Raw genomic sequence first — 72089 nt, 5'->3', positions numbered from 1 at the left:
CATGGTCTTAGACAGGGCAGAGCGTGCAAATTGAAACGTTAAAGAAATTACCTTATCACCGTTTCTCTGTCATTTATTTCAGTATTCTCTGTTGGTAAACAAGTCAATCATATTTATGATTTAGAATATTTACGTTGGATGAGAGAAATGTGTTTGTTTTTTCCTTAGATGCAGTCATCTCCCTTCTTTATCCTCCGTCCCTTTTCCTTCCCCCTCTCTCCCTTCCCGTCCCTCACCCGTGACGTCACCATCACCCCTCCTGTTCCCTGCGCTTGGTTCTTGGTAGACCTGCAGCCTCAGCACCAATACATATTAAGTTAGCGTCATCCATATTTAAAGGCCCAGTGCAGTCAAAAACATGACTGTGTTAAATATATATATATATCCACACTATGAGGTTGGAAGAATGGCACTGGAGGGGATGGATGCCGTTTTATGGCCTACTAAGCAATTGTGCTATTTTGTGTGTTTTTCCGTGTTGTTTGTAGCTTATTTTGTACATCATGTTTATGCTACTGTCTCTTATGACCAAAAAGAGCTTCTGGATAGCAGAAGAGCGATTACTCACCTCGAACGGGACAAATATTTTTTCTTTAATGAGTCTGACCCAAAGGATATAATGTTGCTCCCGGACAAAGGCCAAATCCTCATCATTCGCATGAAGAAAATAAGTAAATACAGGGGCCTCAGGTCAGGGTGCCTTGTGAGAATTCGTCAGTGAGTGGGTAACCCGCTTCTACCATCATTCTATTGGCCAATGTGCAATCACTGGAGAATAAACTGGATGAGCTCGGTTCGAGACTATCCTACCAACGGGACATTAAAAACTGTAATATCTTGTATTTTACAGAGTGGTTGCTGAACGACAACACGGATAATATACAGTTGTCTGGTTTTTCCGTTTGTCTGCAAGACAGAACAGCTACGTCCGGTAAGACAAGGTGTGGGGGTGTGTGTTTATTTGTCAATAACAGCTGGTGCGCGATGTTTAATATTAAGGTAGTCTCGAGGTATTTCTTGCCTGAGGTAGAGTACCTCATGATAAGCTGTAGACCACACAATATATCAAGAGAGTTTTTATATTTTTCGTAGCTGTCTATTTACCTCCACAAACCGACGCTTGCACAAAGACCGCACTCAACAAGCTTTTAAGGCCATAAGCAAACAAGAAAATGCTCATCCAGAAGCAGTGCTCCTAGTGACCGGGGACATTATAATGCAGGGAAACTTAAATCCACTTTACCTAATTTCTACAAGAATGTCACATGTGCAACCAGAGGAGGAGAAAAATAAACAAAAAAAAGTCTAGATCACCTTTACTCCACACACAGATGCGTACAACGCTATCCATCACCCACCATTTGGCAAATCTGACCATAATTCTATCCTCCTGATTCCTGCTTAAGCAAAAACTAAAGCAGGTGACTCAGTGACACACTCAATACGGAAGCGGTTAGATGACGCGGATGCTATGCTACAGGACTGTTTTGCTAGCACAGACTCCAAAAATGGTCAAGGACTCCAGTCACAGACTCCAGTCATAGACTGTTCTCTCTGCTACTGCACGGCACCAGAGAACCAAGTCTTAGTCCAAAAGGCTCCTTAACAGCTTCTACCCCCAAGCCATGAGACTGCGGAACAATTAATCAAATGGCCACCTGGACCATTTGCATTGCCCCCCTCCCCCTTTGTTTTTACACTGCTGCTACTTGCAGTTTATTATCTATACATAGCCACTTTACCCCTACCTACACTACCGTTCAAATGTTTGGGGTCACTTAAAAATGTCCTTGTTTCTGAAAGAAAAAAACTATTTGTTTGTCTATTAAAATAACATCAAATTGATCAGAAATACAGTGTAGACATTGTTAATGTTGTAAATGACTATTGTAGCTGGAAACGGCTGATTTTGAATGGAATATCTACATAGGCCCATTATCAGCAACTATCACTCCTGTGTTCCAATGGCACGTTGTGTTAACTAATCCAAGTTTATCATTTTAAAAAGGCTAATTGATCATTAGAAAACCCTTTTGCAATTATGTTAGCACAGCTGAAAACTGTTGTCCTGATTAAAGAAGTAATAAAACTGACCTTCTTTAGACTAGTTGAGTATCTGGAGCGATTACAGGCTCAAAATGGCCAGAAACAAAGAACTTTCTTCTGAAACTCGTCACTCTATTCTTGTTCTAAGAAATTAAGGCTATTCCATGCACGAAATTGCCAAGAATCTGAAGATCTCGTAGAACGCTGTGTACTACTCCCTTCACAGAACAGCACAAACTGTCTCTAACCAGAATAGAAAGGTGTGGGAGGTCCTGGTGCACAACTGAGCAAGAGGACAAGTACATTAGGGTGTCTAGTTTGAGAAACAGATGCCTCACAAGTCCTCAACTTGGTGTTTTGCTGGCCAGTCTAGTTCATAGTTCTGTCCTTCACGCTCATACCATTCCCCGACAGTCCTAGCAAAATTATTGCTTGAGAAATTGCTCTTTGCTGTGCTATTGTCGTTTCTTTTGTGTAATATTTCAATTGAAAACAATAGCAGTAAGGTACTTAACTGTTACCCAGAAATTATTTTATATTGAGATAAAAACAGCTGCATTGGACCTTTAAAATTATTGCCAACAATAACTAATAGTTAAAAGCAGTACCGATATGTCGACCATTTACCATACAAATAAGCCTGGGCTAAGACTACCTAGACAAACATCTGCATTTGGTTTTTGTGGTGTCCAGACAGTTTTAGCCCAATACGCAAGGGAGTTTCATAGAAATGCTCTCTGGTAGAAGTACAGTAGCCTAGTAGCTTTATTTTCATAAACCATAATGAGCAACATGAAAGCTGATGCCAATACTGTGTCTCCTCCTGTTAATCTTTGATCTCACCAACATTTCATAATAGAACACTTGCCACACCTTTGTTAACTTATGCAACTTGTAAACCCCATCCCCTATCAAAGCACAAGGTCTCATAACACCAGGCTCAGAGAGTTTCTATCTACAAGCCATCAGACTGCTGAACACTTGAACTGGACTGACAACCTGCTCTGATTCTCAGCAAATTAGCACACATGCACTCAACTCACACTACCACCCACCAACACAGACATGCACTATATCCACGCACACACATCTGCTGCTACCAAACTCTTATTGAGTACCACAGTATGAGTCATAATACCCATAAAACCTAGCGGTAAAACCCGGAAATGGTTCCAATCATTTTTCCACCATTCATTTTTCCATAGGGGATTTTAGAACTACTGCATTTAAGGTCTGTGTTTCGTGTAGGCTTACTCTGGCTTGATGTTTTGATAACCATGCAAATCTCTCTCGGGCAAGGAAACTTTTAACAATACATTTGCCTGTAATTACCCCCCCCCCCCCAAAAAAAAAGTAATACTAATTAGCCGCTAATGTAGCTATCATACAGAACTACACATCCTGTCCCAAGCTTTGATGTAATCACTCAAGGTGCAGGGTGGGGAAAAAAACTCCACATTTCTCCATGCAAACTCTCATCGACAAGCTTTAAGTAACCTAACAAGTAAATGATAGCCTTTGTTTGTGTAAATAATTGATAGGGATACAGCTAGCTAAATATCGCCTGGTGGGCTAGCAAGTTAGGTACCTCGGTTGGCTAGTTGGCTACATTAGCTAATGTTGTACTGTATCTCACCATGGGGTAGTCGGACTTTCCCAATAGGCATATTCGATAGCATGTTAGCGCTAACGTTAAATATTTCTGCCCTGGTTGACTAGTTAGCATGTCACCATCCGTGGTGTCTGGGGGAAACTCTGACTACACGAATGATGAGCTAATGTAACTACCTAGCTAAACGTTACCTAAATATTCCTGCCCTGGTGGGCTAACATTAGCTAGCATGTTACCACATGGAAAAGTTTGACTACACGAAAGGTGAGCAAAAGTTAACTGGCTAGCTCACAAAGGACTTGTGGGCTCAATGTTTTCCCATTCAAAACAAATGCCTTTGTTCCAGGAGTGCATCTGTTGTACATGGCTAATATGTGTGAAGTCAGTTATGCATGTCAGCAGGGATGGAAATCAGGCTAGTACTTTTCAGACTGGAATAGGAGACAATGTGCCAAATTAGCCTGACACAGCAGTGAAATTTTGCATTTCTAAACATTGCATGCCACAGATTTAGGACCTGAATGTTACCGGGGCTGGAGGAAATCGTAGTCTGCTGGCCAGTACATCTCAGGCTTTTTCAGAGGATCCCCTATTGCTGTTGGTCCTTCTCAGTGACCTCATGGTTAAAGGTTGTAACTTTCCTTTTTAGAATGAGAAGTACAGCCATATACTGTAACTAATTGCAATACTTACCCTAGACTGATCATTTTTCCATTCCAGCTGAAATGTCCCATCCACATAGTTGTCACGTCTACTCCCACTCCTCCTCGTTGTTGCCAGTTGTCTCATCATTGCGTACACCTGACACCATCGTTACGCGCACCTGCGCCTCATGACACTCACCTGGACTCTATCACCTTCCTGATTACCTCCCCTATATCAGACCAGCCTTTGTGATTGAACTTATGTTAACTACATTACTTCAGTTGGCTGCTTTGAGCGAAACCTCAAGGTAACATAATCTATTCTAGGAGCCTGTTTGTGTATGGTCTTTATTAATTGTTCACTTGTTTTTCAACCATGTCAGCTACAGGCAGAGATGACTGGGGCCTTCAGCAAGTGAAACAGGGGTTAAGAAATAATTGAAACATCACAGCTACTCTAACTGAAGCCTATGGGGAAAGTTAAGTAAATTACCCTTATTTAGGGTTGCACATTTTGGGGAATATTCAGAGGTGGAAACTTTCCATGGGAATTAATGGAAATATATGGGAATTAATATGAATACCATTTAAATGTTTATTTTTGCATTGGATATTTATATGGAGACAGAAACATAGACCTTAACATAAGTAGACATAATTGCAAATGATTAAATCCTTCCAATAGAGAAATTAATGTGGGGTTACAAAATTAACTTTAAGTTAGTTGACTCTTCACATGACAATTTCACTGAACAACAAAAGGGAATATTGACTGTCCTGTGTATGCTGTGACGTGCATGGGCTTCAGGCAGAAGGCTTCATGCTGCTTTATGTATGTCAGGACTGCAGTTTGTTCTGCTTGGAGCAACAGTGAAGTGGGCAGGGCAGTACGGATTTCTTACACCTGCAAGCAGCATCTGAACATCAGACAGTATGGCATTGTCTCCCTCAAGCCGTGCAATGGCTACTGCTATAGGTTTCAGGCTGCTTACCACTCTCTCCCAAAATGCTTCAACCAGAAGGATCCTCTTGATGGGGCTGTCCATATCGGCAGACTGTGATGTGGCCATCAAACTTGACAACACAACCCCAAAGGGTGTTTATGGACAACTTCAATATGGTGCTCTTATTCTTCTCCCTTTGCTTGGTGAGGTAGGTTGCTGCTATAACTTGATGTCCCATCACATACTTAACCAATTCCTTGGTTCTCTTGTAGAGTTTCCTTTTCAGTGCCATGATGTCCTTGAGGAACAGATTCAATGCATGAGCAGCACAGCCAATGGTTGATGTGAGGGTTGGACTCCACTTTAGACAAAGCAGCCTTCACGTTCGCAGCATTGTCGGTCATCAGTACAAATACCTTCTGTGGTCCTAGGTCATTTGATTGCCTTCAGTTCATCTGCAATGTAGAGACCGGTGTGTCTGTGCTCTTATAGAATACTGGTTGAGGGGTGGAGATGTAGTTAATTATTCCTTTCCCACAAACATTCGATCACCCATCAGATGATTGCAATAGTCTGCTTTCTGATATGCTTGACCTTCACTTGAACTCTATTGAACTCTGCATCCAGCAAATGAGTAGATAAAGCAAGTCTGATTGGAGGGGTGTATGCTGGGCAAAGAACATTCAGAAATCTCTTCCAATAGACATTGCCTGTGAGCATCAGAGGTGTACCAGTTATGTACACAGATCGAGCAAAACATTATCAGCATTTCTGACTAGGTTCCTCCATTTGAGTTTAAAAAAATTGGATTCTAGGAGGACCATGAGCTGTTGCTATCGACTAGAAGTAGAGGGACTTTTGTCAGAGGCTGCTTGCTGTGAGCGCTGAGGGAATTTTATGCACTTGGCCAGATTCTGCGTCTTTGTTGCATTCTTCACATATTTGGCACAGTATTTGCAAATGTACACAGCTTTTCCTTCTATATTAGCTGCAATGAAATGTCTCCACGCATCAGATAGTGCCCGTGGCATTTTCCTGTAAAGATTAGAAAAAAAGGAGTAAAAACACACAATTCCATGTACAGATAATTAGTTAAGCAGATAGATTAAACAACTCCTTTGTAAGATAAATGTTTTAAAATGAAACATGTATGGAAACAGGTTTATTAACACGCAGTTAGCAGGCTCGAGCAAACTAAAACCCACATGGTAGCTAAAACTAACTAGAAGAGATTGTTAACAAGTTAGAAATGATTAAAACACACTTTGCTGGAGGCTACTATTTACTAGTTAACAAAAAAATAATGTATGTCATAAAATACATTCACCCCACCCAGTATTGTAATCAAAACTTACCAGAAACCATGCAGTCCTTGGCTCAGACAGTGTAGTAGTATGGGCTCGATAGCATCTCATTAGTGCAAGTTCTTGATAATCAGCTGTATGTGAGGGAAGAAATCACTGTACATGCAGAGGGTTGCAATTGGGGATAGTTTAACCAAAATATGCCCAAAGACCTAGAAGTGGCTTGTGTATCCAACAAAGGTCCACTGTCAAGTAACTTTTGGTGATTTTAAGCAAAATTCCCAGTCTTCCCATGGAAATGTTTGCAACCCTACTTGTATGTAACATAACCTTTTCTGGGAAGTGTGTGTGCACGTATGAACTGTGGAATATTTGTGGACCATTGCCTTCCCTGAAAACAGGTCCTGACAGGAGGAGGAGCAAAATGAGTGTCAGAGGTTGTCATGCTGGATGTTGCTGGAGGCTTTGGTTGTCCACACAGCGAAGACGCATGTGCTGACCTTGGTGCCAGTAAAGATGGTTTTCACGGAGGCTATAAAACCCTCTGTCCTTGCTAGAGAAATCATTCTACTTCACTGCCTCTTCAATGGTAAGGTCCCTTGCACCGTAGGTACACTTGACCTCCAGCACTGCTGTGGTGCCCACCAGACCAGCCAGTGAGGCACCCAGGATCCCAGACCTGTGACCCCAAGCCCTGACTCCTGCACATCCATCCCTGTAGCCAGGGATGAATGCCTTGATTCCCTCTTTGTAATCTGTGCCCCCAATTTACAGACCACACCCCATCCATTGATTGTGATGAGGACCCTTTTTAGCAGTGAGGGGAGTAACCACTGCTCCATATTTGCTGGCCGTCAACCTCCCTCATGATGTGCCAGTTGGGGTTGGTGCGCTGTCCAACTGTTGCCTGCCGCACAGCCTCCTGCTGTTCCACTGATAGCACCATGCCAGCCAGAATGCCTGCATGCCCCAGGTGCCCTTTTTAAAAAATGTTTTAACAATGTCCGGTACTGATGGAGGATAGCGTTTTTGTTCTGGCGCAGGTTCAAGGAGACACGCCATTCCACTGAACGTGCCCCGGAGATGGTTTCTTAGCCACTGAAGATCCTCCTCTGTGGGCTCTCGGGACAGAGGGCTGTGTACAGGGCCTCTACTGACTGCACCTGCTTGGGCACAGCTGGCTTCCTCCACTTGCATTCCACATCTGCAAGGTCAACATTGTGAACCGCCAAGATAAGCTGCATGGCTACACTTACAAGCTCCACAAAGTCATTCACATGTGGTAGAGGGAATCCCCTGGTCACATATAGAGACCTGGCAGGATGTTAAGTGCCACATGCCTTTCAATGCAAGAAATGTGCTATATACTGTGAATTGATGTAAAATATATCACTAGCCACTTTAAACAATGCTACTTAATATAATGTTTACATACCCTACATTACTCATCTCATATGTATATGCTGTACTCTATACCATTTACTGCATCTTGCCTATGCTGTTCTGTACCATCACTCATTCATATAGCTTTATGTACATATTCTTTATCCCTTTACACTTGTGTGTGTATAAGGTAGTAGTTTTGGAATTGTTAGGTTAGATTACTCGTTGGTTAGTACTGCATTATCGGAACTAGAAGCACAGGCAATTCGCTACACTCGCATTAACATCTGCTAACCATGTGTATGTGACAAATACATTTGCTTCGGTTTGAATATTTAGCTTTATGACATTGCACCTGTAGAATACTTAAGCTGTCATTTTCACATACAGTTTTTCCATAAACCTTTAATTGTTAACTTGGGATTTTACCACTTGACATATCAATCATATATTGGGAAGGATCCTATAAATCAAGACTGAATGCATGTACCACTGAATAAATACTGTGCTTTTCAATATTTGTCTCTGGTCATGAAACTACAATACAGGCTGGATGTCTAAACAAAGTCAATTCTGAATGTCAATAGACTTTGATTAATTCTCATTAATGACAACATTCTAGAACTGAGTTCTTGCAATATAATCTGGTTAGTGATTATGTAATTAAGTGGTTCTTTCCTTGAATGTTGGCAGCTATACAGAACACATTGTATTGCTAAGATGCTTTAACTTAACTGCTACACAACTCAGTGGCCTTGTGATTAGTTTTGGCCCTGAGAATGGAAGGTTGTGAGTTCAATCCCTGGCTGAGTCATCCCAAAGACTAAAAATGGGACATGATGCATCTCTGCTTGGCACTCCGCATTAAGGAGACAGATTGGAGATAAGGCTCTGCGATAGACTACGGTCATATCCAGTGGGTGTACTTGTACATCAAGCTACAGAAACAGGAGATGGGCTCCTGCCCTATGAGCCAATGCTACTTCACTCACCAACCCAAATGTTATCCCTCACAATTTTCCACATGGACAGATTTAGGGGTCCTCTCCCCTTTCAATGCTCTTATGCTCATCCTTAAATTCCATAAGGTCTGAAATGGACATAAGTCGACATACTGTACAATTATCTAGGCTAAGTAACACAATCTACTATAACTAGTTAAAGTGTACTTAGTAGCTAGCTGATACGGAAGAAGTAAAACCTTTTAATTTCCCTGGGACGGAACACCTCCCTCTGCAACTGGATCCTGGATGTCCTGACAGGCCGCCCCAAGTGGTAAGGGTCGGTAACAACACATGCGTGTTCAGTCGCCTCCTGTACTCCCTGTTCACTCATGACTGCAAGGCAAGACTCCAACACCAAGTTTGCTGACGACAACAGTGGTAGGCATGACCAACGACAACGATGAGACATCCTATAGGGAAGAGGTCAGAGACCTGACCGTGTGGTGCAAGGACAACAACCTCTCCCTCAACGTGAGCAAGACAGGAGATTGTGGACTACAGGAAAAGGAGGACCGAGCACGCCCCCATTCTCATCGACAGGGCTGTGGTGGAGCAGGTTGAGAGCTTCAAGTTCCTTGACGTCCACATCACCAACAGACTATCATGGTCCAAACACACCAAGACAGTCGTGAAGAGAGCACGACAACACCTTCTCCCCCTCAGGAGACTGAAAAGATTTGGCATGGGTCCTCAGATCCTGTACATAGTCCATCTGTAAATAGCCCACCCAATCTACCTACCTCATCCCCATACTGTTTTTATTTACTTTTCTGCTCTTTTGCACACCAGTATCTCTACTTGCTCATTTATCACTCCAGTGTTAATCTGCTAAATTGTAATTCTTTGCTACTATGGCCTATTTATTTCCTACCTCCTCGTGCCTTTTGCACACACTGTATATATACTTTTTTCCCCTACTGTGTCATTGACTTGTTTATTGTGTTATTGGCTTGTTTATTGTTTATTCCATGTTACTTCATGTGTAACTCTGTGTTGTCTGTGTCACACTGCTTTGCTTTATCTTGGCCAGGTCGCAGTTGTAAATGAGAACTTGTTCTCAACTAGGCTACCTGGTGAAATAAAAAATAAATTAAAAAATCCTTAAAAGGTTCTACAGCTGCACCATCGGGAGCATCCTGACGGGTTGCATCACTGCCTGGTATGGCAACTGCTTGGCCTCCGACCGCAAGGCACTACAGAGGGTAGTGCGTACGGCCCAGTACATCACCGGGCCAAGCTTCTGCCATCCAGGACCTCTATACCAGGCGGTGTCAGAGGAAGGCCTTAAAAATGGTAAATACTCCCGCCACCCTAGTCATACTGTTTTCTCTGCTACTGCACTGCAAGCGGTACTGGAGCGCCAAGTCTACCCGCTTCTAAACAGCGTCTACCCGCCAAGCCATAAGACTCCTGAACAGCTAATCAAATGGCTACTCAGACTATTTGTATTGCCCCCCCCCCCCCCCCCTGCTACTCTGTTATTATCTATGCATAGCCACTTTAATAACTCCACCTACATGTACATAATTACCTCGACAACAGTGCCCCCTGCACATTGACACATTGACTCTGTACCGGTACCCCCTGTATATTTACTGCTGCTCTTTAATTGTTTGTTATTCTTATCTCTTACTTTTGTAAGGATTTTCTTAAAACTGCATTGTTGGTTAAGGGCTTGTAAGTAAGAATGTCACTGTTATTTCACTGTTTTGTATTCGGTGCATGTAACAAATACATTTGATTTGATTTTAATATAGCACATGGATTAGTCATGAATTGGGCACAGGTCTCTGATCGCGCTGGTGAACGGTAGCTGACAGTGTTGGCTGATAATGACAAGCAGGAGCTTCCTGCAGGAATTTGTAGTCTTGCTGAGTGAGGTCTTCTCTGTAGCTAATTAGCATTTCAATTTTTTTTAGTAAATTCGAGGTGAATATATCGATAATACTCACCGTGTCCATGAGAAAATTACATGGTAATCAAAACATCACGCTGAGGTAGGCCTACACCAAACACATACTTATTTTGAAGTGTTTGTAAAATTCACAAAGTGAAAAATTAATGCTGAAAAAACGATTGGAACCATTTCGGTGTTTGACCGCTAGGTTTTATGGGTGTTATGACCTGTCTACTGTGCAGGACTATTACGATTGCTAAATATTGCACAATTTGAATACTTGCCCACCAATCCCACCTTCCCCAAAATACGTGTAAATATTGGACAAAAAATGGTGGCTCCTGTATTAGATTTATGCTAAAATATTTATTATATTCTACAGGGCCATTTACTTTTTGTTCGTATTCTTATCTTTTATTATTTCTAGTTGTTGCATTGTTCGAGAAGGAAACCTGCATTCCACCTGTATGCAACCTGGACTCAGGGGTAGACATAACATAATACATGTAAACACGTGATATTTTAATTAGTATGATATGTTTAATTTCATATGGTATGTATTATTTTGTGGATGTCCATCATCCATTTCATATGATATACTACCAATTACAATATGTATGGTATGCTACGAATTAGAATTACTACTATATGTTACAAATTCCAATTTGTTGTAGCTAACGTAAACCTTAGCTAGATGGCTAAAATGAGCTAGGCTAGTGGTTAGGTGTTAGGGTTGACTAACATGCTAAGTAGTTGCAAAGTAGCAAGTACCTAAAGTTGTCTGTAATGAGATTCAAACACGCAAACATTGGGTTGCTAGACGTTCACATTATACACCTACCCACCCTACTGTCTGCCTTAAGTAACCTTCTGTCTTACGTAACCAAAGATCATATCATACTAATTTGAGAGTTCCGGATTTAAATTTTACTGTGTTACGTCTAGTTTATGAGACCAGGCTGGTGTAAACCCGTACATATAGTAATAATACTTGAAACTTGAAAATATGTCTGTTTTGTGCATCAAAAGCTGCGTGAAATTATATCATCTTTGAATACATAGCTATATATAATCCCAGCTATTCACTTTACTCAACAATACTGGAAATTAGAATATAGGCGACTTTGTATCTGCTCATAAAAATGTATACTTTATGTTATCAAACCCGCCCACGTGCGTTCATCGCGCCAGGGTGCTGTTCTCGATTGTGATTGGATATCAATATGGAAATAGGCGTGGTCGTTGTGCAACTAGCGTGTCTGCTATAGTCTGTTGTGTAAGTCGTTTTTACTCACGTATTTTGTCTCTAGCCAATTCAATACATTCTGTGGAAATGGCCAAGATTGAACTAAAGCCAGTTGGAACGAACTTGTTGAAGAGTGTTTCTGGAGAGGTACGTATGTGTTGAAACGTCAATGTGTGTGTGGGTTTAGGCTCCTAGCTAGTGTAAACTAGCTGATTTGGAAGATGTAACGATCCTGGGTTTATAAGCGAGGATATCGACTCTGCCGCACCAGCATGGTTTTGCGACACAGTCGATAGCGCGCTGGACTTCGGGATAGAAGGTCGAGGGTTCGAGACCTACTCCCTCCTTGTTTCATTTACAATACTAAGTAGATATAGACCCAGGTTTTTACTGGTTCGAACAGATCTGTTTTCTCTTTATCAGGTTGTGCCAGGTTTAGAAAGGTCGTGAACGGGTTTCCTAGCCAGCTAACTTGCTACTTTGCGAGCCACAGGCAGCACTTTAATGATTGATATAATCCCTCCATTGCTGAAATCACAACCTTATCATTACCTCTTCATCCATATTATTATTGCAGCAAATTGTAAATGGAATCCCCTAGGTATGGGTCAAAATGATCAATACAATTCAGTAGAGGGAGCATAAACATTGATCTTCCCCATCTCAACCACTCCCTATCTACCTCCTCCCTCAACGTGTCATACCTCCCGCTCTCCCTTGCTGACTTCTATCCTGCCTCCCTCCTCACTCTCTCAATGTTTCATACCTCCCGCTCTCCCTTGCTGACTTCTATCCTGCCTCCCTCCTCACTCCTTCAATGTTTCATAACATGAAAGTGTTACTTTGTTCTGACTGACTTTTTTACATTGATTATTCACTCAGCCATTGTTTGTGAGCCACTAAATGTACTTCATTAAATTTAAACAGATACAGATAACTATTCATGGAGGTAACCTCCCTCCTTGCCTCCCTCCCTCAATATTTCATAACATGTCATTTTTCTCTGTCATTTGTTGCAGAGTGTGGAGCTCCAGTCTTTATGGAGTGACAAGCCTGTGGTGCTGTTCTTCCTGCGCAGGTTTGGCTGCCAGGTGTGCCGCTGGACAGCTGCAGAGATCAGTAAACTGGAACCAGACCTGACAGCCCACGGCATCGCCCTGGTGGGCATTGGACCTGAGGAGACAGGCCTGGAGGAGTTTAAGGAGGGGGGATTCTTCAAAGGAGGTTAGAAAAACCATTGCTGCTTTGCAAAAAAACACATTCTCGATTTGGGGCACAGAGTCAGTTGTCCAAAGTCACATTACAGTTGGCTGTAAGTGTCAATACACTAATGATGCTACAACCCAGCCTTTTTGACTTCTCACGCAACCACAAATGTATTCAAGCACAAATGACTTGAAAAAAAAAAGAAGTTAAATACACTTTTTTTTTTAAGCAAATAAAAGATTTACTTAAATAGTATATATATATTTTTTAAGTATATAAAAATATATTGATCTTTGAATACCATTTTACATTTTAATGACAGTTTGTCATTTAGAATCAATAGAAGCTTTGTCACCCTTACACAACATATGTAGCTTCCTTTTGTAACACCCAGTGCAAGCGGGAGTGTCCTAAGTAGCCATCGTTACATAGTTATGGCCATTTACTAGGAAAGCAATAAACTTGCCTCCTGATGGATTCCACAGCCGACCATAAATGCCCTGCCATAGTAAGAGTTTTGAGAATTTGTTGATCGTATCATTATCCTCCTGTTGTCTTCTGTGGCAGACCTTTACATTGACGAGAAAAAGCAATGCTACAAGGACCTGGGCTTCAAAAGGTAAGCTGGGTCATCTGAGTACTATTTACTTCCCTAGGTGTACTACTTGGAGTGCCAAGAAGAAAAATATCTCTTGAAAAGAACTTACATTTGTAATTTTACATTTGTAAACAGGTACACGGCTCTGAGTGTGGTTCCTGCAGCACTGGGGAAGAAAGTACGAGAGGTTACGACAAAGGTAACGCTTGTGATTTCACTTTGTCCAATAGCATTTCTGTATTCATGGTTGACACGGGAGGGGGGTTGTTCAGTTGATACTGCATGTATATGTCCTCGTCTGTCTGTCTGAGTGGAATTTTACATGATTTGACCTCTGCTCTGTCCTCCAGGCCAAAGCTCAAGGGATCCAGGGGAACTTCACTGGGGACCTCCTACAGAGTGGAGGCATGCTCATCGTGGCCAAAGGTAGGTCCATACACAGACATGGGGAGAAAAGGTTGAAGTACATTCCAGATAATCGCCATACGGAACCATATATAGGTCAGGAATACAGCTTTCAGGGGTTGACCTGTCTGGAAAAACATATCAAAGCTGTTGTGATTAGAATTGATTGCTGGAAAGATACGTTTTTCAAATATTAGTTAAATACATAAAAAATAACCATGTGTGGTAAAAAGTTTCATAAGTTAAGATCCTCATGGGATTTTTTTCATAAATAGATATAATGCTGTGGCCACTTTTTGTGTACTGTACCAAAGATTTTTTAGAACTAACCCAAGATGCACTATAGCATGCCGTTTCCAATGGAGCAAATGAAGCATAGGTGGCAGAACAAGCAAGGAGGTGGGCAAAACCAAGCACGCGCTAGCGAGATCCAATTGGTTCGTTCTACCATGCGTTTGCATATTTCCAATAGTGAATGCCTATGAAGTATGCGTGTGCAATGACTCAATTCGCCCTTGCAGTCTTTCTAAACAACGCAATTCTTAGGGTAAAGTCTATAACACATAATCCTTTTTTGGTGATCAGAAAATTGTATTGAGATCAAATGTTTCATAGATGAGAAAATTAGCAGAATGTCGGCCCAGTCTCGCTCTATTTTCTCCCACTCCTGGCCACTGGGCTTCCTCTCATCACAATATTTGGTGGGGAGTGGAAATTCCAACCACATGCTTCAGATTTATACTTCTGCCTAAACATCCGTCTCCTTGTTCTATCTGTGACTGTACTATACTCTCCACCAGAGGGCAGTGTGATAACATCAGTTCACACTAGACTGGTATTTGAGGTTGTTGGTATGCATCTCAGGCCTGTCCATGCTGTGTTTTGTGTACTATACAGGTGGAGAAAAAGTACTGCTACACTTTGTCCAGGATTCACCCGGAGACTATGTACCATTGGAGGACATTTCCAAGGCTCTTGGCATCTCAGCCAATGTACAAGCAGGGGAGAGACCACAGGTAAGTTGGCAACCAACCAATGACTGGCAAGACAAGAACATTCTTGAGAGAGACCATGTTCTGGAATAATTTATATTATCATGATTTAGTGATTACTGCTGTTGTGAATGAGCTCAGAGTAGAACATTTTTAGATCTGATCATGTCACTCTGAGATAAAGAGCTGAGTTTTTCCAGGCTGCGGACAAGTTCCTTATGGAACCACACGTATATCAGAGAATACTCCTTATTGACAATGCCACACACATTCTGCCTGCACTCCATGATCCAGATCTCTTCTTCAATTTTAGATAGGCAGCCTGTATTATCACTCTTAATTCTCCAAACTCCTTTGAACCTTGACAATGGTCTTTCTGGCTGGTGTAATAGTTTTTTTCAGCATATCCCTACAGTGTGAGATTTTGAAATAGCTCCCATGAGAACCTGATGATTTCTCAGTGCTCCTATGGAATCAGGAAGAGAACAGATAGACCAAGAATACCATAGCTGCTGTTTCATCTCCCGAGGATGTTCCCGTGAATAGGTTGAGCTGTTGATCATTTGTTGTAGGGAGAGGTCAGACTGGCAGGGTTTATATTTTTAACCTGTAGAAAATCTTCAGACTCTCCATTTACCCTTTCTTGGTGATTTAATAGATAATGTGTTATAATCTGTCTAAATCATGCGTTATCTTAAACCACCATTCAGATAAACACAAATTGGAGCTTTAACGATGAGTGCCCGGTCTGGCCACCTTGAACCTATGTGGACGTGAATAGATTACATAGGAAACGACAGACATCTTGGACGCATTCTCCAGTTCTTATTTTACCTCTGTGGTCAGTGTGTGAATGGGCGCAGTTTGACTACGCTACTGATATTCCCTGGGGTTGACTTGTAAATGACTTGTAGATCTATGAATGTCAACACAGTTATATGCTTAGTTCGACACTGAAGGATAAGTTGTCACAAAAGATTAGGTATTTTTGGAAGGTAGAACTTAGTATGAGCAAAACATTTGAGGAAATTGACAATTCGGAAGGTTTTAAATCGATTTTCTGACTGACGCATGCTACATTTGGATCAGTTTGGGGAATGTGGATTGATGCAGTCGTATCTTCAACATTTTGAATCAGGGACCGATGCGTGTCGGTGAATCATTACATCCCTAATAGTCACGTTTACGTCCACCCACCCATCGTTTGTCATTCAACAACACAATAGGGGTTTTGTAAGCACATGCCTCGAGAAATAAACAGAGTCATACTTCCAGACGACTGAGTGGCTGGTGACCCGGTGATTGTTAGTGATGTCTGCAGGCCTAAGAGGCTCAGCATGTGGGACACAACTGCAGGCTGCCCTCAGGCAGGCCGATGTTCTGCTAACACTTCAGTGCCAGGCCTAGAGCCAGCAAGGCATGGGTGTTTCCCCGTGACTGTTAAGGACAAGCAGATGTCCTCTCACCAGCTCGGGAACACAGCAACCTTTATGCTTTCTTTATAAGGGTGAAGAGGTGGGTGAAATAAGCCTTTAGGCTCCAACGCCTACATTGCAGTGCCGCGGTCTGTAAGCCCGGAAGGCGATGCATTTCATGGATAGCCATTTTATCACGGTTATCATGAGCTAAACATGACAGCATTAGTTAAAAAGGCATGTGGCTGTTTGATAATCACAGGAGAACAAGTTTCAACTTAATCTGTCCATGGTGAGAAATGACCCCAGCTCACCCAGTGTGGGTGGGTTAATATGCCCACATAGGTCCTCTGGCCTGTCTGGTAGTAAACACAGTGTCACTCACAGGCTGCTATCTGTGTCTGAATCAGAGCTGGAAATGCTCCATTTCTCCCAGGGGAATCACTTCAGTCCCCTGCATTTTATTTGATTTATTTATATTTTATTTTACCTTTACTTAACTAGGCAAGTCAGTTAAGAACAAAATCTTATTTACCATGACAGCCTACACTGGCCAAACCCGGATGATGCTGGGCCAGTTGTGCGCCACCCTATGGGACTCCCAATCACAGCCAGATGTGATGCAGCCTGGATTCGAACCAGGTACTATAGTGATGCCTCTTACACTGGGATGCAGTGCCTTAGACCGCTGCACCACTCAGGAGCCCCTGTGCCCTACCGCATCTCCAGCTCTGCCCCTGGCCAGGGGCACCAGGGACATTACTCCACCCTCTCCCTCAGGAGGCCAGGCGATTTCCCCTGGACAGGGCTTGGTGCACAGGGCATTGCGAGGTGGTTTCTAAATTCTACACTACAGGCCAGCTTCTGTGAGGTGTGCTGCACGGCAAAGAAGCTATGTTTTGTTATTGGTGGACTGAATTAAGTTAATGTCATTGAACCTTTTATGAGACCTAATGTCAGTTGTACGTCTATGGCAGGAGAGTGTTCCTGTGGCTGAAGGCCAAGTCCTGTTCTCAATGACGATTTAAAATAAAAGTTTGTGCCAACACTTAGCTGTCCTAGTTGGCTGTAAATCCAGCCATTGTAGCATTTAATTTGACAGCAAAATGGATTAAATCTCATCCCTTCTCCAGAATGGACTAAAAGCTCTCCATTCCTGACTTACCACATCTCTGAGAGAGTGGCAGTCCGAAAGAAGGAAAATATTTGGGTCGCATAAATCAAACTACAGAACCTTTATCTACAGCATAAATGAATCAAGCCCAAGGACCAGTAACTCCTCATCAATGCAGCCCACATAACTCAAAAGGCACAAAGTAAAAGCAAATGAAAATACTGTCTTTAAAACAAAACAGTAGCTACGCCGAAGTCCAAAACATATGGTGTATATATAGTAGTACTAGCTATGGAAAAACGTGACGTGTCTTCCCCTGGCTTTGCACCTACAGGCACGCAGACTGCCTACAGTGTGGGCCGCAATAACATCTCCAATTTCCTCTCGACGACTACTGTAGGCAGCAGAATATCCGAGAAATCTTACTACTGTAACCTTGGAGCAGTGTGCTTATTATGTCACTCACAGTTGACTTACCTGTCTGAGTACATGTACAGCAGGGGTAGGACACCCCGATCTTTGAGAGCTGTAGTCACTTCATGTTTTGGATTTAACCGTCGGGGAAGACCAGATGTGTTGAATTTAGGCAATCACTGAACTGATCAATTAGCTCAGGTGTGGTGCCTAGTTGGAACAAAATCCTGCAGTACCTCCGGCACCCCAGGAACAGGGTTTCCTACCCGATGTATTTCCATTATCCTCATCCCCCTGAGTTGTTTCTGAACTATTGTTTTGGCTTTGAATGAGTATATCTATGAAAGAGTACCCATTTTTCGGCCTTTCACCATGTAATAACATGCAGAATCTACTGCACACACAGCTGATTAGTGAAGGTGCTGGAGGCAAAAGTCTTTGCCACACTTCCAGTCATGTGCAAATGTATTTAATTGTGGCTGAGCTTTCAGTCAGTCAGCCTTTATCAGAGCACTATGTAAAATACCCTGTTGAATGTTAATCCATATAGTAGTATAACCTCGGTATCTCACTGCATCTCCTCCCAGTGCAACGATGATGTTTGTACCAGATGAAGCCTGAACACACCCTGGACTGGTGACAACTCAAGTGCACTTTGGGGAGGAGAGCGGAACCCCGACCACCAATCAAGCGGGGGCAAATCTGGACTGTGAAGCAGGATGATTATAACCTTTTGAATCTGCGTCAATGTTTATTATAATGGATACCCCAACTCGGTACAACCAAATCCATTTTGATTCTCGATTATAGTAGATTACTAGATGTTTTCCAGTTTGTAAATCCTTATTTATAAATGATTGTGGATAATGTTATTAAATAGTACCAAGTTGCTTGTTTACTGGTGAGTGACCAGTCACTCCAGTTTCGTCACAGAGTGGCTAATTTAAACACCAACTGTATGTGTGCTGAGGCTTGTGCTGACTTACGCACGCCTCGCTAGACATTCCCATAAATTATCCTGATACTTTTTCCTTAATCAGATACATAACATTTAACATTGAAGATTTTATTGTATAGTAATTTCTCAATGGTCTGTGACATTCTACGACGTACTGTGTGTTTGAAATACTTTTTTGTATGTATGTGTCGTGCCCAATTAAAATGAAAACTTGCTGTTTCGTGGCTTACGGGATTGAATACAATGACTTCACCCTGATGTTGGTGACTGTTTTGCAGAGATCTGTGAACATTTTCCACACTCGTGAAATACAAACATGGAGTTCAGTCATCTGATCTGGACAATGTTGGTTGTAAGACCTTACAGTAACCATATTCTTTTTGACATAGAGAGCTGGAACACACACAATCAACATCTTATGAATCAAATATTTGTACCTGATCTGAAATAGCACCATTAGTTCGACTTGGGTTTATCTAGGCTAAAATCTATATACCTTATGTAAGGTCATATAAACTGTTAAAATATCCAACTTGCATTCCACAAACTCAGGCCAAACACTTGTTATGCTTAGATAAAAGTGAATTTAATCCATTTACGTAATATCTTCAATAAGCATAGCATTTGTTTTTACACCAAGATATACAGTAACATAATTAGCATATTACTAATGCAATGCGATATGCATTTTTATCACAAAACGGCACAAATTCAGAACATTGTGATGTACACAAACATTTAACACAAGCTTGAATGACTCACTAGTTTGACAAGTGAGGATTTAGCTCCATAGCTCTTTATAATGATCACAATACAACATTGGAAAAAAGAGACTTGAAACGTCTCAGGTAAACAATCAATTGATAGCGCTAATAACAGATTGAGTCGCAAAAATAGCTGTTTATATATATAATTAAATAGCAGCATGAGCTTTCACCTGTAAATACCAGAGAAGCACACAGCACTGACAAGGTATCTTATTGTTGCATCAGAAATATATTTGATTTGTGTTCCATTTAGGTTTATATCAGCTAGTTATGCAAGAAAAGTACAAATCCAATTGCAGATAGCTGTAGTTTGGGTATTTATTTGATTCTAATGGTCTAAGAAATACAGGTGGCAGAATGTATATCTATCACAGGTTGGAGAGGCTATTTTGTGTGTGTGTGTCAATGTGTAAGGGGTATGTACAATTCTCAAACTGATTTTGTGCAAATGGTATTGTTTAAATCTTATGTGCATGATCAAACCATTATAACAGATTGTTTAAAAGGACAACCAAACAACAAATACAATGACACATCCCAAAGTAGTGTACTATATAGGGAATAGGGTGCTATTTGAGAAGCAACCCAAGTAGCTTATCTAGATGTTATCTTTATTTTGTCACTGTTGGCTATTTTAATTCCTTGTCAACTATGGATAGTCGCTTTGATTGGCAACAAACTACTTCACCACTTACATCCCAAGTGAAACAGGCACCAGTAACAAAGCTATTGGAATCCCCTGCACTGCACTGTACAACATCCAAGCCATTACAAGAAGTAAACAGGCAGAGTGATTGTAAATAAAGCTTCAAAGGCAAGATACATGTACCATGAACATTCACTAAATCAGCCTCTGATCAGACATAACAGTCATGTTCAATTGACAAAGGCATCCTGAATTTTCTCAATGACAATGTTGAGCTTTTAACAATGTGTGTTTTCTTTCCCCAGCAGTGCTTCAAACCCCTCTGTTCCACCACCATGGCAATCTGTTTGATCATGTTGTCAGTTTCTCAGTCGCTCTCTCCTGTTCTGCCCTTTAGTTCTGCTGTCATTAGTTGTTAATCAAGGTAGAAAATAACAGTCCTGGCCTTGACTGGGAACTCTCTAATGAGAAGCTATTTCCCCAGTGTCAATCTGTCAAGTCTGTCCAAGAGGCCCCTATAGCGGCTAGTTACCAGGCTCCCAACTGTCCCCACACACGCACCAGCACAGTCTTTCTCTGGGCCACTAGTCAATGGTAGAGATCAAGACGTGCCCCTTCACCTGGCCTTCACCTGCTTCTTATCCACTTCTGTGTGGATATGCCAATGGGGTTTTGCCTCAAAGGTCGCATACAATAATGAAGTTCTAGCTTTTAGATGTTCTCAGAAGAGCATGTGTTCAATCATGGCAAGATACACAACAACGGGTAAGGAATTATGAACAATGGACATTTCTAAAAAAACATCTTTGTCAAATTGTGAACATGTGTTGCCTGTCCTGGAAACTATTGTGGAAACACCTCGTAGTGATATCTGAAATATTGGCATTTTAGACATCCAAGCCACACCATTAAAAATGTCACGCCTAGTATCCCTTTTTTGGGGGGAATATAATATTTTATTTCATTTCTCTATTTCTTGCACGCCCAATATGGAAAGGGGTATCCGGATCCAAAAGTAAAGAGTGTATTTGTCTCTGTATATATATTTTTAAACGGAGGAAGGAGACATGGCTGCACATTCCTCATTATATGAAGTATCAACCCCAGGACTATTGGTAGGCGAAGCCAGGACTATTGGTAGGCGCTAACCCCATGACTATTACGGGATGCTGGGCACAGTTTTCTGTTCTGTTTTTTATTTTATGCCGTAAACACAAAGCATTGTATACACTTTTTGAAAAACACTCCTCTAAACGTTTCTTTCTGATCATATCCTAGTCCCAAATGCTGACTGGTGCTGTGTGGACAAAGCCCGAGATCAGGAACACTGTTGATCAAATGTCTGTCTCTGAAACATCCTTTAACACAACAATAAGTCAGTCAAGTAAGTCAAATCACTTTCAGTTGTGATCGAGTATAGAGTATCTAATATAAATAAGACACTGATCACTCCATGGCAGATCATTATCACTATAAATTAATCTCAAACAAAACCGTGCTAGCCTAGCAAGTATTTAAACTTATTTCCAAGCATTTATCTTCGTAGATCTCACATTTATATATGCTATATCAAAAACATTTTAAGCCATCCTTTTTTAATTTTTTTTTTCAAAATGTTCATATAAGGTTAAAGCTGCAAAGGTTTAACAGTCTGATGTCTTCAGGTAAATGGTTTCATTTCAAAGAGTGACGCAGCCAAGCCTTAGCCTAGGAGTGAGACTAATTATGTCCATCTCTAGGTCACCGCTGCTCTTCATTTTCACAGAGCCTTTATTCATTTCATAGTCACACTGTAATGTCAGACTTATTATTCACTTTTGCCTCTTGCCCTGTGGCAAAATGTCTTAAAAAACAAATGTTCCATATCAGACAGGATCATACCAGGCAACTCAGTACCAAAAGATACTTTTTGCTCATAAATGAAAGCCACTAAATATGTGGGCTTAAAAGCGCTGTGGATTTGCCATCTGAATGACTTGGCAAAAAGAACAAAGAGTTTAGGAAATTCTTTAAAAAGTCAGTTAAAGCGTATTAAGCCAGCTTGGCTCAAACATATTCTACAAGGTCTTAGGAATGTCCTACTTTTGCCCGACTATGCATGTATCCACTGACCACCCACATTGGTCCATAGGAGCTTCAGATGTATGCATGTATACAACAAAACCACTTGTAAACAAGAACAAGCTAAACTGTTCACCCACAGACAACATCTTTAGGTTGAGTAGCCATATAAGTATATACGCATTCCAAGTGTTTTTCCTGTCTCATCATAGTTTACGTCTGCTTCAAGTGGTGATACTAGGGTGTAGTTTGGTCAGTCATCCAATCTGTAACACTTATGTAAATGTCTTATCTTCTGCCATGTAAATCAATCGGACATACTCCAAAGCAGGATGCCTCTTTGGCGTCAGTATAACACAAGGTGGTTGTTAAGCATGTTCTTTTGTTTAGCTGCCCCAAGTCAAGAAATAAATAACAAGAGTAGAGAAAAGCCCAAACTGGCTACCACACCCGACATTTCATCTCAGGATTCATGGGAGTACCCGGTTTGCACTGGAATGCATCTGAGAATGCTCCAAAATTCTGTAGGGAGCCGAGTACCCTGTGAGAGAAGATAGGTAAAGAGTGTTAACAGATTGACAGAAAATACTGTATGATGGAATAGCCAAGTGCTACATTTTTACTGTTGGTCGTTACCTGTATTCCAGGGGACTGTGGGAGTCAGTCTTGATGCACTGGCTGGCATATTCAGGCCGATAGGCACCACACCATACCTGGAGGAGAAAGATGTATCACTAATTAAATCAATTCAAGTTCGAAACAGTAAAAGCACATTTCTTTTCTCAGCTACATGTGTTCGCATTTTACCAGTGCTGATATTTTTTGCCTGAATATACAGTAAATGTAAACCATAAAATGATCATGAAATTAAAACGCCTGAGAAAAGTATTTTTTCCAAAGTGCCTTTCGACAGCCCAACTGAATAATCCCAGCAGGGATTTTGTTTGGCTGTTATGCAAACTTTGGCTTTTGACCTGGTTTTGGATAAGGACTATAAAACACTAGTCTGGCTTTGCTCTTGCCTTGTTTTCCCTGGCACTGCGGTGGTCTTTAAAAACATTCTGTACCCCTAGGTAGGTCGCTTGGTATAGTCATGATCTGGTGTGGTTTTAAACTCCTTGGTCCAATTGTTTATCTCTTGAAAACCAAGTATTTAGGAAAATATAATATCTTTGTGTTTTTGTTCTCAATGGTCTGTGGACAGCAGTGGAGGAGGGACGCTAATATAGCTTTTAGCTCCCATGGTGTAATAAAGGTTGAGAAACAGTGGCCTACTTTAGACCAGGGTTTCCCAACCTCGGTTAGCACTACACAGCTGATTCAAATAACCAACTCATCATCAAGCTTTGATTATTTTAATCAGCTGTGTAGTGCTAGGCGCAGGGGTGGGCAACTCCAGTCCTCGAGGGCCTGATTGGTGTCACACTGTTTCTCCATCGCTAGCAAACACAGCTGATTAATCAAATTGCATTCTAAACTGAAGATCATGATTAGGTGATTATTGGAGTCAGGTGAGTTAGCTGGGGCAAAACTGTGACACCAATCAGGCCCTTGAGGACTGGAGTTGCCCACCCCTGTAGGGGAATCCTGCTTTAGACTACTCAATTTATTAAAATGGGAGCTTACTCACTTGGGCAAAGTTAAGGAAAAAAAGTTGCTTGTGGTCCATGTCCAGACCAGGTAAACGAAGCTCTTCTCCTTCTCTCTCCACCCACTTCATATAGGCCTGACCACAAACATAAAAAACATACAAATATAATGAAAATTTAGTCAGAGATTTTTTGTTGTTGTTATGAAGTGGTTCATTGTGTTTTATGGGGGTTGAATGCGTTTTGTCAGGGTGCTATGATTGTGTCGCACCTTGTAAGCTTGCCGAACTCCTCCGTTGTCTGCGATGTTCTCCCCCAAAGTACTAATTCCACTGACCTTAGGTAACACAGAGACAGTCATTAAAGTCCTACTCCAGTCTCCTTTTCACCTCATTTAACACCTGATTTAGGTTGTCTTAAGTGTTTGTACATAAAATATTGGAATAAGTTCCAAAAATCATCGTAGGACGTATTTAACACACTCAAATTTAATCAAATCTATTTATATAGCTGATATCTCAAAGTGCTGTACAGAAACCCAACCTAAAACCCCAAACAGCAAGCAATGCAGGTGTAGAAGCACGGTGGCTAGGAAAAACTCCCTAGAAAGGCCGGAACCTAGGAAGAAACCTAGAGAGGAACAAGGCTCTGAGGGGTGGCCGGCCCACTTCTGGCCGTGCCGGGTGGAGATTATAACAGAACATGGCCAAGATGTTCCTAAATGACCAGCATGGTCAAATAATAATAATCGCAGTAGTTGTCGAGGGTGCAGCAAGTCAGCACCTCAGGAGTAAATGTCAGTTGGCTTTTCATAGCTGATCATTAAGAGTATCTCTACCGCTCCTGCTGTCTCTAGGGAGTTGAAAACAGCAGGTCTGGGACAGGTAGCACGTCCGGTGAACAGGTCAGGGTTCCATAGCCGCAGGCAGAACAGTTGAAACTGGAGCAGCAGCACGGCAGCTAAATGGTAAACACTCAATCGAGGTTCTTTCAAAAAGAAATCTAGCATCTTCTATAATCTTTAGTTTTAGTCATTATACCAAAATACATATAACATTTTGCCCATGCTTCTGCTACATTGGGAAACTCACATTTTGTCCTCCTGCAAGCTTCCAGTTGAAGTTGCCATATTGTTGCACCATGCACTGTGACTGGTCCTTAAAGTGCTCAGCAGAATAATTACTCCACCAGTTAAGCATGTTACCATCCTTGTCAAAATTACGGCCTGTTTTTGAAAGATATAATGTGGAATTAATTGTGATGCAATCTCTTTGACATTTTCCCATGAATTAATGCTCTATACTAAAAATGATTTTGCAACACATTGGACACAGACATGGACAGTGACTGTAAATATGAGGACTGCCTCACCATTGTCATCAAACCCGTGGGTGATCTCATGTCCAATAACCATCCCTATTCCACCAAAGTTCAGGGCCTGGAGCTGCTGCTTACTGAAGAAAGGAGGCTGCAGGATACCGGCAGGGAATACTAGGAAAAGGGACAGAGAGAATCGTACAAGGAACAGATTGGGCCAAATGAACTAAGACCGTCTATAATCGTTATGATGGAAACTAATGTTGGTGCTTTTCTTTTTACCAATTTCTGTGTTCTATGTTTGTGCTTTTCTAATAACCGTTTTCATGCAAGTGACTGATAGAATGAACCTTCATGATCAGTATCTGCAATTTGGCAGTACGCCCAGACCCTTATTTTGAGAACGAAAGACAGTGCCTTGCAAAAGTATTCACCCCCCTTGGCGTTTTTCCTATTTTGTTGCATTACAACCTGTCATTTCAATGTATTTTTATTTGGATTTCATGTAATGGACATACACAAAATAGTCAAAATTGGTGAAGTGAAATTTAAAAAATAACTTAATAAATAAATAAATAAAACATGGAAAAGTGGTGCGTGCATATGTATTCACCCCCTTTGACATGAAGCCCCTAAATAAGGTCTGGTGCAACCAATTACCTTCAGAAGTCACATAATTAGTTAGATTGCACACAGGTGGACTTTAAGTGTCACATGATCTCAGTGTGTGTGTGTGTGTGTGTGTGTGTGTGTGTGTGTATATATATATATATATATATATATATATATATATCTGTTCTGAAAGGCCCCAGAGTCTGCAACACCACTATATACTCCAATGCATCACCAAGCAAGCGACACCATGAAGATCAAGGAGCTCTCCAAACAGGTCAAGGATGAAGTTGTGAAGAAGTACAGATCAGGGTTGGGTTTAAAAAAAATATCTTGCAACTTTGAACATCCCACAGAGCACCATTAAATCCATTATTAAAAAATTTAAAGAATATCGCACCCCAATAAACCTGCCAAGAGAGGGCCGCCCACCAAAACTCATAGACCAGGCAAGGAGGGAATTAATCAGAGAGGCAACAAAGAGACCAAAGATAACCCTGAAGTAGCTGCAAAGCTCCACAGCGGACATTGCAGTATATGTCCATAGGACCACTTTAAGCTGTACACTCCACAGAGCTGGACTTTACGGAAGAGTGGCCAGAAAAAAGCCATCTCTTAAAGAAAAAAAATTGTTGTTCGCCAAAAGGCATGTGGGAGACTCCCCAAACATATGGAAGAAGGTACTCTGGTCAGATGAGACTAAAATTGAGCTTTTTGTCCATCAAGGAAAACACTATGTCTGGCGCAAACCCAACACCTCTCATCACCCCCAGAACACCATCCCCACAGTGAAGCATGGTGGTGGCAGCATCATGCTGTGGGGATGTTTTTCATCGGCAGGGACTGTGAAACTGGTCAGAATTGAAGGAATGATGGATTGCACTAAATACATGGAAATTATTGAGGGAAACCTGTTTCAGTCTTCCAGAGATTTGAGACTGGGGCGGAGGTTCACCTTCCAGCAGGACAATGACCTTAAGCATACTGCTAAAGCAACACTCGACTGGTTTAAGGGGAAACATTTAAGCATCTTGGAATGGCCTATCCATTTTAATTCCAGGTTGTAAGGCAACAAAATAGGAAAAATGCCAAGGGGGTGAATACTTTCGTAAGCCACTGTATCTCAGTTTCAAGGTCTCAGCTTAGAGAAGAAGCCTCGTGAGGTATTGATCTGTCACATGCATGACCCAATATTGGTCGGATGAATTAATTATAGATAAGCTAAATCATGCAAATATGACTTGTCTGCATTATATAAGAGAATTAATGACTGCCCCGTGAGAGCTCCTGACAGACGTTCACTATGGTGCATCAAGTTTGTTGGAACCTCTTCAGCGCGCTGATAATAAACAATGATTCATTTATGATTGCCTTTGAGTGTCCCTGTGTAAAAATTTCCACAAAATATTGACGTCACAAACTGGATTATTCATTCTGCCTGCCGAGCTTTCCAGTGGGGGGGGAGGCATTGTATGACGCATGAGGGAAATTCCTGTCTGACCAAAAGAGGACGAGACCCGCCCAAACCAGAGCCTTACTATGAGCTGCCCAGGAGGAGATGTATCATCCGCAAACAACTGATTTCAGTAAGTCAATTATAAATGAATCGAATCGAAATAAAATGAAGGCGACCAATGCATAAAAAGGTACTCATATTCTTATAGAGAGAAGGCTATTCACTAGTCTAACGAGAAGACTAGAGCAAGGACGTAACTGTACCATGGAAAGCCTCGCTGACAGCTGTCTACAGGCATTTATAATAAATGCAGTTGAAGTTGGAAGTTTACATACACTTAAGTTGGAGTCATTAAAACTTGTTTTTCAACCACTCCACAAACTTCTTGTTAACAAACTATAGTTTTGGCAAGTCGGTTAGGACATCTACTTTGTGCATGACACAAGTAATTTTTCCAACAATTGTTTACAGACAGATTATTTCACTTATAATTCACTGTATCACAATTACAGGGGGTCAGAAGTTTACATACACTAAGTTGACTGTGCCTTTAAACAGCTTGGAAAATTCCCAAAAATTATGTCATGCTTTAGAAGCTTCTGATAGGCTAATTGACATAATTTGAGTCAATTGGAGGTGTACCTGTGGCTGTAATTCAAGGCCTACCTTGAAACGCAGTGCCTCTTTGCTTGACATCATGGGAAAATCAAAAGAAATCAGCCAAGACGTCAGAAAAAAATAGACTATGGTTTGCAACTGCACATGGGGACAAAGATCGTACTTTTTGGAGAAATGTCCTCTGGTCTGATGAAACAAAAATAGAACTGTTTGGACATAATGACCATCATTATGTTTGGAGGAAAAAGGGGGAGGCTTGCAAGCCGAAGAACACAATCCCAACCGTGAAGCACGGGGGTGGCAGCATCATGTTGTGGGGGTGCTTTGCTGCAGGAGGGACTGGTGCACTTCACAAAATAGATGGCAGCATGAGGCAGGAAAATTATGTGGATATATTGAAGCAACATCTCAAGACATCAGACAGAAAGTTCAAGCTTGGTTGCAAATGGGTCTTCCAAATGGACAATGACCCCAAGCATACTTCCAAAGTTGTGGCAAAATGGCTTAAGGACAACAAAGTCAAGGATTTGGAGTGGCCATCACAAAGCCCTGACCTCAATCCTATAGAAAATGTGTGGGCAGAACTGAAAAAGCGTGTGCGAGCAAGGAGGCCTACAAACCTGACTGTTACACCAGCTCTGTCAGTAGGAATGGGCCAAAATTCACCCAACTTATTGTGGGAAGGCTACCCATAACGTTTGACCCAAGTTAAACAATTTAAAGTCAATGCTACCAAATAATAATTGAGTATACTTCTAACCCACTGGGAATGTGATGAAATAAATAAAAGCTGAAATAAATCATTCTCTAGAATTATATTCACATTCTTAAAATAAAGTGGTGATCCTAACTGACCTAAGACGGGGAAGTTTTTCTCGGATTAAATGTCAGGAATTGTGAAAAACTGAGTTTAAATGTATTTGGCTAAGGTGTACAGTATGTAAACTTCTGACTTCCACTGTATGTACAGGATATGCATATTGTGCATAGCAAGTAATGACAAGAGAATTGTTGAAGATGCACATGGGTAATAAGGGAGATTACAGAGTGTGTTTGGGAATAGTACTAAGTGGATGTGAAAGTTGTGTGATTGTGAGAAATGGCTTATTAAACTGATTGAAATTTGGATAATAAATCGATTGACATAATTACTATTACGATTGAAATTTGGATATTAAGAGTGATTGAAATATGATAATAAACTGATTTGAAAATTGGATTATAAGAGATTGAAATTTAGCTGTAAATTACTGAGTGAATGAGAGCTGTCAGGGGACTAGCTCACGTGTGAAAAAGGTGAATGAATGCCCCAACCAGTTCTCTGAATTGAGTTTTTCAGTCTGTAACGTTATCTAGGGTTTTGTCCACCACCACCCGTTGGATCTACAGGTGGAGGATAACATGTCTCGATAAGTAACGAGGATTACATGATAACATGTCTCAGAGGATAACGTGATTACACGTCTCATTAGTAACAAGGATAACATGTCTCTGAGGGTAACATGCCTTTAGAATACATGAGGATAACATGACTCATCAGTGGAGTTTGATGGTACAACGTTATTATGTATGTGGAGATATGAAAGGAGAAAGTACTATTCCCAAATATTCTGTTAAATAGAGCACTAGAGTGAATATTCAAACCCCTGTATGAATAGAACACAGGTGTAGGGGAGGAATTTGTGATGTAAAACACGTGTGTAATGGGTTACTAGAGATAAAGTAACATAATATTGAGTATAATGGGTTACTAGAGATAAAGTAACATAATATTGAGTATAATGGGTTACTAGAGATAAAGTAACATCATTGAGTATAATGGGTTACTAGAGATAAAGTAACATAATATTGAGTATAATGGGTTACTAGAGATAAAGTAACATAATATTGAGTATAATGGGTTACTAGAGATAAAGTAACATAATATTGAGTATAATGGGTTACTAGAGATAAAGTAACATAATATTGAGTATAATGGGTTACTAGAGATAAAGTAACATCATATTGAGTATAATGGGTTACTAGAGATAAAGTAACATAATATTGAGTATAATGGGTTACTAGAGATAAAGTAACATAATATTGAGTATAATGGGTTACTAGAGATAAAGTAACATAATATTGAGTATAATGGGTTACTAGAGATAAAGTAACATCATATTGAGTATAATGGGTTACTAGAGCTAAAGTAACATAATATTGAGTATAATGGGTTACTAGAGATAAAGTAACATAATATTGAGTATAATGGGTTACTAGAGATAAAGTAACATAATATTGAGTATAATGGGTTACTAGAGATAAAGTAACATAATATTGAGTATAATGGGTTACTAGAGATAAAGTAACATCATATTGAGTATAATGGGTTACTAGAAATCTGATGAAGTAACAATATAAATAATAATAATATACAACTTGCACACCCACACATCAACGTGCTTAAGTGGTGTAAAAAATTAGGAGACATCTTCAGTGGTCCCTTTATGGATCATTTGATAAAGATACGGTTAAAGCATTGTATGGGACTTGAATTAAACCTAACCAATAAAACTATAAATGCTTATGAGACTTCCTCCACCCTGGTAATACATTTTGAAATAAATCCCATACCCTGTTAAATAGACCCAATGATTTTCTGTATTCACCTACTCAACCATTTAACTTGCTAGGTAGGGACTTATTATGGACAGAGCACCATGCCATCTACAGGGGACTGATAGACCATGCCAGCTCAGTTAATACGTATTGATCCCTCCAAAGCATTACATGTTAATCTTAAAATAATAGACATTTAATAAGTATGAAGCAGAAAGTGAATATCCAACAGAAATTTGAAATAAATATATAGAGTAACATTGTTAGGGTAGACTAAAATGAAAACAATGCCTTCCAATATGGATAAAGTTATCATATTTGTTTTGTTTTAAACCTTGCAATGGGGGAAAAGCAGAATGTTGTTTGAGAGTGATCCATGTGTATTAGTAATAGTAGATTAATGCAACCGCTGTGTCAGATTTTTTTAAAACTTGACGGAAAAAGCATAATCTGAGAACGGCGCTCAGAGTCCAATCCAGCCAAAGAAATATCCGCCATGTTGGAGTCAACAGAGGTTAGAAATAACACTGTAAATATTCACTTACCTTTGATGATCTTCATCAGAAGGCACTCCCAGGAATCCCAGTTCGACAATAAATGACTGATTTGTTCCATAAAGTCCATCATTTATGTCCAAATATCCACTTGTTGTTAGCGATTTTAGCCCAGTAATCCATCTTCATGCGGCGCGAGCACTTCGTCCAGACAAAAACTCGAAAAGTTCCGTTACAGGTCGTAGAAACAAGTCAGACGATGTATGGAATCAATCTTTAGGATGTTTTTAACATAAAACATCAATAATGTTCCAACCGGAGAATTCCTATGTCTGAAGAAAAGCACTGGAACGAAAGCTAACTCTGTCGGGAGCGCGCGTCACGAGCCTGAGACACTCTGCCAGACTACTGACTCATTCATCTCCCATTCCCCCCTCCTTTATTGCAGAAGCCTGAAACAAGTTTCTAAAGACGGTTGACATCTAGTGGAAGCCGTAGGGAGTGCAACTTGACTCCATAGACAGTATGTATTCGGTAGGCCAAGCTTTGAAAAACTACAAACCTCAGATTTCCCTCTTCCTTGTTGGATTCTTCTCAGGTTTTCGCCTGCCATATGAGTTCTGGTATACTCACAGACATCATTGAAACAGTTTTAGAAACGTCAGAGTGTTTTCTATCCAATACTAATAATAATATGCATATATTAGAATCTGGACAGAATACGAGGCAGTTCACTCTGGGCATGCTATTCATCCAAAAGTGAAAATGCTGCCCCCTATCCCAAAAAGGTTTAGAGGTCTTCCTATTGGGAAGGGAGTCCTAGTTGAAGGAAACTGATATGGAGACTCGTGAAAGTAACAAAGTGAATGGTAAATAGGCTTTCAAATTGCACTCCAATAATGCAATATCTTAGTATTTTGAAGAAGTAAGAGGGATCGAGCATTGGGAATGATATTAAATTAGAGGCTGCTCACTCTTCAAGGCCTGGTCCACTGCTCTCGTGTTTATGTCATCTGTTGTTTGGGTTAGAGATAAGATTCCTGTGATACAATAGATAGCTGCCAGTCCCTTCTGAACTCAAACAGGCTGTATGAAAGACAGTGGGGAAATTTGGGACAGGGTTATGAATAATTTAATAAGCAAGTTTTTGACAATTCTATAGTTTGGGTAGCACCAGTGATTTAAGTAAAGAAGGTAATGTCATCTAAAACAATACTCTGTTTCCATTACATGGAACTGTGTCCAGTGACTTGCCTCTTTAAATAAAAATGTTAAAATGTAAGTAAGGAATATAATCTAAAATAATAAAAAAAATCCATTACGTGGAACTGTATCTAGAATGAAGTAGATCTTAGTAAATGTTTTAGTACCGAATATTGAGTTGATAAGCCAGCATTAACTTTTTAAAGGTCCTAGTAGATTTCATTTTTTGACTAGTTTTATGTCCCAGGGACAGTTTGTACAGAATTGTATGTTAATGCAACAGGTCAAAATGACAAGGTTACAAGAGAGGGGCTCTGGGATTGTTTACTTTAGAAAGTGCCTATTCAGTTTGACGGGACACTGCATCATCATCATCAAGTCTGAAGTATAATTATGTATACGACTGATGGAATTTCCACTACCAAGTTTTTTTTTTTTAGATATTTATCAATGATTTTTTTTTTTTTTTTTTTTTTTTCACCTTTATTTAACTAGGTAGGCTAGTTGAGAACAAGTTCTCATTTACAACTGCAACCTGGCCAAGACAAAGCAAAGCAGTGTGACACAGACAACAACACAGAGTTACACATGGAGTAAACAATAAACAAGCCAATAACACAAACAAGTCAATGACACAGTAGAGAATAGAAAGTCAGTCATAAATACAGTGTGTGCAAAAGGCATGAGGAGGTAGGCAATAAATAGGCCATAGGAGCGAATAATTACAATTTAGCAGATTAACACTGGAGTGATAAATGAGCAGATGATGATGAGCAAGTAGAGATACTGGTGTGCAAAAGAGCAGAAAAGTAAATCAAATAAAAACAGTATGGGGATGAGGTAGTTAGATTGGATGACTATTTACAGATGGACTATGTACAGCTGCAGTGATCGGTTAGCTGCTCAGATAGTTTATGTTTAAAGTTGGTGAGGGAAATAAAAGTCTCCAACTTCAGCGATTTTTGCAATTCGTTCCAGTCACTGGCAGCAGAGAACTGGAAGGAAAGGTGGCCAAATGAGGTGTTGGCTTTGGGGATGATCATTGAGATATACCTGCTGGAATGTGTGCTACGGGTGGGTGTTGTTATCGTGACCAGTGAACTGAGATAAGGCGGAGCTTTACCTAGCATAGACTTATAGATGACCTGGAGCCAGTGGGTCTGGCGACAAATATGTAGCGAGGGCCAGCCGACTAGAGCATACAGGTCGCAGTGGTGGGTGATATAAGGTGATTTGGTAACAAAACGGATGGCACTGTGATAGACTGCATCCAGTTTGCTGAGTAGAGTGTTGGAAGCTATTTTGTAGATGACATCGCCGAAGTCGAGGATCGGTAGGATAGTCAGTTTTACTAGGGTAAGTTTGGCGTCGTGAGTGAAGGAGGCTTTGTTGCGAAATAGAAAGCCGATTCTAGATTTGATTTTGGATTGAATATGTTTAATATGAGTCTGGACTCCTTTACAGTCTAGCCAGACACCTAGGTATTTATAGTTGTCCACATATTCTAGGTCGGAACCGTCCAGGGTGGTGATGCTAGTCAGGCAGGCGGGTGCAGGCAGCGAACGGTTGAAAAGCATGCATTTGGTTTTACTAGCGTTTAAGAGCAGTTGGATGCCACGGAAGGAGTATTGTATGGCATTGAAACTCGTTTGGAGGTTAGTTAGCACAGTGTCCAAGGAAGGGCCAGAAGTATGCAGAATTGTGTCGTCTGCGTAGAGGTGGATCAGGGAATCGCCCGCAGCAAGAGCGGCATCATTGATATATACAGAGAAAAGAGTCGGCCCTAGAATTGAACCCTGTGGTACCCCCATAGAGACTGCCAGAGGTCCGGACTGCATGCCCTCCGATTTGACACACTGAACTGTCTGCAAAGTAGTTGGTAAACCAGTTGAGGCAGTCGTCAGAAAAACCAAGGCTATTGAGTCTGCCGATAAGAATACGGTGATTGACAGAGTCGAAAGCCTTGGCCAGGTTGATGAAGACGTCTTTTATCGATGGTGGTTATGATATTGTTTAGTACCTTGAGCGTGGCTGAGGTGCACCCGTGACCGACTCGGAAGCCGGATTGCACAGCGGAGAAGGTACGGTGGGATTCAAAATGGTCAGTGATCTGTTTATTAACTTGGCTTTCGAAGACTTTATATAGGCAGGGCAGGATGGATATAGGTCTGTAACAGTTTGGGTCTAGGGTGTCACCCCCTTTGAAGAGGGGGATGACCGCGGCAGCTTTCCAATCTTTAGGGATCTCGGACGATACGAAAGAGAGGTTGAACAGGCTGGTAATAGGGGTTGCAACAATGGCGGCGGATAGTTTTAGAAAGAGAGGGTCCAGATTGTCTAGCCCCGCTGATTTGTACTGGTCCAGGTTTTGTACTGGTCCAGGTTCTGTATCTCTCCCTTTGAAAGGCTTCCTAAGGCAAGCGCCTTGGGAGAGCAGTTAAAGCTACCCGGATCCAGCTGTTAACTTCTTTGATATAGGGGGCGCTCTTTTAATTTTTGGATAAAAAAAGTTCCCGTTTTAAGCGCGATATTTTGTCACGAAAAGATGCTCGACTATGCATATAATTGACAGCTTTGGAAAGAAAACACTCTGACGTTTCCAAATCTGCAAAGATATTATCTGTGAGTGCCACAGAACTGATGCTACAGGTGAAACCAAGATGAAATTTCAAACCGGAAATGCCCCAGATTTTGAAGGCGCTGTTTTCCAATGTCTCCTTATATGGCTGTGAATGCGCAAGGAATGAGCCTACACTTTCTGTCGTTTCCCCAAGGTGTCTGCAGCATTGTGACGTATTTGTAGGCATATCATTGGAAGATTGACCATAAGAGACTACATTTACCAGGTGCTCCGTCTGGTGTCCTCCGTTGCAATTATTGCGTAATCTCCACCTGCATGTATTTTTCCATTTTCTTCAGAGAAGAAACCAAACTGCCAGGAATGACTTATCATCGAATAGATATGTGAAAAACACCTTGAGGATTGATTCGAAACAACGTTTGCCATGTTTCTGTCGATATTATGGAGTTAATTTGGAAAAAAGTTTGGCGTTGTAATGACTGAATTTTAGTTTTTTTTTCTTAGCCAAACGTGATGAACAAAACGGAGCGATTTCTCCTACACAAATAATATTTTTGGAAAAACTGAACATTTGCTATCTAACTGAGAGTCTCCTCATTGAAAACATCCGAAGTTCTTCAAAGGTAAATGATTTTATTTGAATGCTTTTCTTGTTTTTGTGAAAATGTTGCCTGCTGAATGCTAGGCTTAATGCTATGCTAGCTATCAATACTCTTACACAAATGCTTGTGTAGCTATGGTTGAAAAGCATATTTTGAAAATCTGAGATGACAGTGTTGTTAACAAAAGGCTAAGCTTGTGAGCCAATATATTTATTTCATTTCATTTGCGATTTTCATGAATAGTTAACGTTGCGTTATGGTAATGAGCTTGAGGCTATAATTACGCTGCCGGATACGGGATTGCTCGACGCAACAGGTTAAGGGAGCTCCCAAATTAAGTTAGGCCTGGCCATTTAGTTTGTTTTTACCCTATGATTTTTTTCCACACGCCAGCACCCACACACAACCCACCTACTCACAGGTTAGAAAGGATGCTGTACACAAATGACATTTTCTGAAGTTTCTATTGTCAGCGTTTTGGTTGCACACATGTAAATTATCTTGATAAGATGGTGAGAATGGTTGACAGTTACTCCAAATGGACTGAAGTTTTCTCCAACTCGAGTGATATATTTGTATTGCTGATGTTGTTTTGTTTTCTTTGTTTTTGTCTTGCTTCAATAACAAATCTCACCAGATTGGGTCTGCTGGATGGTCGTGATTTCTCCCTAAGGATTCTCCCTTAGCCCTATAACTCCCTGACCCTGTAACTCTGCGTTGAGATCGCCAAGATGATAGGGGAGTATAAGCCAATTTGAGAAAAAAATATTTTCAACTGTGTGTTAAGAGTATTGGTAGTAGTAATAAATTGTCATAAATTATTTACTGTATCTGGGTTTCCTAAATCAGAAATGCCCTAAACTAAACTGTTGTTCTGGTCTGTCCTCTCTCTAGATTATGGCGAAAATGACCACAGGTGGTATCTAGATGCATGGAAGGGATCATTTTACCAAGAACAGTGTGAACCTCAAACCTCCCCTAACCGGCTCAAGCAATGGTGACAATGGCATCCGTACGGTCCTTCACCACATCTACCGTGAGACCTGATCCGAGCCAGCACCCTGCACAAGGCATCCAGTCGAAGCTATCAACTGCCTTTTCTCTCGTGACTTTTCTCTCAGGAGTGTGACATAAGTTCATGTCATAGTGTTGGTGTACTGGTTGAAAAATGGACAAAGACATAATGGACTGTAAAGGATAGTGGAGGCTCAGGTGAGAGACATTATCAAGGGCCATCCACTTTGTACATGTGCCATTAGGAGGACAAAATGAAACACTATCTGAAGAAGAACATGAAGAAAACGGCAGAAGGATGAGTGCCGGGAGGGTTGAGGGGGGTCAACCGTGCACGTATTGATTTAGGCTTATCCAAAATTGTTTATTTGGGATATCAGGTTGATTGTGGAGGTCTGCAGACTGCGAAATTGAGTGTAATTTAGACTAAGAATGCATTGAGAGACCAATCTGCCATTACCACAAATTGGGGCCGTGATGAGAAACGTTAATGTTAGAAAAATAAGAGAAATATACTGTATGTCAATGTAAATTTACATTCCGCCAGTATTGGTGTGTGCTAAATTGAGGGTCTTAAATGAAAGTGATAGAACCAACGTGAAGCACTAAGGACTGTCATTCTAAATTTCGGTTGGATAATTTATCAATAGTTATAATTAGGATTTTGAAAGGCGAGGCTTCTATAGACAGAGCTATGCCCCTAAATTGTTAGGAGAGCCACTAGATTGTAGCTTGGGCAAACCTTGCCCCAATCTCATTCTTTTAAAGGTTGGTGTGAAACTGTTATAACATGTATTCTCTCTTCCCTGTGAAAGTCACTATGCGTGTGCCCTAGACCAGATTCAGGAGATCTCTAGAGACGTAGAGAAAATTGGAAATGCTAAAAGAATTGCTTAAATTGGCTTTGCAAAACATAGAGACTATCTTTTGGCAGGTCAAGGGGGCACTTGTGCAATCATTGGCGATGAATGTTGTACTTTTGTCCCAGATCACTCTTCTAATATGACTGATCTCGCCGAATACATTGCCACTGTTGCTAAGAATAATTCCCCACAACCAGAGTGGACATCTGCAACTTGGTTGGAATCCCTGTTTGGAAGTTGGGGATCCCAAATTGCCCAATGGGCTGCAACATGTTTTTTATTTCTTAGTTTGTCTAAATTGTGTTATTTAACATGCTGTGTATGTGTATTCTTGATAAATTCACTCCTGCTAATAAAAGTATAACCTTTATTATGATGATAGTATTGCCCTACTAATAAGAATGTATAACCCAAAATGAAGTGTTTGAAATGATCTGTGTTTTCTGTGTTGATTTCCCTTACTTTAATAGGAGTATAGAATATTTTGATATTGAAGCTAAAATCAAAATGCTTACATTAAAATGTAATGATTATTATCACACAAGAAAAGAGAATGGAATGTGATGGAACATTTTATGTTGGTGCTTTTCTATTTAACAATTTCTGTGTTCATGCAAGTGACTGATTGAACGAACCCTCAATATCAGTATCTGCAATTTGGCAGAATGCCCAGACCCTTGTTTTGAGAATGAAAGTCATCTCAGTTTCAAGGTCTCAGCTTAGAGAAGAAGCCTTGTGATGTATTGGTCGATCACATGAATGAAGTAAACGTTAATGATGAATTAATTATGAATAAGCTAAATCACTGCCCCGTGGGAGCTCCTGACAAACGTTCATTATGGTACTTCAAGTTTGTTGGAACCTCTCCATTTAAGATTGACTTTGAGTGCCCCGTGGTAGAATTTCCACATCATGCAACCTTTTATATCAAGTGAATGAAACAAAATTCTTCACATCTGACTAATCATTGCAGCATTGTCTGAGTTACATTCATTGTTGCTGGCGCCCCAAGCCAAGTCCATATTTTTTAACCACAAAGTTTGTGTGCACTGGAGCCTGAAACTATCAACAGCAGAACGGATTACCGCCAGTCATTGTTCTCAATGAGGTGAGAGTGGAGGTGAGCCAGCCCTTATGGAAAAACCACATGATTTCACATGTGGAAAATCTCGTTTTGCACATGTGAAATCATGTGAAACCATGTGTTTTTGGAACAATTCACATGATGATGTGGATTTTCACACTAAATTTCACATGGATTTTCACGCGATCGCATAACCTTTCACGTGGATTAAAATTCACGAGACTTCACAGATGATGCCCTGAAAATAAATGTGTTATGATACACACACAGTGCTTTTAACTAACATTTTTGACTACAGTGTGTATGCTTATTTAAACAGCAATTATTATTCCTCATTATTCCTTGGGGCGGCAGGGTAGCCTAGTGGTTAGAGCGTTGGACTAGTAACCGGAACCCCGGAGCTGACAAGGTACAAATCTGTCGCTCTGCCCCTGAACAGGCAGTTAACCCACTGTTCCTAGGCCGTCATTGAAAATAAGAATTTGTTCTTAACTGACTTGCCTGGTTAAATAAAGGTAAAATAAATAAAAAATGTCCTTACCTGGGATTTGAACTCAGAACCTCTAGGTTCACTGCATTCTGATCATCCTGCTACACCAGAATGTCTGTGTCAATAACTGATTTCACCTGCATTCCTACATGTTGGACATCAAAGTATATCTCTGTTTTGTTAAAAATACACTCAAGAAAAATGATTATATTTATCATAGTGATTCAGGTGTTACATTAAAACAGAATAATATACCCCACCAACATTTGACAACTATACAGAAAACTCTCAAATAGCTAAAGTAAGTAAATGTAATCAATGATGGCAGCTTCATTAAATAGTATGTCTGAATTCCATGTCTGAAATGTGCTGTATAAATAAAGCTGGATTTGATTTGATGATTTGATGGCAAAGTAGGTTACTGGTAAGGAGTTGCAGCAAGTGTCCTGTAGATTACTAGCAATGTTTTGCCAGTAAGTTCTTCTAAATGTTAAAATACCTTATTAACTAGTAGTTTCCAGGTAAGAAATTACAAATTCACAGCAACTTCTGGCAATACGCTGTCATTAACTTACTGGAAAATACACAATAACCACTTTATAGTGCATCTCATTACTGACATAATCTCTTCCTAAATTTGCAGAACAGACTGTGTCAAATGAGGCGCTTTGCTTGCTTCGGCATAATTTGCTTCGGCATAACCATCAAACACTTAAGTTAATATATTTTCCAAGTAATGAACCTAGTGGCACGGCAGAAACATCAATGCACTCCCATTGTTCAAATCTCCAAAGAGTTTATGTATTCTCTAAGTTCTTGAGCACTGCTAGTTTTATGTTAATATTATGTTGGTGGTGATAATTGGATAATTATTTACTTGCTTCTTGGCCCATATCTCTTCCATGCTCACATATTTTATGCTTTAGCTACACTGAAGCAGGACATTAGAGGTTGCTGAGATGTTATGAGTTCAAATGTAATTCCCATTTAAGGCTCTGTTCCAATTGTGGTCATGCTACAAACTTATAGAAGACTTTAAAGTTATTGAAATCAGAATACAGCAGCATACTGCGGGAAAGGGGAGGACTATCCTACTCAGTGAGTTTCATAAAAATTGTGAAACATGAAAAGGTGAAAATTTTTCTATAAACTATACTAAATATACAGTTGAAGTCAGAGGTTTACATACAATTAGGTTGGAGTCCTTAAAACTCGTTTTTCAACCACTCCACAAATTTCTTGTTAACAAACTATAGTTTTGGCAAGTCGGTTATGTGCACGACACAATTCATTTTTTCAACAATTCAGAAGTTTACATACACTAAGTTGACTGTGCCTTTAAACAGTTGGAAAATTCCAGAAAATGATGTCATGGCTTTAGAAGCTTCTGATAGGCTAATTGACATCATTTGAGTCAATTGGAGGTGTACCTGTGGACGTATTTCAAAGCCTACCTTCAAACTCAGTGCCACTGTGCTTGGCATCATGGGAAAATAAAAATAAATCAGCCAAGACCTCAGATAAAATTGTAGACCTCCACAAGTATGGAACATCCTTGGGAGCAATTTCCAAACGCCTGAAGGTACCACGTTCATCTGTACAAACAATAGTTCGCAAGTATAAACACCATGGGACCATGCAGCCATCATACCCCTCAGGAAGGAGACACATTCTGTCTCCTAGAGATGAATGTAATTTGGTGCGAAAAGTGCAAATCGATCCCAGAACAACAGCAAAGGACCTTGTGAAGAAGCTTGAGGAAACAGGTACAAAAGTATCTATAGCCACAGTAAAACAAGTCCCATTTCGACACAACCTGAAAGGCCGCTCAGCAAGGAAGAAGCCACTACTCCAAAACCGCCATAAAAAAACAGCCAGACTACGGTTTGCAACTGCACATGGGGACAAATAACGTACTTTTTGGAGAAATGGCCTATAGACAAAAAGTCAATGTATTGGAGAGGCCATCACAAAGCCCTGACCTCAATCCTATAGAAAATTTGTGGGCAGAACTGAAAAAGCGTGTGCGAGCAAGGAGGCCTACAAACCTGACTCAGTTACATCAGCTCTGTCAGGAGGAATGGGCCAAAATTCACCCAACTTATTTTGGGAAGCTTGTGGAAGGCTACCCGAAATGTTTGAACCAAGTTAAATCATTTAAAAGGCAATGCTACCAAATACTAATTGAGTGTATGTAAACTTCTGACCCACTGGGAATGTGATGAAAGAAATAAAAGCTGAAATAAATAATTCTCTCTACTATTATTCTGACATTTCACATTCTTAAAATAAAGTGGTGATCCTAACTGACCTAAGACAGGAAATTGTTACTAGGATTAAAGGTCAGGAATTGTGAAACACTGAGTTTAAATGTATATGGCTAAGGTGTATGTAAACATCCGACTTCAACTGTATTCACATCACCAAATAATTGATTAATACACAGTATTACAATGAACGTCTACAGTAGCCTCAACAGCACTCTGTAGGGTAGCGCCATGGTATAGCCAGAGGACAGCTAGTTTCCGTCCTCCTCTGGGTACATTGACTACAATTTGAAACCTAGGAGGCTCATGGTTTTCACCCCCTTCCATGGACTTACACAGTAATTATGACAACTTCCGGAGGATGTCCTCCAACCTATCAGAGCTCTTGCAGCATGAATTGACATGTTGTCCACCCAATCAAAGGATCAGAGAATTAATTTAGTACTGAAAGCATAAGCTACAGCTAGCAAGATCTACAGTGCTTAACATGTGGTGAGTAGTTGACTCAAAGAGAGAAAGACAATAGTTGTACAGTTTTGAACAAATTCAATTCTTTAAAAATGAAGAAGCAAGAGAGAGACAGAGAGAGAGCTTCATTTTGTTGTATTTTTTGTTCACTTTCACTTTTACTTAGCTAACGAATGCAGCTATCTAGTTTAGCCTACTCAAACACCTGGCTCAAAAAGATATGACGTTATGTTTGCTAGCTGGCTATGGCTGTCCAACACTGGAACTCTTCCAAGTCAAGGTAAGCTTTTGGTTTTTATTGATTTATTGACACCGGACCCGTCAGTTTAACTGCTAAACTACGTGCTGACTGTACACTACTGTATGATTGTTGCGGGGTTTACTAACGCGTTAGTTCTAGTAGCTACGGCACTGTAGGTAGGCTGCGTGTAGCAGTTAGTGGTTATGATATGAAGGTTTGGGTTGGAAAGATTTTTTCACCTGGTCACAGATAGCTGATGTGTTGTGCACTGATGTCCCCAAGTGAATATAAAAGGTGAGAGGAGGAGAGGGCGTAGATGAGAGAAATGAGCAAAATGATCATGCTGTTTGTATGTGGCTGCTGTGAAAGTGAACTATGTTTGGGTGTGATCAGGGGTGTATTCATTCTGCCGATTCTGTTGAAAAACGTTTCTTAAACGGAAACAAACGGTACAAAATGGGTATAAACATGTCTACATTTGTCCAATAGAAACTTTGTTTGCAACTGTTGGGACTAATGATTACACCCTAAATCAGCTAGATGCAGGCAAGGCTAGGTTGTAGCAGCCTCATGACGTGTACAGGGAAAGTTTGAGTATCATGTAGCAACCTAAACCTATCAATGTTACATTGAGCTGGGTGAATGGAATATGAATGACAGTCATCCAGTATGCTATAATAGAAATAAGGCCATGCTCATAAAAACGCTCCTCCTTCCTCTGCAAGGTCACCAACCGCAGCTGATATAGCATCATACTGTCCTTTCACATTAACACCTTAAATTAGCTGTAACAGTATGATATTCATGTTATCACGTTGACATTTTGACTCCCCATGTTGTCACATTTATGCTTCACCAAAGGGTGAGGTTTCCTCCAGATGTGACAAGTTCAATCTTGGTTTCATCAGACTAGAGAATCTTGTTTATTATGGTCTGAGTCCTTTAGGTGCCTTCTGGAGAACTCCAAGCGGGCTGTCATGTGCCTTTTACTGAAAAGTGGCTTCCGTCTGGCTGCTCTACCATAAAGGCCTGATTGGTGGAGTGCTGCAGAGATGGTTGTCCTTCTAGAAGGTTCTCGCATCTCCACAGAGGAACTCTGGAGCTCTGTCAGAGTGATCATCGGGTTCTTGTTCACCTCCCTGACCAAGGCCCTTCTTCTCCGATTGCTCAGTTTGGCCAGATGGCCAGCTCTAGGAAGAGTCTTAGGGGTTCCAAACTTCTTCCATTAAAGAATGATGGAGGCCAATGTAATCTGGGGAACTTCAATGCTGCAGAATTGTTTTTTGGTACCCTTCCCCAGATCTGTGCCTCGACACAATCTTGTCTCTGAGCTCTACGGACAATTCCTACGACCTCATGGTTTGGTTTTTGCTCTGACATGCACTGTCAACTGTGGGTACTTTATGTAGACAGGTGTGTGTGTGCCCTTCCAAATCATGTCCAATCAATTGAATTTACCACAGTTGGACTCCAATCAAGTTGTAGAAACATCTCAAGGATGATCAATGGAAACAGGATGCACCTGAGCTCAATTTCGAGTCTCTCTAAAAAATATGCATAGCAAATGGCCCTTAACCAACAATGCAGTTTTAAGAAAATAGAGTTAAGAAAATATTTTGTAAATATATTTCTAAAGTATTTTTTTTTTTTTAAAGAACACAATTAAATATCAATAACGAGGCTATATGAAGGGGGTATCGGTACCGAGTCAATGTGCAGGGTACAGGTTAGTCAAGGTCATTTGTACATGAAGGTAGGGGTAAAGTGACTATGCTTAGATAATAAACAGCTACTGGCAGCATTGTAAAAACATAGGGGGGGTGGCCATTAGTACGGGTGGCCATTTCATTAATTGTTCAGCAGTCTTATGGCTTGGGGGTAGAAGCTGCTAACGAGCCTTTTAGACCTAGACTTGGCACTCTGGTAACACTTGCTGTGCGGTAGCAGAGAGAACAGTCAATGACTTGGGTGACTGGAGTCTTTGACAATTTTTTGGGCCTTCCTCTGACATGCCTAGTATATAGGTCCTGGATGGCAGGAACCTTGGCCCCAGTGATGTACTGGGCCGTATGCACTACCTTCTGTAGCACCTTACGGTAAGATGCTGAGGAGTTGCCATAGCTGCCGGTGATGTAACCGGTCAGGATGCTCTTAATGGTGCAGCTGCATAACTTTTTGAAGATCTGAGGAACCATGCCAAATCTTTTTAGTTTCCTGAGGGGCAATAGGCATTGTCGTGCCCTCTTCATGACTTTCTTGGTGTGTTTGGACCATGATAGTTTGTTGGTGATGTGGACACCAAGGATCTTGAAACTCTCGACCCACTCCACTACTCTCGACCCACTCCACTACTACCCGCCAGGAAGTCCAGGATCCAGTTGCAGAAGGATGTATTTAGTCCCAGGGTCCTTAGCTTAGTGATGAGCTTTGTTGGCAGTATGGTGTTGAACGCTGAGCTGTAGTCAATTAACAGCATTTTCACATAGGTGTTATTTTTGTCCAGGTGAGAAAAGGCAGTATGAAGTGCGATAGAGATTGCGTCATTGGTGGATCTCTTGGGGCGTTGTGCAAATTTGAGTTGGTGCTGTTGATGTGAACCATGACAAGCCTTTCAAAGCACTTCATGGCTACTGATGTGAGTGATATGGGGCGGTAATCATTTAAGCAGGTTACCATCGCTTTCTTGGGCACAGGGACTATGGTGGTCTGTTTGAAACATGTAGGTATTACAGACTCGGTCAGGGAGAGGTTGAAAATGTCAGTGAAGACACTTGCCATTTGGTCCGCACATGCTCTGAGTACACGTTCTGGTAATCTGTCTGGCCCCACAGCCTTGTGAATGTTGATACATTTAAAGGTCTTGCTTACATTGGCTACGGAGAGCGTGATCACATGGTCAGCTGGAACAGCTGGTGCTCTCATGCATGCTTCAGTGATGCTTGCCTTGCAGTGAGCATAAAAGGCATTTAGCCCGTCTGGTAGGCTTGCGTCACTGAGTAGCTCGCAGCTGGGTTTCCCTTTGTAGTCCTTAATAGTTTGCAAGCTCTGCCACTTCCGTCAAATGTCAGAGCTGGTGTAGTAGGACTCAATCTTAGTCCTGTATTGACGCTTTGCCTGTTTGATGGTTTGTCTAAGGGCATAGCGGTATTTCTTATCAGCTTCGGGGTTAGTGTCCCGCTCCTTGAAAGCGGCAGCTCTAGTCTTTAGTTCGGTGCGGATGTTGGCTGTAAACCAAGGCTTCTGGTTGGGATATGTACGTATGATCACTGTGGGGACGACGTTGTCGATGCACTTATTGATGAAGCCGGTGACTGAGGTGGTGGTATACTCCTCAATGCCATTGGATGAATCCCGGAACATATTCCAGTCTGTGCTAGCAAAACAGTCCTGTAGCATGGGATCCGGGTCATCTGACCACTTCCACATTGAGCGAGTCACTTGTACTTCCTGCTTTAGTTTTAGCTTTTAAACAGGAATCAGGAGGATAGAATTATGGTCAGAATTGCCAAATGGTGGGCGAGGGAGAACTTTGTACGCATCTCTGTGTGTGGAGTAAAGGTGGTCTACAGTTTTTCCCCTCTGGTTGCACAAGTGACATGCTGGGTGAAATGAGGTAAAACGGATTTCAGTTACCCTGCATTAAAGTCCCCGGCCACTAGGAGTGTCGCTTCTGGATGAGCGTTTTCTTGTTTGCTTATGGCCTTATACAGCTCGTTGAGTGCTGTCTTAGTGCCAGCGTCGTTTTGTGGTGCTAAATAGACGGCTTCAAAAAATATAGATGGAAACTCTCTTGGTAGATAGTGTGGTCTACAGATTATCATAAGGTACACTACCTCAGGCGAGCAATACCTCGAGACAACCTTAATATTAGACATATGTAACATATTGACAAATAGACACACCCCCACCCCTCGTCTTACCGGATCTAACTGTTCTGTCCTGCCGATGCACAGGAAACCCAGCCAACAGTATATTATCCGTGTCATCATTCAGCCACGACTCGGTGAAACATAAGATATTACAGTTTTTAATGTCCCATTGGTAGGATAGTCTCGAACTGAGCTCATCCAGTTTATTCTCCAGTGATTGCACATTGGCCAATAGAATGGATGGTAGCGGCGGGTTACCCACTCCCTTACGAATTCTCACAAGGCACCCTGATCTGCGCCCCCTGTATCTGCTTATTTTCTTCATGCAAATGACGACGACTTTCCCCTTGTCCGGGAACGTCAGACTCATTAAAGAAAAAATATTTCTCAGTTCGAGGTGAGTAATCGCTGTTCTGATATCCAGAAGCTCTTTTCGGTCATAAGAGACTAAGGTACTATCAACGTTATGTACAACATAAGTTACAAACTTATGTTGTAAGTGCGAAAAATGCGAAAAAACACACAAAATAGCACAATTGGTTAAGCGCTCTTTCAAGTTGTTTTTTGATCATTGTTAGACAGCCATTTTCAGGTCTTGCCATAGATTTTCAAGCAGGTTTAAGTAAAAATTGCAACTCGGTCACTCAGGAACATTCACTGTCTTCTTGGGAAGCAACTCCAGTGTAGATTTGGCCTTGTTTTTTAGGTTGTTGTTCTGCTGAAAGGTGAATTCATCTCCCAGTCTCTGGAAGAAAGCAGACTGAATCAGGTTTTCTTCTAGGATTTTGCCTGTGTATATCTCCATTCCGTTTCTTTTTTATCCTGATAAAATACCCAGTCCTTAAAGATTACAAACATACCTATAACATGATGCAGCCACCACTATGCTTGAAATATGGAGAGTGGTACTCAGTAATGTGTTGTTTTGGATTTGCCCCAAACATTTAAAAAAGTTATTTGCTTTGCCATGTTTTTCTGTATTGCTTTAATGCCTTGTTGCAAACAGGATGCATGTTTTTGCTTTTATTCTCTACATGCTTCTGAATTCATCAAATAATTATGGTGTTTGCAGAACTTGTTCATTTTCTAGTAAGGGATTTTTCTTTAAGTCATGATTGGCTGACGATAGCTAACTGTGGATGGGTGACAAAAGTTGCAGCTATTGTGTTGGCTGTTGTCATCTTACCTATCTGGTTTCTGTTTGGCGAGTAGAAAGCATTGACAACAGCAGCGCCAATGATCCACCTAGAAAAACCCCAATTAGAATAAAGATCGAATCATTTGAGAGGGAATGTGTGCTCAATGTTAAGTGGGGGGTGCGTCTACAGTATGTGAGGCTAAATGGATGTATCTTACATGTCCGGGTCGACTGGCTCTCTCAGCTTCTTCAAAGTCTTGTGTGCTTCAGCCTGCAGGTTCTCAAGGACGTTCTCAAAGTAGTTCTCCTCACTAAAGTTCAGCTGCAGAAAGAGACCAGATCATCAGAAACAATCTAGACAACAAATTCTACATTCATTTCTCTTTCAAATTGGAAGATGTATCACAGTACTTTGGCCAGATCACACATACATGGGCATACTCCTGGTCAAGCTTCAGATTGCTCTCTTCCAGAATGTGGTCAGGATAGCCAATATGCTCCTTAATGGCCATGGCCTGTAACATAGAGCAGTAGAACAGTCAGCTGGTAAGTTCTTTGAATTACACTTTCAAAATGCTGAGGTACATGGTATGTTTGTTTGCACCGCTTTGTTTGTACCTTCTCTCTTGCCTTCTCCTTAGACTGGTCATCCATCCAGTTCAGCTCCTCAAGTGTCTCCACGTACGCTTCCTGGATCTTACTGATGAGGTCACTGACCTGTCCACACAAAGAGTTAATAAATCAACATATACACACCCGTAACAACTCACATGGACACAAATGGGCATGCATGTTAAAAGTGCAGCCTAAACTGCTTTAGTGACAGTGATATAATATGCCGGAGAGGGATTCTCCCTGTTTTGCCTGCATCTCGTCAACAGGAGTGACTCACCATGCGTTTACTCTCACCAGCAAAGGTCTCTCGCACATACAGAGCACCCACTGCGTTCTCCATGCTGCCCTGGACATAACGCACACAGTCTCTCCACCGTGCCTCTTCCACGGTGGTCCCGTACAGTGCCTGACACACACACACAGACAGTCTAATTTGCCACACGTTTACACATGAGTTTGCTTTTCAATGTGCTTGTTTCGACGTGTGCTCCTAAGGGTGCTCAAATATCTGTCTCACCTTTCTGTAGTGTGCCCTGGCATCTTTGAAGCGGCGACTCAGGCTGCTGACTCTCTCCATGACGAGCTGCCAGGTAAGGTAGTTCTGCAACGTTCTGGAGGAGAAAAACATGGACATATTTCACCAACTATGTCCCTCAATCGTTCAAGCAATGTATCTACATGACACACACAGCCCAAGATGGTGTGACCACAATCCACCCTCCTGCATGACTCGCGTGATAATTCACAGTAGATACTATACTGATAGAAGCACGTTTGAACCATGGGCTTCTCATGACCCTACCATTGTTCTACATGAACAGCTGCCATTGGGCAGAGTCTGACCTGACAGTGTGTTTGGAAAGCACGTCGTTCATCTTCTCCAAGTAGGGAGAGCTGTAGACCACCACCTCCTCCTCTCGCTGTAGGTCCACAGCCACGCTGGACAACACTCCACGCACAAACCTTGTCCAGTTAAAACCCTGTCAAAAATATATATTTGCTGCTATTACTATCAGGCTGAGCCTTCTTCTGCAAGCTACAAATACATACAGTGAATTCGGAAAGTATTCAGACCCCTTGACTTGTTGGTTACGCTACAGTCTTATTCTAAAATGGATTGAATTGTTTTTTTCCCCCTCATAAATCTACACACAATACCCAATAATGACAAAGCAAATATAGTTTTTTTAAATTGTGCAGATGTATAAAAAAAAACTGAAATATCACATTTACATACAGTTGAAGTCGGAAGTTTACATACACCTAAGCCAAATACATTTAAACTCAGTTTTTCACAATTCCTGACATTTAATCCTAGTAAAAATTCCCTGTCTTATGTCAGCTAGGATCACCACTTTATTTTAAGAATGTGAAATGTCAGAATAATAGTAGAGAGAATTATTTATTTCAGCTTTTATTTCTTTCATCACATTCCCAGTGGGTCAGAAGTATACATACACTCAATTAGTATTTGGTAGCATTGCCTTAAATTGTTTAACTTGGGTCAAGTTGTTTCAGGTAGCCTTCCACAAGCTTCCCACAATAAGATGGGTGAATTTTGGGCCATTCCTCCTGACAGACCTGGTGTAACTGAGTCAGGTTTGTAGGCCTCCTTGCTCGCACACACTTTTTCAGTTCTGTCCACAAATTTTCTATAGGATTGAGGTCAGGGCTTTGTGATGGCCACTCCAATACCTTGACTTTGTTGTCCTTAAGCCATTTTGCCACAACTTTGGAAGTATGCTGTTGGTCATTGTCCATTTGGAAGACCCATTTGCAACCAAGCTTTAACTTCCTGACTGATGTCTTGAGATGTTGCATCAATATATCCAAGTAATTTTACATCCACATTTTGTTTTTATTTAACTAGGCATGACAGTTAAGAACAAATTCTTATTTTCAATGACGGCCTAGGAACAGGGGCAGAACGACAGATTTGTACCTTGTCAGCTCTGGGATTCGATCTTTTGGTTACTAGTCCAACGATCTAACCACTAGGTTACCTGCCACCCCGGTGCACAATTGGCCCAGCATCTTCCAGGTTAGGGGAGGGTTAGGCCAGGGTAGGCCGTCACTGTAAAATTATACAAAGGAGGAGGCTTGCTAGCCTCATGATGCCATCTATTTTTTGAAGTGCACCAGTCCCTCCTGCAGCAAAGCACCCCCACAACATGATGCTGCCACCCCCATGCTTCACTGTTGGGATGATGTTCTTCGGCTTGCAAGCCTCCCCCTTTTTTCTCCAAACACAACGATGGTCATTATGGCCAAACAGTTCTATTTCTATTTGACGGGTGCGTGGTCACATGGTGTTTATACTTGCATACTATTGTTTGTACAGATGAACGTGGTACCTTCAGGCATTCGGAAATTGCTCCAAAGGATCAACCAGACTTGTGGAGGTCTTTTTCTGAGGTCTAGGATGATTTCTTTTGATTTTCCCATGATGTCAAGCAAAGAGGCACCGAGTTTGACGGTAGGCCTTGAAATACATCCACAGGTACACCTCCAATTGACTGAAATGATGTCAATTAGCCTATCAGAAGCTTCTAAAGCCATGACATCGTTTCTGGAATTTCCCAAGCTGTTTAAAGGCACAGTCAACTTAGTGTATGTAAACTTCTGACCCACTGGAATTGTGATACAGTGAATTACAAGTGAAATAATCGGTCTGTAAACAATTGTTGGAAAAATGATTTGTGTCATGCACACAGTAGATGTCCTAACCGACTTGCCAAAACTATAGTTTGTTAACAAGAAATTTGTGGAGTGGTTGAAAAACGTGTTTTAATGACTCCCCCCTAGGTGTATGTAAACTTCCAACTTAAACTGTAAGTATTCAGACCCTTTACTTTTTTATTTATTATTTAACCTATAACTATGCAAGTCAGTTAGGGAAACTGAAATGTTTCTGCAGTTAAGAACAAATTCTTATTTAACAGTGATGGCCTACCCCGGCAAAACTCTCTCCTAACCTGGAAGACTCTGGGCCAATTGTGTACCACCCTATGGGACTCCCGATCATGGTCTGTTGTTATACAGCCTGGGATTGAACCAGGGTCTGTAGTGATGCCTCTAGGACTGAGATGCAGTGGCTGAGACCGCTGCACCACTCAGGAGTATGCAGTAATTTGTTGAAATAGCTTTGGCAGCAATTACAGCCTCGAGTCTTCTTACAAGCTTGGCACACGTGTATTTGGGAAGTTTCTCCCATTATTCTTTGAAGATCCTCTCAAGCTCTGTCAGGTTGGATGGGGAACGTCGCTGCACAGTTATTTTCAGGTCTCTCCAAAGATGTTTGATCGGGTTCAAGACCGGGCTCTGGCTGGGCCACTCAAGGACATTCAGAGACTTGTCCCAAAGCTACTCCTGCGTTGTCTTTGCTGTGTGCTTAGGGTCGTTGTCCTGTTGGAAGGTGACCCTTCGCCCCAGTCTGAGGTCCTGTGCGCTCTGGAACAGGTTTTCATAAAGGATCTGTCTGTACTTTGCCCCGTTCACCTTTCCCACAATCCTGACTAGTCTCCCAGTCCCTGCTGCTGCAAAACATCCCAACAGCATGATGCTGTCACCACCATGCTTCACCGTAGGGATGGTGCCAGGTTTTCTCCAGATGTGAGGCTTGGCTTCCAGGCCACAGAGTTCAATCAAGGTTTCATCAGACTAGAGAATCTTGTTTCTCATGGTCTGAGTCCTTTAGGTGCCTTCTGGCAAACTCAAAGCTAAGGGGTGGCTTCCTTCTGACCACTCTACCATAAAGGCCTGATTGGTGGAGTGCTGCAGAGATGGTTGTCCTTCTAGAAGGTTCTCGCATCTCCACAGAGGAACTCTGGAGCTCTGTCAGAGTGATCATCGGGTTCTTGGTCACCTCCCTGACCAAGGCCCTTCTTCTCCGATTGCTCAGTTTGGCCAGATGGCCAGCTCTAGGAAGAGTCTTGGTGGTTCCAAACTTCTTCCATTTTAGAATGATGGAGGCCACTGTAATCTTGGGGACCTTCAATGCTGCAGAATTTCTTTGGTACCCTTCCCCAGATCTGTGCCTCGACACAATCCGGTCACAGAGCTCTACAGACAATTCCTTCGGCCTCATGGCTTGGTTTTTGCTCTGACATGCACTGTCAACTGTGGGACTGTGGGATGTATGTGCCTTTCCAAATCATGTGCAATAGATTGAATTTACCACAGGCTGACTACAATCAAGTTGTCAAAACATCTCAAGGTTGATCAATGGAAACATGATGCACCTGAGCTCAATTTCGAGTCTCATAGCAAAGGGTCTGAATACTTATGTAAATAAGGTATTTCTGTTTTTTATTTTGTATAAATTTGCAAACATTTCTAAAAACCTGTTTTTGCTTTGTCATTATGGGGTATTGTGTGTAGATTGATGCGGGAAATCAATCATTTAATCAAATTTAGAATAAGGCTGTAACGTAACAAAATGTGGAAAAATGGAATGGGTCTGAATACTTTCAGAATGCCCTGTACATATAGTACAGTGTACTATAAATAGACAACGCCATCCGACTCAAGTCTCATCCACTTGAAATCACTGGAGTGGAAGCACTTACGTTGAGATTGAAGGACTCCTGCAGTTTACCAAGGGTCATCTTATTGTAGAGAATCGTGACATCCTGACGTTCCTCTGCAGGGGATGTGGCCTATGACACGACAGCACAGAAAGTATAGGTGTACAGTAATGTCTGATGTATTATAATTTGAGGTGACAAACTGTATTTAGCAGTAATATTGATCTATTCATGATATTCATCAAGTTTATAACATGCGGACAACATAAAGTAGAGTGTAGTTGATTTCATGAGTCTCTATTAGATTAGTTTCTTGCTGTAGACTAATTCATTGAAGTCTATTTTTCATTTCTGTCCCAGTTCTGGTTCCTATTGTGGCAGGTTGGCACTCACATTGGCTATATCTGTCTCTAGATCCAGCACCTGCACCATTTCCTCCACCACACGGTCATCATCCTGGGTCAAGTTCCTGTCCTCGCGGGCAATCCTCGCCATGGAAACCATGAACTGCAAGTAGGCCTCTCGCACCTAAAGAGCCATACGACACATAACTGCAAAGTTGACCTGCAATGACATCAATATAACTTTATTAAACACGCTGTTGATGAAAGTACCCTTTTGTAGTTTCCATCGTTGAAGTAATAATCTCTGGATGGCATTCCCAGTCCTGGCTGGTCAATCTGTAAAATATAAACATAAATGTCAGTTTTCTATCACCAAATCACTATTGGTGAAGATTGACAGATAAAACACTGAACTTTGCGAACATTGTGTATTCAGACACTGTCCTTACGTAGATAATGTGGCGCCGGGAGTCGCGGTCATCCGTCCACACATACATGTCCAGAATAACCTTTTTGTGGTAATGAGAGTTGAGGGTGGCTAGAGTATCTTCCAGGCTCCAAGCCTGTTCTGGTATAATAACATTAAACAATTATATACAAGGCCATTTAATATAACATTAATCATCTGGCTTGCAGAGAGTACACTGACTACCTCTCACACAGCCAAGCATACAGTGCCTTCAGAAAGTATTCATATCCCTTGATTTATTCCACATTTTGTTGCGTTATAGCCTGAATTCAAAATGGATAAAATAAATACAAATTCTCACCCATCTACACACAATGCCCCATAATGCCAAAGTGAAAACGTGTTTTTAGAAATGTTTCCATAAGTATTCACACCCCTGAGTCAATACTATGCAGAAGCACCTTTGGCAGTGATAACAGCTGTAAGTATTTCTGGGTAAGTCTCTAAGAGCTTTCCACACCTGGATTGTGCAACATTTGCTCATTATTCTTTTCAAAATCATTGCTAGACAACCATTTTCAAGTCTTGTCATAGATTTTCAAGTAGATTTAAGTCAAAACTGTAACCCGGCCACTCAGGAACATTCACTGTCTTCTTGGTAAGTAACTCCAGTGTAGATTTGGCCTTGTGTTTCAGGTTATTGTTCTGTAGAAAGGTGAATTCCTCTCCCAGTGTCTGGTGGAAAGCAGACTGAACCAGGTTTTCACTTGGATTTTAACCTGTGCTTAGCTCCATTCCGTTTACTTTTTATCATGAAAAACTCCCCAGTGCTTAACGATTTCAAGCACACCCATAAAATGATGCAGACTCCACTATGCTTGAAAATATGGAGAGTGGTTCTCAATTTTGTGTTGTATTGGACTTGCCCCAAACATAACACTTTGTATTCAGGACCAAAAGTTAATTGCATTGCCACATTTTTGTTGACTTGTTGCAAACAGGATGCATGTTTTGTAATGTTTTAATTCTTTACAGGCTTTCTTTTCACTCTGTCAATTTGGTTAGTATTGTGGAGTAACTACAATGTTGTTGATCCATCCTTTGTTTTCTCCTATCACAGCCATTAAACTATGTAACTGTTTTACACTCACCATTGGCCTCATGGTGAAATCCCTGAGCGGTTTCCTTCCTCTCCGGCAACTGAGTTAGGAAGGTCACCTGTAACTTTGTAGTGACTAGGTGTATTGATACACCATCCAAAGTGTCATTAATCATTTGACCATACTCAAAGGGATATTCAATGTCTGCTTTTTTTTTTACCCATCTACCAATAGGTGCCCTTCTTTGCGAGGCATTGGAAAACCTCCCTGGGCTTTGTGGTTGAATCTGTGTTTGAAATTCACTGCTCAACTGAGGGACCTGAGGGACATATCATTGTATGTGTGGGTTACAGAGATGAGGTAGCCATTCAAAAATCAAGTTAAACACTATTGTTGCACACAGAGTAAGTCCATGCAACTTATTATCTGACTTGTTAAGCTAATTTTTACTCCTGAACTTATTTAGGCTTGTCATAACAAAGGGATTAAATATTTATTAACTCAAGACATTTCAGCTTTTCATATTTTATTAATTTGTTCAATTCCATTTACGGGGTACTGTTTGTAGATCAGTGACACAAAGTCTACATTTAATCAATGTTAAATTCAGCAAAATGTTCAGAAAGTCAAGGAGTGTGGATACTTTCTGAAGGCACAGCACTGTAGATGGCCACTGCCGCACAATTTACAGTAATATATCTGCTTGTGAAAATGCACCAGATGCACTTACGTGTGTTAAATTTGGTTTGATCCGCCGTCCTTGACTACATTTAATTATACTGGCGGCAGTCAGGAGGTTTGGCGCAGAGCACAGTGGTCTATTTTAAGAATCAGTCACAGTCCTGATTGAGGGCTGTTCTGCTGCCCACTCAACCCCCCCCCCCCCCCCCCCCCCCCCCCTTCACAACACCTGAGAGCTGGGAGGAGGGGCAGGTTGGACGAGCATGTCACACGTCACTCTCACTCATATCACTCATCATTTCAGCTGGTGTGTGTGTGTGTGTGTGTGTGTGTGTGTGTGTGTGTGTGTGTGTGTGTGTGTGTGTGTGTGTGTGTGTGTGTGTGTGTGTGTGTGTGTGTGTGTGTGTGTGTGTGTGTGTATGTGTGTGTGTGTGTGTGTGTGTGTGTGTATGTGTGTGTGTGTGTGTGTGTCTGTGTGTGTGTCTGTGTGTGTGATCAGTACCTGTAGCGCCGTTCCAGTCCTCTGAGGCAACAGGCCAATCTCCTATGCTGTCGATGAGATGCATGAGAGGCTTGGAGTCGAGCTGCTCTATCAAAGCTACAGCAGACAACACAGACAACACAGTAACACCTTTATGAGTCAATCTTACATACTTACTGTTGATTAATATTACAGAGTATGCAACTAATTCTGATGAGACCAAAGAGCTGTGTAACAGTGTTAACTGCTGTTGAGTTAGTATGAGTTTAGACGTGAGAAATCCTACTCACTCTCATTCATGCAGGAGCTGTAGAGAGTTTTGGCCTTCTTAAAGGCATCACGGTCCTGATCACTCTCAGTCTCAAAAACTCCTGTGAGAAGATAACCGACAGCATTGCAAAGATTGACCTAATTTTATTCATTGATTTTATCTAACACAGCAAGTTGATGATAACACCGTGTAATCCTGCATACAAGACAGTAGCTCACCATGGGTCACTTTTATCACATAATGGCTGACCCTGAGGTTACTATGGAAACATGTTGCTGACTGACCTTTAAAGGCCCATTGATTTTCCTGTGTTTTATATATATTTCCACACTATGAGGTTATGATCATGCTGTTTTGGTATAAGAACTGTTTGAAAAGACCACCTGAAATTTCAGCCTGTCTTGGTGGGATGGAGTTTTGGCCTTCCATGGTGACATCCCCATGCGGTAAATTTGTTAGTGAACCAATAAGAAAGAGAGTTTCAAACCCCTCTGCCAATAACACCTCATTTTCAGTTTTCCCCTCCCCACTCAGACCACTCCTGGCAAAATTCTTGCTTGAGATATCGCCTTTTGCTATTTTTGTTTCTTTTTGACCATTTTAATTGAAAACAATCACAGTAAGATACTTCAGTGTTACCCAGAAATTATTTGACATTGAGATAAAAAAAATTTAAAAAATGGCTGCATTGGACCTTTAAGCACGATCTCCAGCTTGTCTCTGAGGATGTCGAAGACGCTGTGGCGGGAGCTGGTCTCTGGGATGACATGGCGCTCCAGCCAGCCCCCACAGGCATACTGGTAGAAGTTCTGACAAGCCTCTACCGTTGCATCCATGTTCTGCAGAAGACGAGCAGCTGTGGGGCCACAGTCAGATGAGGAGTCAAGAGAGGGGAATATGGGATTACACAGCAGTTAAGGGAAACTTGTGATGTAGTTATCTGTGATGTTGATGTAATATTGAGTGATGAGTTTGTTTTGGGAGGAAGAACAACCCCATATGAAGGCAGAATGCTCACCTGCAGTAACACACTCAGGAGTTGTGCAAACATTGCTGGGGGCAGAACGATACTGCTGCCCTGAAAACATGACACAGGGAATGGATATAAGAGGAACTTTTAATAGAAAACAACTATCGTCATTCCTGGCAAAGAGTATGAATTTATTTTAACAGCAGCATTAAGGACCATTTGGATTTCTCTGTCAATCATGGCTTGATACTGTCTGTCTGTCTGGTCTCTCTGTGTCACGACTTCTACTGAAGTCGGTTCCTCTCCTATTTCGGGCGGTGTTCGGCGGTCGACGTCACCTGTCTTCTAGCCATCGCCGATCCATTTATCATGTTCCATTTGTTTTGCCTTGTTTTCACACTCACCTGGTTTCAATTCCCTAATTACATGTTGTATTTTTTCCCTCTGTTTCCCCCATGTCCATGTTGGGAATTGTTTATTTTGTAAGTACGTGTTCTATGTGTTACTGGTGCGCTACTGGTTTTGTAGCCATGTGTTTGTTGTTTTGCATGCAGTTAGTTTTATATATTAAACTGCTCCGGCTATTCACCACGTTCTGCTCTCCTGCGTTTGACTTCCCTGCCAACAGTTATGCACCCCTTACAGAATTCCCGACCATATCATGGAATCAGCAGGACAGGTGCATCTGGTGTAGGGGTTGAGGAGCGCATCCAGGAGCAAGCAAAGGTAATCCACCATCTCGGCGCCATCATGAATCAAGTTATCCAGACCCTGGACCGCTGGGAGAGACAGGGAGGTCCTCCAGCGCCTTCAACAACGAAACCCGAACCTCCACTACTCACTCCTCCTGCAACCGGTCCCAGTGGGATGCTTCTCGCCCTTTCCGGGGAGTATGATGGGACGGCGGCACCCTTTCCAGGGTTTCCTGTTACAGCTGGACTTATACCTGGGCACCGTTTACCCGGATCCCTCGGGAAGGGAGAGGGTGTCCGCCCTCATCTCGTGGCTCTCAGGGAGAGCTCTGGAGTGGGCCAACGCCGTGTGGGGAGAAGGAGATGCGGCGTTGGAGGACTTCACAGAGTTCACCCGCCGTTTCTGGGCAGTCTTCGACCACCCGACCGTGGGTAGAGCGGCGGGTGAGCGCCTCTTCCAGCTGAGGCAGGAGACGAGAGCACCCAGGAATTTGCCCTGGAGTTCAGGACCCTGGCTGCAGGCGCGGGATGGAACGACAGGGCCCTGATCGACCACTACCGTTGCAGTCTGCGCGAGGACGTCCATCGGGAGTTGGCCTGCAGAGACACCATCCACACGTTGGATCAGCTGGGGAACCTGCTGGCTACCTGCGGACGTTCAGATCGGGGTCTGGTGGTTCCATCCCCTCGCACCCCCTCTCCTGATCCTATGGAGCTAGGAGGGGTGGTGCGTAGGAAGACCGGAGGGGGTTCCAGTTCTGGCATCATCTGTGGCCGTTGGTCCCTCTGGGAGTCGAGGCAGCAAGTGGAGACAGTGGCTATGGAGACATACAGTGGGGCAAAAAAGTATTTAGTCAGCCACCAATTGTGCAAGTTCTCCCACTTAAAAAGATGAGAGAGGCCTGTAATTTTCATCATAGGTACACTTCAACTATGACAGACAAAATGAGATTTTTTTTCTCCAGAAAATCACATTGTAGGATTTTTAATGAATTTATTGCAAATTATGGTGGAAAATAAGTATTTGGTCAATAACAAAAGTTTATCTCAATACTTTGTTATATACCCTTTGTTGGCAATGACAGAGATCAAACGTTTTCTGTCTTCACAAGGTTTTCACACACTGTTGCTGGTATTTTGGCCCATTCCTACATGCAGATCTCCTCTAGAGCAGTGATATTTTGGGCTGTTGCTGGGCAACACAGACTTTCAACACCCTCCAAAGATTTTCTATGGGGTTGAGATCTGGAGACTGGCTAGGCCACTCCAGGACCTTGAAATGCTTCTTACGAAGCCACTCCTTTGTTGCCCGGGCGGTGTGTTTGGGATCATTGTCATGCTGAAAGACCCAGCCACGTTTCATCTTCAATGCCCTTGCTGATGGAAGGAGGTTTTCACTCAAAATCTCACGATACATGGCCCCATTCATTCTTTCCTTTACACAGATCAGTCGTCCTGGTCCCTTTGCAGAAAAACAGCCCCAAACCATGATGTTTCCACCCCCATGCTTCACAGTAGGTATGGTGTTCTTTGGATGCAACTCAGCATTCTTTGTCCTCCAAACGCGACGAGTTGAGTTTTTACCAAAAAGTTATATTTTGGTTTCATCTGACCATATGACATTCTCCCAATCTTCTTCTGGATCATCCAAATGCTCTCAAATGCTCTCTAAACTTTAGACGAGCCTGGACATGTACTGGCTTAAGCAGGGGGACACGTCTGGCACTGCAGGATTTGAGTCCCTGGCGGCGTAGTGTGTTACTGATGGTAGGCTTTGTTACTTTGGTCCCAGCTCTCTGCAGGTCATTCACTAGGTCCCCCAGTGTGGTTCTGGGATTTTTGCTCACCGTTCTTGTGATCATTTTGACCCCACGGGGTGAGATCTTGCGTGGAGCCCCAGATCGAGGGAGATTATCAGTGGTCTTGTATGTCTTCCATTTCCTAATAATTGCTCCCACAGTTGATTTCTTCAAACCAAGCTGCTATTGCAGATTCAGTCTTCCTAGCCTGGTGCAGGTCTACAATTGTATTTCTGGTGTCCTTTGACAGCTCTTTGGTCTTGGCCATAGTGGAGATTGGAGTGTGACTGTTTGTGGAGTGTGACTGAGTGGAGGACAGAGAAGCCTCTTAAAGAAGAAGTTACAGGTCTGTGAGAGCCAGAAATCTTGCTTGTTTGTAGGTGACCGAATACTTATTTTCCACCATAATTTGCAAATAAATTCATTAAAAATCCTACAATGTGATTTTCTGGATTCTTTCCCCTAATTTTGTCTGTCATAGTTTAAGTGTACCTATGATGAAAATTACAGGCCTCTCTCATCTTTTTAAGTGGGAGAACTTGCACAATTGGTGGCTGACTAAATACTTTTTTGCCCCACTGTATGTCTCCGAATCCCTGCGTCAGGGGTACATTCGGTCCTCCACTTCACCAGTCTCCTCAAGTTTATTTTTTGTGAAGAAGAAAGAAGGAGGTCTGAGCCCGTACATTGATTATCGAGGTCCCAATAAAATCACAGTGAGGTACAGTTACCCCGCTACCTCTTATCGCCACGGCGATTTAATCAATGCACGGGGAGCGCTTTTTCACAAAACTGGATCTCAGGAGCGCATACCACCTGGTGCGTATCCGGGAGTGAGACGAGTGGAAGATGGCGTTTAGTACCATCTCAGGGCATTATGAGTACCTCGTCATGCCGTACGGGTTGATGAATGCTCCATCAGTATTCCAATCCTTTGTAGATGAGATTTTCAGGGACCTGCACGGGCAGGGTGTAGTGGTGTATATCGATGACATTCTGATATACTCCGCTACACGCGCCGAGCATGTGTCTTTGGTGCGCAAGGTACTTGGACGACTGTTGGAGCATGACCTGTACGCCAAGGCTGAGAAATGCCTGTTCTTTCAGCAAGCCATCTCCTTCCTAGGGTATCGTATTTCCACATCTGTTAGAGAAGGAGAGTGAGCGCATTTCAGCTGTGCGTAATTGGCCGACTCCCACCACGGTAAAGGAGGTGCAGCAATTGTTAGGGTTTGCCAATTACTCCCGGAGATTTATCCTGGGTTTTGGTCAGGTGGCTGCTTCCATTACCTCACTGCTGAAGGGTGTTCTGTACTTCTGCAGTGGTCAGTTGAGGCGGACAGGGCTTTTGGGAAACTAAGGGCTCTGTTTACCTAGGCGCCCGTGCTGGCCCATCCGGATCCCTCTTTGGCGTTCATAGTGGAGGTTGACGCGTCTGAGGCTGGGATAGGAGCGGTGCACTCTCAGCGCTCGGGTACGCCACCGAAGCTCCGCCCCTGTGCCTTCTTCTCGAAGAAGTTCAGCCCAGCGGAGCAAAACTATGACGTGGGGGAACGGGAGCTGTTGGCTGTCGTCAAGGCCTTGAAGGCGTGGAGACATTGGCTTGAGGGGGCTAAACACCCTTTTCTCATCTGGACTGACCTCCGCGGTGTGATCTGAGTGGGCATTCTGTTGGATGTCTTGTTTGTCTGTTTCTGTGTTTGGGCATGATATGGTTCTCAATCAGAGGCAGGTGTTAGTCATTGTCTCTGATTGGGAACCATATTTAGGTAGCCTGTTTGGTTTTGTGGGTGATTGTTCCTGTCTCTGTGTTTGCACCAGATAGGGCTGTTTTGGTTTTTCACATTTCTTGGTTTTGTTAGTTTATTAATGTATAGTGTCTTTATTAAAGAAACATGAATAATAACCATGCTGCCTTTTGGTCCGCCTCTCCTTCAACAGAAGAATCCCGTGACAGTCCCGGCTGTATGACACAGAGGAGCAGCCCATGGATCTCACTCCCATACTCCCCGCCTCTTGCTTGGTGATGCCGGTAGTGTGGGAGCTGGACGTGGACATTGAGCGGGCGTCACGTGCAGAGCCCGCTCCCCCTCAGTGTCCAGCTGGGCGTCTGTACATTCCGTCTGCTGTCCGCAACCGGCTGATCTATTGGGCCCACACGTCACCCTCCTCTGGTCATCCTGGGATCGGTCGGACGGAGCGCTGTCTTAGTGGGAAATATTGGTGGCCCACTTTGGCTAAGGATGTGAGGGTTTATGTTTCCTCCTGCTCGGTGTGCGCCCAGTGTAAGGCTCCTAAGCACCTGCCCAGAGGTAAGTTACAACCTTTACCCGTTCCACAACGGCCGTGGTCGCACCTGTCGGTGGATTTCATAACCGATCATCCACCTTCACAGGGTAACACCATGATCCTGGTCATTGTGTCATCTCCTCCCTTTGCCCGGTCTCTCTACGGCCCTACAGACTGCGGAGGCCCTGTTAACTCACGTCTTCCGGCACTATGGGGTGCCTGAGGATATAGTGTCTGATCGGGGTCCCCAGTTCACGTTGAGGGTCTGGAGGGCGTTCATGGAACATCTGGGGGTCTCGGTCAGCCTTACCTCAGGTTTTCACCCCGAGAGTAACGGGCAGGTGGAGAGAGTTAACCAGGATGTGGGTAGGTTTCTGAGGTCTTATTGCCAGGACCGGCCGGGGGAGTGGGCAGCGTTCGTGCCCTGGGCAGAGATGGCCCCGAACTCGCTCCGCCACTCCACTAACCTCTCTCCCTTCCAGTGTGTATTGGGGTACCAGCCGGTTCTGGTGACGTGGCATCAGGGTCAGGCCGAGGCTACTGCGGTGGACGACTGGTTCAGGCGCGCAGAAGAGACATGGGAGGTGCCGCAGTGAGACCCCGGTGTTCGCACCCGGGGGACCGGGTCTTACTCTCGACCCGAAACCTGCCCCTCCGCCTGCCCTGTCGGAAGCTGGGTCCACGGTTTGTGGGGCCATTTAAAGTCCTCAGGAGAGTAAACGAGGTATGTTATAGGTTACAGCTTCCCCCCGATTACCGCATTAACCCCTCGTTCCATGTGTCTCTCCTCAGGCCGGTGGTGGCTGGCCCGCTTCAGGAATCTGAGGTGCGGGAGGTTCCTCCGCCCCCTCTGGACATTGAGAGGGCCCTGGAGTACTCTGTTCGATCCATCCTGGATTCGAGACGTCAGACGAGGGGCCTTCAGTACCTCGTGGACTGGAAGGGGTACGGTCCAGAGAAGAGATGCTGGGTTCCGGAGGAGGATGTGTTGGACCCTTCTATGCTGCGGGATTTCCCCGTAAGTCCGGATCGCCCTGCACCTCACCCTCCGGGTCGTCCCCGAGGACGGTGTTGGTGCGCTGCTGGAGCCGCGTGTCAAGGGAGGGGATACTGTCACGACTTCCTCAGAAGTCGGTTCCTCTCCTTGTTCGGGCGATGTTCGGCGGTCGACGTCACCTGTCTTCTAGCCATCGCCGATCCATTTATCATGTTCCATTTGTTTTGTCTTGTTTTCACACTCAATTCCCTAATTACATGTTGTATTTTTCCCTCTGTTTCGTCCATGTTGGGAATTGTTTATTTTGTAAGTACGTGTTCTAAGTGTTACTGTTGCGCTACTGGTTTTGTAGCCATGTGTTTGTTGTTTTGCATGCAGTTAGTTTTATATATTAAACTGCTCCAGCTATTCACCACGTTCTGCTCTCCTGCGTTTGACTTCCCTGCCAACAGTTACGCACCCCTTAAACTCTGAAATGGCTGTGTCAGCAATGACTATTCTCTCACTTTTGTCAGAGGGAATTACAAGGGGAACATCCTCTGGCCAGTTTACGTCATAGCGTATCCTATAACATGGATATAATCACATATTTCAACTCAAGTGTCAAGACTCACCCTCGGTGACTGAGCTCCTTGACACACCAGATCTATTAGATTGCTCTGCATTGGAGAGAAAATAAACATGGAAAATGCTTGATCAGAACACTTACTGTTACAATAGGCTGGAGTGCTTTGCCCACCTCAATGGACATTTTATTCTGATTAGAAAATTGGTTGCCTATTTATCCCTCAATATATTTTACAAAACACTCTGGGATAGTTGTCACAAGATGCTCATAAAGTTTTTCAGATACTGCTTGGCTTTGTGCTTTCCAACTAGGCAAATAACATGAAGCCCTGATGAATATCACAGTAAGATGTGAGTGTAATTAGTGGAGGTCAAATTCTATTTGTATTTCTACTGCCCAATGACCATTGCCCAACTATAGCCAAATCATATGACCTCCACAATTTGACATACCCGTTAAAATGTAAATTGCATTACTATTAGTGGAGAAAATCAGAGGGTCACAGACCAATTCTGGACATTAAGCACTTTACTTTACAAATGGAATGGCATTTAGCAATTGATTAGGGAAATAGTTCTCAGTCGTTGGGTTGAGCCTACCTCTCAAAGCCGAAGTGTAGAGGACTATCAGTCCAGCTAGGGCACAGCTGACCAGCAACAACAGCACAGATAGCCCGATCTCCACAACAGTCCAACGGCGCTTCACTGGTTTGGTTGATTTTTCCATGATATCCATTTGGCTTTCGGATTTTCCCATTCTCACCTCTCCGGGCTCTCTGGGAAATGAGCGTGCAGAGTGAAGGGGACGGGGTACAGGCAGAGAGCCTGCTTACCCGTTTGTGAGTGGGCTGTGTCAAGTGATGCAGTGCAATGCCAGTCGTTCAAGTGACCTAGACCGAGTGAGAGAAAACATTGTTGAACCTTCAACTTATCCCTTCATAGGAAAGTGTGTCTCCTTTCTATGCGAAAGCTTATTTATAGGCTAATAGCCTAATGAATCACACCCTTCCATTGGGCCTACTGCGCACCTGGAAATAAATTATTGTAGTGTCCGATGTGACCATGGTGTTCCCTTGACTGCTTCTGTGATATGACCCAGACACAGCTGACAACAATGTGCAGAACAAATGATGAGCTCAGCTTTGCCACTTTGCTATTTTGAGAAAATTCTTATTTTGGGGCATAATATTTGCTCATTTGACTATGGATACGTTTTTAGCCTTACAAGTGGTCATATTAGGCTTAATGTTAGATATAACGTGGGTTTCTTCACCCACTCATATCTTAAAGCATTTTGAATGAAATTATGCATTTGTGCTCTTAGCACAAAAAAAATGTGTAGGCCTAACTCAATAGGGTTAATGTGGCCCTTCATAATTCTACAGCTGGCCGTACACCTCCTGCACAATATTTCCTACTCATCATAATGTTTTATCTGAACACAATATTGCAAATGAGCATTTTTGGGGAACAAATCCCAATGACTCATACCTTTCAGCATCACTTTGCATCTTTTCACTCATCAACACCTGTTCCTCCTCCAATACCAGCCTGTTGCACACGCTCTCTAGCTGCTCTTCTATTAGGAGTGACAGGAGGCAGGGCTCTAAATCAGAGGTTCATGCCGCGGTGCCCCATTAGCTTCTCCTGATGAATACTCATGGGCACGTCTGGCACGGCTGTTGGAGGTTGGAGGAGCTGCAGGTCTTTACTGCCCGTCTCGAATGTATTCGCAAAAGCTGTCTGTCCCAATGTCAGAGCTACATATCTCTGTAGTCAACAAGACCAGGTTGCGTAGTAGGCCTATATCCAAGCCAACAATCTGCTTTCACCCCTCAGATAGACGATACAATGAATTCCTTATTTTGATAATTAGATATTGCATATTTGATATCTAATAGTGACATGATTGCACTGTCATCTTCAGTTTTCTTACAAAGGGTTGTGGTCATTTATGTATTCAATTCTGTTGATATATGCTAAACAAAAATATAAACGCAACATGCAACAATTTCATTGATTTTCCTGCGTTACAGTTCATATGAGGAATTCCGTCAATTTAAATAAATTCATTAGGCCCTAATTGATGGATATCACATGACTGGGAATACAGATCTGTTGGTCACAGATACCTTCAAAAAATGGGCCTCGCACTGAGCCTCAGGATCTCGTCACAGTATTTTTGAGCATTCAAATTTCCATCGATAAAAAGCAATTGTGTTTGTTGTCCGTAGCTTATTCCTGCCTGCCCATACCATAACCCTACCGCCACCATGCGGCACTCTGTTCACAACTTTGAGATCAGCAAATCGCTAGCCCACACGATGCCAAACATGTTCTGCGGTTTGAAGACGGTCAGGACGGCTGGACATACTGCCAAATTGTCATAAACAACATGGGAGGCGGCTTATGGTAGAGAAATTAACATTAAATTCTCTGGCAACAGCTCTGGTGAGCATTCCAATTGCACACCCCCTCAAAACTTTAGACATCTGTGGCATTATGTTGTGTGACAAAACTACACATTTTATAGTGGCCTTTTATTGTCCCCAGCACAAGATGCCCCTGTGTACTCAAAGCATGCGCGGACCAACTGTCAAGTGTCTTCACTGACATTTTCAACCTCTCCCTGACCGAGTCTGTAATATCTACGTGTTTCAAGCAGACCACCATAGTCCCTGTGCCCAAGGAAGCAAAGGTGACCTGACTAAATGATTACCGCCCCGTGGCACTCACGTCAGTACTTTGAAAGGCTGGTCATGGCTCACATCAACAGCATCCTCCCAGATATCCTAGCCCCACTCCAATTCGCATACCACCCCAAACAGATCCACAGATGACGCAATCTCAATCACACTCTACACTGCCCTTTCTCAAATAGACAAAAGGAAAACCTACGTATGTGAGAATGCTGTTCATTGACTACAGCTCAGCGTTCAACACCATAGGCCCTCAAATCTCATCAATAAGCTAAGGACTCTAGGACTTAACACCTCCCTCTGCAAATGGATCCTGGACTTCCTGACTGGCCGCCCCCAGGTGGTAAGAGTAAGCAGCAACACATCTGCCACACTGATCCTTAAACTTCTTATGGCTGCAATCCCGTTAACGGGATGATATGACAACAGCCATTGAAAGTGCAGGGCACCAAATTCAAAACAACAGAAATCTAATAATTAAAATTCCTCAAACATACATGTATCTTATACCGTTTTAATGGTAATCTTGTTGTTAATCCCACCACAGTGTATGATTTCAAATAGGCTTTACAGTGAAAGCACTGAAAGCACAAATAGAGATCAAATTAATCACTAACCTTTGATGATCTTCATCAGATGACACTCATAGGACTTCATGTTACACAATACATGTATGTTTTGTTTGATTAAGTTCATATTTATCAAAATATGAGTTTACATTGGCGCGTTACATTCACTAGTTCCAAAAACATCCAGTGATTTTGCATAGCCACATCATTCAACAGAAATACTCATGATAAATGTCAATGATATTACACATGGAATTATAGATATACTTCTCCTTAATGCAACCGCTGTGTCTGATTTCAAAAACCTTTACGGAATAAGCAAACCATGCAATAAATAGCCAGAATAGCCGCCATGTTGGCGTCAACATAAACAAGAAATTACATGATAAATATTCCCTTACCTTTGATGATCTTCATCAGAAAGCACTCCAGGAATCCCAGGTCCACAATAAATGTTTGTTTTGTTTTATGTTTTATTTATGTCCAAATACCTTCTTTTATTAGCGTGTTTGGTATACATATCCAAACGCTCATTCTGGTCAGCGTTACGTTGGACAAAAATGTCAAAAAGTTTTTTACAGGTCGAAGAAACATTTCAAACTAAGTACAGAATCAATCATTAGGATGTTTTTAACATATAGCTTCAATAAAGTTCCAACCGGAATATTCCTTTGTGTCTTGATGAGCAATGGAACGCAAGTGGATACCATGAGGAATGCGTGTGATCAGAAAATGGCTGACTGCCAGTCACCTGATAGATTCTGCTCTCATTCAGTACCACAACACAGTAGAAGTCTCATTCAAATTTCTATAGATGGTTGACATCTAGTGGAACCCCTAGGAAGTGCAACATCATTAATATCTCAAGGGGATTTAATTGGGAACTGTGGTGAATACATACCAAGCTCAGATTTCTCACTCCCTGTTTTGATTTCTCCTCAGGATTTTGCCTGCCATATGAGTTATGTTATACTCACAGACATTATTCAAACAGTTTTAAACTTTAGAGTGTTTTCTATCCAATACTAATAATAATATGCATATATTAGCAACTGAGACTGAGGAGCAGGCCGTTTACTTTGGGCAACTTATTCATCCAAGCTACTCAATACTGCCCCCCAGCCATAAGAAGTTAACACTGGGGCCCCTCAGGGGTGTGTACTTAGTCCCCTCCTGTATTCCTTGTTCACCCACGGCTGCGTGGCCAAACACGACTCCAACACAATCATTAAGTTTGCTGACGACACAACAGTGTTAGTAGGCCTGATCACCGACAACGATGAGACGGCCTATAGGGAGGAGGTCAGAGAACTGGCAGTGTGGTGCTAGGACAACAACCTGTCCCTCAATGTGAGCAAGGACAAAGGAGCTAATCGTGGACTACAGGAAAAGGCGGGCTGAACAGGCCCCCATTAACATCGACGGGCTGTAGTGGAACGGGTCGAGAGTTTCAAGTTCCTTGGTGTCCACATCACCAACGAACTATCATGGTCCAAACACCAAGACAGTTATGAAGAGGGCACGATAAAACCTTTTCCCCCTCAGGAGACTGAAAAGATTTGGCATGGGTCCCCAGATCCTCAAAAGGTTCTACAGCTGCACCATCGAGAGCATCCTGACCGGTTGCATCACCGCCTGGTATTGCAACTGCTCGGCATCTGACCGTAAGGCACTACAGAGGGTAGTGCGAACAGCCCAGTACATCACTGGGGCCAAGCTTCCTGCCTTCCAGGACCTATATAATAGGCAGTGTCAGAGGAAAGCCCATACAATTGTCAGAGACTGCAGTCACCCAAGTTATAGACTGTTTTCACTGCTACCGCACGTCAAGCGATACCGGAGCGCCAAGTCTAGGACCAAACGGCTCCTCAGCAGCTTCTATCCCCAAGCCATGAGACTGCTGAACAATTAATAAAATCGCCACAGGACCATTTACATTGACCCCGCCCCCCCCTCCCCCCTTTGGTACACTGCTGCTACTCACTGTTTATTATCTATGCATAGTCACTTCACCCCCACCTACATGTACAAATTACCTCAACTAACCTGTACCCCCGCACACTGACTCGGTACCCGTGCCGCCTGTATGTAGCCTCGTTATTGTTATTATTATTGTGTTACTTTTTATTTTAGTCTACTTGGTAAATATTTTCTTAACTCTTCTTGAACTGCACTGTTGGTTAAGGGTTTGTAAGTAAGCGTTTCAGGGTAAGGTCTACACTTGATGTATTCAGCGCTTGTGACAAATAAAGTTTGGTGGGATTTGATTTGATTTGTAACTATCATGCTGTTTAATCAGCTTCTTGATATGCCACACCTGTTAGGTGGATGGGTTATCTTGGCAAAGGAGAAATGCTCACTAACAGGAATGTAAAGAAATGTAAGCGTTTTGTGCATATAGAACATTTCTGGGATCTTTTATTGCAGTTCATGAAACATGGGACCAACACTTTACATGTTGCGTTTATATTTTTGTTCAGTGTAGGTTATACCCTCAAATGTATTGGGGGAATAGATGAGATTTAGTAACCTTTAAAGGTGTATTTGTGAATTAGAGCAATGATGCAATGTTATGGTGCATAACTAGACATCAAAACGAAACCTTTGGGTGGAAAATGTCATGGATTTAGACTTTCTTTGCTCTAAGCACCTTTTCTCGTTAGTTGGGATTACATGTTTGGTGACTGGCACCACAGCCACGTCTCTAAACTTCTCAACTCGGTGCCAGGGATTAGTGCCTGTGCCAAGTCAACAGAATGAACTTACTCAATGTTTCTGAACTCTGAGCCTATGTTTTGTTTATACACTACATGACCAAATATATGTGGACTCCTGCTCGTGGAACATCTCATTCCAAAATCATGGTCATTAACACGGGGTTGGTCCCTCATTTGCTGATATAACAGCCTCCACTCTTCTGGGAAGGCTTTCAACTAGATGTTGGAACATTGCTGGAGGGACATGCTTCCATTCAGCCACAAGAGCATTAGTGAGGTCGGGCACTGATGTTGGGCGATTAGGCCTGGCTCGCAGTCGACGTTCCTCCTGAAAGAGGAAAGGGCCTTCCCCAAACTGTTGCCACAAAGTTGGAAGCACAGAATCGTCTAGAATGTCATTGTATGCTGTAACGTTAAGATTTCCCTTCAGTGGAACTAAAGGGCCTAACCCGAATCATGAAAAACAGCCCCAGACCATTATTCCTCCTACACCAAACGTTACAGTTGGCACTATGCATTCGGGCAGTTAGCGTTCTCCTGTCATCCGCCAAACCAAAATTTGTCCGTCGGACTGCAAGATGGTGAAGTGTGATTCAACACTCTAGAAAACGCATTTCCACTGCTCCAGAGTCCAATGGCGGCGAGCTTTACACCACTCCAGCCAACGCTTGGATTTTCGCATGGTGATCTTAGGCTTGTGCTCCAGCTGTTCGGCCATGGAAACCCATTTCATGAAGCTCCCGACAAACAGTTCTCGTACTGATGTTACTTCCAGAAGCAGTTTGGAACTCGGTAGTGAGTGTTGCAACCGAGGGCAGACAATTTTTACGCACTACCCGCTTCAGCACTGTAAGCTTGTGTGGCCTACCACTTCACGGCTGAGCTGTTGTTGCTCCTAGACTTTTCCACTCCCCAAATAACAGCACTTAAAGTTGAACGGGGCAGCTCTAGGAGGGCAGAAATTTGATGAACTGACTTGTTGGAAAGGTGGCATCCTATGACGGTGCCACTTTGAAAGTCACTGAGCTCTTCAGTAAGGCCATTCTACTGCCAATGTTTGTTTATGGAAATTGCATGGCTGTGTGCTCGATTTTATACACCTGTCAGAAACGGGTGTGGCTGAAATAGCCAAATCCACTAATTTTAAGTGGTGTTCATATACCTTTGTATATATAGTGTATCTATATAGTGACAAAGAAAATGTATTTTTTTTTGTTATTGTTCTCTAGTTTGTTAAGACATTTCAGGTGGCTTTGGGGGTATTTTTAGGATTCACACATGTAGTATTTATGCTCAAAACAATCCATAAAGTAGGCAGCATGCATGATACAGTATTCATGCAGCACAGATAGATAGAAAAGTGTTATCTGACTGGTAGCAAAATTAGTATACATTTTTACATTAAATAAAATGAATAGCAAAGATCATACAAATGAGTTTCAATCCTATGAAAACTTGAAACTATAACAGCTCTAAATGTATATCTGTTTATGTACCAGTCGTGGTTAAATGTGTGCTAAGGTATGTAGCAATGTGAGGCAGTGCTCCTTACCTGGATCTAGACGGTAGAAGTCCCTGAGACGTCTCTCACAGCAAGCTGTTTTCCCAAACACCCCTACTGAGCTGTCACCCAGAGCTGGTGTGTGAAGAAATGACGCTGTGGCGCTGGATGCTTGAGAGATACTATCTGGTCCAGTTTGCAGCTCAGGGAGGGAGTGAGAGAGAGAAAGAGTGAGAGAGAGAAAGAGTGAGAGAGAGAGAGAAAAAGATGGAGAAAGAAAGAGAGAGGGAGCGAGGGAGGGAGAGGTAGAGAGCATCCCTTACAAAAATACATTATTAAAATAAAATAAAAAAATATTTCCTTGCAGTATTTTGTTTTGCTGTCAATACTTTTGGGTTTATGTTTTGCTTTCAATATAATTGTTTTTTTTTGCAATACTAAGAATTTTGTTCTCTACTTCAGAAGCGTTGCTTGATATTAATGGCACAAAATTATCTCACTCACTAGAGGATTGCACCATATAATAACACTATTACTCTATTGAAAGTGTTTAAAGCAACAGTCCTTAATTGAAAATTAACAAAGTGAACTCCCTGCCAGAGTTTCCGTAAAAAGCTGAGGGATGGGGCTGGAGGAATACAACCACTCTCAAGTCCATAGACTGCTCTATGGATGCAAGGGCTGACCATCCATGATATCAAACTAACAGTTTTAACAATGTTTTTAGGCTAAACAGTGGTTGTTTAAATGTACTTTGCTTACAAACATTGGGGTAAAAGAAGCTTATATGTGGGGTTCTGATGGGCGACAACAGTTGAACTAAACTCATGAGGCATTTATGTTATATTCTTCAAGAATCAATGGGTGGGGCCTCCCGGGTGGCGCAGTGGTTAAGGGCGCTGTACTGCAGCGCCAGCTGTGCCATCAGAGTCCCTGGTTTCGCGCCCAGGCTCTGTCGTTACCGGCCATGACCAGGAGGTCCGTGGGGCGACGCACAATTGGCCTAGCGTCGTCCGGGTTAGGGAGGGATTGGTCGGTAGGGATCTCCTTGTCTCATCACGCACCAGCGACTCCTGTGGCGGGCCGGGCGCAGTGCGCGCTAACCAAGGTTGCCAGGTGCACAGTGTTTCCTCCGACACATTGGTGCGGCTGGCTTCCGGGTTGGATGCGCGCTGTGTTAAGAAGCAGTGCGGCTTGGTTGGGTTGTGTATCGGAGGACGCATGACTTTCAACCTTCGTCTCTCCCGAGCCTGTACGAGAGTTGTAGCGATGAGACAAGATAGTAGCTACTACAACAATTTGGATACCACGAAATTGGGGAGAAAAAGGGGTAAAAAAAATAAAAAATAATGCACATTCAAAGGCACATTAATTCAAAAGCACATTAATATTTTGTCTTGCCCATTCACAATCCATGTCTCAAATTATCTCAAGGCTAAAAAATCCTTCTTTAACCTGTCTCCTCCCCTTCATCTACACAGATTGAAGTGGATTTAACAAGTGACATCAATAAGGGATCATAGCTTTCACCTGGATTCACCTGGTCAGTCTATGCCATGGAAAGAGCAGGTTCTTAATTTTTTTGTACACTCAGTGTATGTCGCCATTTGAGTGTAATCCATTAAAACCTTCTATAGTCTAAGCCGGGGGAGGGAGGTTTCTACTAAGCTAATATATGGAATTATTTTAAGAATAACAGATT

At 42.3% G+C, this 72089-nt stretch overlaps 3 protein-coding genes across 4 annotated transcripts in view; 1 reads left to right on the top strand and 2 right to left on the bottom strand.

Moving 5' to 3' along the window:
* The window catches only part of LOC139413327 (solute carrier family 45 member 1), a 5995-nt gene extending 5743 nt beyond the window's left edge, over window positions 1–252 (bottom strand). The window contains exon 1 of one of the 2 annotated variants that reach the window (XM_071160550.1): window positions 52–252. The gene's annotated coding sequence lies outside the window, so the exon portion shown is untranslated. The remainder of the gene's footprint in view (window positions 1–51) is intronic. The other variant, XM_071160547.1, reaches the window with a different exon arrangement.
* An 11821-nt stretch (window positions 253–12073) lies between these two features.
* LOC139414245 (peroxiredoxin like 2B) lies at window positions 12074–19402 on the top strand. The gene is made up of 7 exons (XM_071162145.1): window positions 12074–12227; window positions 13100–13304; window positions 13854–13905; window positions 14020–14083; window positions 14235–14310; window positions 15187–15305; window positions 18812–19402. The coding sequence occupies exons 1-7, from the start codon at window positions 12168–12170 to the stop codon at window positions 18836–18838; spliced, it is 603 nt and encodes a 200-aa protein (XP_071018246.1). The 5' UTR covers window positions 12074–12167; the 3' UTR covers window positions 18839–19402.
* A 347-nt stretch (window positions 19403–19749) lies between these two features.
* LOC139413326 (membrane metallo-endopeptidase-like 1) lies at window positions 19750–70542 on the bottom strand. The gene is made up of 24 exons (XM_071160546.1): window positions 70439–70542; window positions 63502–63791; window positions 62949–62993; window positions 56606–56665; window positions 56282–56443; window positions 55607–55687; window positions 55338–55433; window positions 53095–53213; window positions 52916–52981; window positions 52695–52829; window positions 52344–52433; window positions 48619–48755; window positions 48293–48386; window positions 48053–48181; window positions 47779–47877; window positions 47592–47675; window positions 47379–47482; window positions 47209–47267; window positions 25617–25736; window positions 25337–25470; window positions 24517–24582; window positions 24287–24382; window positions 23293–23369; window positions 19750–23197 (listed from the first exon to the last, which is right to left on the bottom strand). Exons 2-24 carry the CDS (start codon window positions 63656–63658, stop codon window positions 23098–23100), a joined length of 2310 nt encoding a protein of 769 aa, XP_071016647.1. The 5' UTR covers window positions 63659–63791; window positions 70439–70542; the 3' UTR covers window positions 19750–23097.
* Between the last annotated feature and the right edge of the window lie 1547 nt (window positions 70543–72089).

This window comes from Oncorhynchus clarkii, chromosome 7 (assembly GCF_045791955.1).
Source record: "Oncorhynchus clarkii lewisi isolate Uvic-CL-2024 chromosome 7, UVic_Ocla_1.0, whole genome shotgun sequence".
NCBI classification, from domain to species: Eukaryota; Metazoa; Chordata; class Actinopteri; order Salmoniformes; family Salmonidae; genus Oncorhynchus; species Oncorhynchus clarkii.
Note: the sequence above shows the minus strand (reverse complement) of the source record. Positions and strands in the feature narration are given on the sequence as shown.

Coding starts and splice junctions, on each gene's coding strand:
- LOC139414245 (XM_071162145.1), top strand. CDS start 12,168: ATGGCCAAGATTGAACTAAAGCCAGTTGGAACGAACTTGTTGAAGAGT. Junction 12,228..13,099: donor TGAAGAGTGTTTCTGGAGAG/GTACGTATGTGT, acceptor CATTTGTTGCAG/AGTGTGGAGCTCCAGTCTTT. Junction 15,306..18,811: donor AAGCAGGGGAGAGACCACAG/GTAAGTTGGCAA, acceptor ATCTCCTCCCAG/TGCAACGATGATGTTTGTAC.
- LOC139413326 (XM_071160546.1), bottom strand. CDS start 63,658: ATGGGAAAATCCGAAAGCCAAATGGATATCATGGAAAAATCAACCAAA. Junction 53,214..55,337: donor GGACTGGAACGGCGCTACAG/GTACTGATCACA, acceptor TTATTATACCAG/AACAGGCTTGGAGCCTGGAA. Junction 23,198..23,292: donor CACAGTCCCCTGGAATACAG/GTAACGACCAAC, acceptor CTTCTCTCACAG/GGTACTCGGCTCCCTACAGA.